The sequence below is a fragment of the Hemibagrus wyckioides genome, linkage group LG01, assembly GCF_019097595.1.
Source record: "Hemibagrus wyckioides isolate EC202008001 linkage group LG01, SWU_Hwy_1.0, whole genome shotgun sequence".
Taxonomy (NCBI): domain Eukaryota; kingdom Metazoa; phylum Chordata; class Actinopteri; order Siluriformes; family Bagridae; genus Hemibagrus; species Hemibagrus wyckioides.
This window is the reverse complement of record NC_080710.1, coordinates 11,026,460-11,085,185: the sequence shown is the minus strand read 5'-3', so window position 1 is coordinate 11,085,185 and position 58,726 is coordinate 11,026,460. Positions and strand designations below refer to the sequence as shown.

Genomic DNA, 58,726 nt, shown 5'->3' with positions numbered 1-58,726 from the left:
ACACCCCTTGTTGTTCTCACTTAATAGCTACATGTTAATTCTGTTTGGCTTGAAAAACAAAAGCTTTTTCAGAGACTAATTCACACTTTTGGGCGTAAACAAGTGCAAGGCAACATAAACAGTGATTAGGCTACTGTAATTCGTGGCGCAAAACAATGTGAAGCCTGTGTGGTGAGTCACTTAGAGCCGGACAGCTGGAATCCAGAGTCAAAGCCCCTCACCCGGGCCTGAGCACAGGATGCGCTACACTGGTTAAAATGACTATGTTGTTTAGTTTTAAATATTTAAAACTATTAATAAACATCAGGAAAAGGTCTGTTCAGTAAATACGGGAAGTGTGAACCTGAAAGAAAGCAGCGTCACCTCAGGACGGTTATCTCAGCAGTCATCAGCTCGCTTTAAACGAGTTCGCCAGGATTGCTGTGAGATCTATTGAAGTGACCAGTCAAGTTTCAGCAGTATCTGAAAAATGTACAATTTCAAGCGTCTCGGTGTTTACCAAAAAACGTCTAATAATTTCACTCACTCTAGCATTTCACCAGTGAAATTCTTTCACAAAACAAGCTTAAGGAAAGGTAGAAAGAGACTGGACAGTGACTAAATGATGGCACATTCTAGAAGCTAGTGTAGAAATTTCCCTAACCTGCCCTTTCCTTACTGTCCTGATAATCTCATTCTCTTTTTTTTCTCATCTTTAGTCTCACACCCTGACCTTTCTCTTATCTTGTTCCTCTCCTCCTGCCACCCCTCCTCTGGACCTAAAGCACAGCCTCCATATAAATACAGGTGACACATCACACACTGCTGCTTATTGTGTATTGTCCCAGGATAGCCAGGACTTGGCTTTTTCAAAGTTGTTCTTCATTTTTAAAGAGGTCACTGGGAGGAATTAAAAAAAAAAACTTTCAAGAGGGTAAGTCTTTAAAGTAACTTTGGGCATGTTGCATGTATTGTTTTAATGATGTTCTTAATAAATAATTAATAATTTGTGGTTTAACATAAACTTAATTTTGTTTCTTTATTCCTGTTACTTCTTTACAGCCTACCTTAAATGTTTAAACAAATTATGTCTGTATCCTAGAAATTTTTCATCATTAAAGAAATTCACAGATATTTTAGAAAGTACTAAAAAAATGAAACCTTGAAAACAGTTTTAAAGTTTTGCTTGCAAATTACTACATGGTATCAGATGTCCAAATCTAAAACATTTGCTGAACTTGTATGAAAAGTTTAAGGTTTAGGATGGAGTTAGTGTTTGTACTTTTTCCCACAACTCTGTTTGTGCAAAATCAAGCACATTCTAAGCATATCGTCTTTGTTTGTTAGAATTTGTACAGTTTTTCGTGCTTAACTGAATTATTAAGGATTAGAATTTGATAGTATTGATATAATTAAAAGTTGTTTTCTATCTGAAACAAGTGGGTCATGTTTAAGTGTCTCTTCTGATTGTCACCCTGACAGGCAGTGAATTTAGACGACCCCCCTCAAGGACATGGCTCCACCTCTTTCGCGGTCTGCCCCGGGGAATATACTCCACTGGTGGAATCACCTTAAATTCCGACTCCAAAACAGGAAGGGCTGGGATGAAATGTTGGATGAGACCTTTGTTTGTCAGTCTAAAAGGTTGTTTTTTCACAAATACACAGACACATGCCATTGTAATCATATACTCGAACATTATTATATTTATGGTTGTGTAATAACAAGAAAATTATATGGTGCAACGTCAAGTGTTGTTATGAATGCATTTGCACAAAAATGATTATTAAAACTGTTGCAACTATAGCAGCAATAGAGATGATTATTAGAACTATATGTTTCCTTATCCTGATAAAAAAACTAAGCAAATATTTATTTATTTGTTTATATATTTGTTAGTTTACTCAGTTAAATATAATAAACCTGGCATCTATAAGGAACATATCAAATCTCCTATTCTTTGTTCATCAGAGTAAATGAAATCCCCCTGTTTTATGCAACAAAGACGAACAGTGAGGGCTGCATTAAAAAACTTCTGGATTGTTCCACAACAAATATCTTTGAAAGAGGTGAGTTGCTGTCATATGTGAAGTCTTTTTGGTAATATACCTGTAAGTTAAAAGCCTGTAAGTGTTTTGTGTGTATGGTTGTGTCAGGTGCACTAGGTGAGACTGCTTTGCACGTAGCTGTGATGAATGATAACTTAGAGGCAGCTGTGGCACTAATGGAAGGAGCACCAGAACTCATCAATGAGCCTATGACAAGTGAACTCTATCAAGGTAAACACACTTTCTTACACTTAAACAACCAGAAGTAAGCATAAGGAGTCTATAAAATAATGTTAATTGTTTGAATTCAGTTCTTCATGTCAATAAAGTCCTGCATGGTTCTTACAGGTTTAACAGCCCTTCATATTGCTGTCATCAACCAGAATGTGAATATGGTCCAGGAATTAATCCACAGAGGAGCTGATGTAACCACACCCAGAGCCACAGGCATCTACTTCAACAAAAGAAAAGGAGGACTTCTTTATTATGGTAATGAAAAAGTAAATGGAAATAATCAGTCATAAAGGTTATTTAGCTTCCTATGCACTTTAATGATCCCAAGAAGCAGGGAAAAAAACTTTAATAGCAACATTTAAGTTCAAGTGGTTTTTGATGTTCTGTGTTTTTAGGTGAGCACATCCTGGCCTTCGCTAGCTGTATTGGTAATGAAGAAATCTTCTCGATGTTGATAAAGGCTGGTGCTAACATTCGGGCTCAGGACTCCCTCGGTAAGTGCAAAATATGCCTATGGGTAACATCTCCCTTTTTATGCAGATTGCAGCACAATCTACAGAGGTGGTAAAAGTACTGAAATTATTAATTCAATGGAAAGTGCAGTTTCACTTAATATATACACAGTCCTCAGTGAAGTTATAAAAGAAAAGTTGAAATTGGCTTGTTTGTATGAAAGTAAAAATATAAGTAGTGCTGAGTGATTTTCACGATTAACTCAGTTGAATTAATGTTTTATGTTTTGAATGTAATGATTTTTGCTAATCAGTGCGCTTATCAAGATACATGTTTATATACACAATTCATATCATTAGAATCACTGACATTGATTATCTCATTAAAGTGGCACCTGTTAAGGGGTGGGATAAATATTAGGCAGCAAGTGAACAGAGTCAGTTCTTGAAGTTAATACATTAAACTTGGCAAGTATAAGGATATGTGTGACTTTGTCAAGGGCCAAACTGTGACAACTGGATCAGAGCATCTCCAAAACAGCAGGTGTTTTGAGGCGTTCTTGGTATGCAGTGGTGAGTACCTACCAAATGTGGTCTAAGGAAAGACAACTGATGATCTAGCAACAGAAAGGTGTCAGACCACAGTGCATCACACCTTCTTATGAGCCTGCATAACCACAGACCTTTCAGAGTGCCTATGCTGACTCCTCTATACCACCGAAAGCACCTACAGTGGGCTCCAAGGGCTGGACTGATGAATCATGTTTTCTTTTCCATCATGAAGATGGCTGGGTGCTTGTATGGTGCTTACTTGGGAAGAGAGGACACCAGGATGCACCATGGGAGGAAAGCTAGCTGGTAGAGGCAGTGTGATGCTCTGGACAATATTCTGCTTGGAAACCGTGGGTCCTGGCTTTCATGTGGATGTTACTTTGACAGTGCTTCATATCATTGGTACAGAGGCCTCTTTCAGCAGGGTAATATGTCCTGCCACACTGCAAAAAGATTGTTCAGGAATGATTTTGAGGAACACAACAAAGATCTCAATCTTAACAAGCATTTGTGGGATGTGCAAGCCTGATCCATGGAGCCCCCTTAAAGTATCTGCTGTAAACATGGTGCCAGATACCACAGCACACCTTCAGAGGTCTCGGACAGTTTATAGATGGTGCTATTTTGGTATTTTTCAAGTCTGAAAAATGTAGATTTTTTTCTATCACCCATCCTAAAGTAAAAGATGCATTCTATTTACTAAAAATTTTGATTGTACTGATCAGCTACTGATCATATATTAATGCCTCTTTTACCATGGAACCAATGGAGATGGGAAAAAGTTTATGTGGCAGCAGATAGATTACAGTAATGTCTTACTCTTGTTGTAAAATCTGTTAATGTTTAGATTTGTTAGGAATTTTGCCACCCTATGAAATTAGTGATTAGTAAAAAGAGAGGAGATTCATCTTTTGAAATATAAAAAGTAAAAACAGATAAAAACAGACTTATGTACAATAACATGGTAATTTTCCCACCTCTGACAATCTACTAAATGTGTGCCATACATGTAAAGTAATCTATTTTTATTCAACTCTCCTAGCTTCACCTGTCTCACTCCATTACTTGCTCCCAAACAGGGAACACTATTCTGCACCTTTTGGTTCTGCAGCCTAACAAAATTATCTCGTGTCAAGTTATGGACATGGTGCTAAACCTGGATGCTGAGCTGGACACCACAATGCCACTGGACTTAGTGCCAAATTACAAAGGTCTCACTCCTTTCAAGCTTGCTGCAAAAAAGGGCAATGTTGTGGTGAGAGACTTTATGCATTCACCATGTATCACCCACAGACTGCTTATATACTTTAGTATCCAATTTATTATGAACACCTGTATATTTGCACATTCATGCAATTATCTAAGCAGCCATGTGGCAGCAGCACAGTGCATAAAATCATGTTAACATCAAAAAGCAGACTGGGGAAAAAGTTGATCCATGTGACTGTGACTGTGGCATGATTGTTAGTGCCAGATAAGCTGCTTTGAGTATTTCAAATAATGCCGATATTTTCACAACAGTCTCTAGAATCTGATGTGTGGAGGCTAAAACTCCTTGATGATGCAAGAGACTGACCAGACTAACTACCAGAGTCACGAGAATGACCAGAAGGGTTTGAGCTGACAGGAAATCTATAGTAATTTATAGTAAGCACTCTGTACAACTGTAATGAGCGGAAACCTCAGAACACACAAAAAATCAAACCTGAAGGTGGATGAGCTACAACAACAGCAGAAGACCACATCAGGTTCTACTCATGTCAGCTTAAATCTGATGCTAGAAAAAGACCAGGTGACTGTCCAGTTTAGTTAAGCCTGTGCCAACTGTAGCCTCAGATTCATGTTCTTGGAACCCAATGTGTTCTATCCCTATAGCTTATCCACTTAAAGGTTTAATCTTTTGTGCATACTGAGATACTTTTCTGCTCACCACACTTATAAACAGTGCTTATATGGGTTATTCTATCCTTGCAGGCAGCTAGAACCAATTTGTTAATTTAGCTATGACCTCTCATATCAACAAAGGTGTTTCCACCCACAGAACTGTCACTCACTCAGTGTTTTTTTGTTTTCGCTCTGTAATTTACAGCTTGCTGTGTACAAAATTCCCAATAGATCAGCAGTTTCTATAATACTGAAATCAGCCACTAGTGTCAACAACCAAGCCATGATAATAAGATCGCACTTTTATATTTTATTTTGATGTTTGATCACCCTGATTGTGTATAAATAAAATATTTTATTATTATTAGTAGTAGTAGTAGTAGTAGTAGTAGTAGTAGTCCTTATAGTAAAGATGTTTGAACACAAACTACTTGTGATGATTTACACTTTTTACTAAAACATAGTAGCAGTTTGCGCATACATCACCTTCTAATTTAGATATCATATTTACATTACAGAGGTTATAGTCATTTTGATCTGAGATAAAAAATCTAAAAAATAGCCCAAAAATTAACGTAATTGTTACAGTCATGGGAGAACCGTCAAACATGGCAACTGATTTTGGGTGTCTCTTTACAAAAATATTAGTATATAGTATTGACTGAGGTGATTTTCTTTTTCCATCACCAGGCTTTTCAACACATGGTGAACCGCAGACGAATTGTCCAGTGGAGCCTGGGGCCTTTGAGCTCCTACCTCTATGACCTTACAGAAATAGATTCCCGCACAGACGATGTCTCAGTGCTTGAACTAATTGTCTCCAGTCAAAAAAGGAATGTAAGTGTTAAGTTATAAACTGAACTCAAAAGAGAAGTGTATATATTTCCTATTGTATTCACTTTTGAATTGGCTTACTCCTAGCACTTCTACCAAGTTAATTCCTATAGGTTTTAATTTCTTTTCACAGGCTAGAAAAATCCTAGAGTTGACTCCCGTCCAGCAGCTCATCAATCTTAAGTGGAATCTTTATGGGAAATTCTATTTCAGGTAATAAAAATACGCATTATAAAGGAGGGCTATAATAACTCACCTTACACTACAAGTACTGTTGAATTCTCAAATATGATTTATCAGAAGGTTTTGATTTATTTTCTTTAGCAGAAGAAGTGTGAGCAGGATGTTCCGAAACATATAAACAGATATAATGTATATGTTGTTCATTAATCAATTAAAAAGTGCCTTTGTTGGCTAATTGCTGCGGTATAAGGGAAATAAAACACAATGTGCGATTGCAGGAAAATAATAAACCTCTGAATGGTAACAGTCCAATTATTTTCCTGTAATAGCATGCACTATGTTTTATTTCTCATTAAATACACCCTGTGTACATGTAAAGTGTATTTTTTCCCACTGTACAAACAGTATAGTCCCTCAGTCTAGTTTCTCTAGAGGCTCAACAGCACTGCATTATATCAGATTTTCAGTGTCACTGGAAAATTTATTTTATGGAACATCAGCATATCTTATCACACTGATATACGAGATATTTAATGTTTTGTAAACACGCTGCCCACACTGAGAGACAGCGTGCTGATCTGGTATCATGTTTGCTTTATATCATGGGAAATGCTGTCATACAGGTTGTTGCTGCTGGTGTACCTGCTGTACATCGGGACATTCACTTTGTGTTGTATGCACCGCCCTCTAAAGCAAATACCAGAGAACTACACAAAAACACCTGAAGACCAAACCATCATGATACAGAAAACTCTCAAGGTACGCATTTTCATTGCTACCTTTAATTTAATGACTGCTTGATTGACTCCTCCCATAGATAGATAGATAGATAGATAGATAGATAGATAGATAGATAGATAGATAGATAGATAGATAGATCTTTCAAGGCACACAATAAGTGTCTGTGTATGTGTGTGTACAGGAGAGTTATGTGTCTTATGCAGATCACCTGCGGCTGGGTGGAGAGATCATCAGTGTTATAGGAGCCATCATCATCCTGCTACTGGAGGTAAGTATGCACATATAAAGAAACACTTTCACAATAAGTTCCTAAGATGTTACACATTTATTGCAGGAAGTCCAAATAATCTGTTAACAAATTTCTGTTTTACCCAGCTGAATTACAAGACAAACATTTAGTATATAGTATATGATTTTAATAAGAGTCATAACACTTGAACTTATAACTCATGCATGTGATTTATGCTCAGATACCAGATATCCTAAGAGTTGGAGCAAAGAGATATTTTGGTCAGACTGCGCTTGGAGGCCCTTTCCATGTCACTCTGTAGGTCTAATTTACTTCATATTGTCCATGATCCTGTCACACTGACTCATAACACCAACAGCATTGTGGGTCACACATTGGGTTTTATGAATAACTATTATTCAACTATTATCTCCTGTTCATTTCTCTTCTGTCCATTTTGGTGTGTAGGGTCACCTATGCATTGCTGGCAGTGTTACTGTGTGTACTGAGACTCACTGAGATGCCAGGCGAGACTGGACTGATGGCTGCGTGTCTGGTCTTAGGCTGGTGCAATGTCTTGTACTTTGCTCGAGGTTTTGAAATGCTTGGGCCTTATGTCATCGTGATCCAGAAGGTGATCACATCAGACCTTCTCCTCTCAAACTCTCCCTTCCTCTAACATTTCCATTTGTAAACCAAGCAAAGATATATGAACCACTCTAAAAGTTAATAAATATGTAATGTTTGGTGAAAAAACACTTTTATAACATTTTACCCTAGGTTAAAAAAAGTTAAAGAGAATCTTTTGTGGTATAGCACTTGCTACTTGCTAAATGCAACCAACTATAGGTTCTGTTAGAATCTTGACACCAATTTTTTTTTTTTAATTTTGTAGATTATATTTGGAGACCTAACCAAGTTCATGTGGTTGAGTGTCATTGCCCTTTTAGGATTCTCCACAGGTAAATTAAACTCTAGAATACACAGTTAGATGTAGCATAAATGAATCTACAATTTTAAAAACATATACTTAACCTGCAGTTTCCTCATCTGCACTCTAGCTCTGTGGACTGTCTACATGACTCAGGAGCATCTGTCCATACCAGCGATGCGCTCATACCCCATCACACTCTTCACTATGTTTGAGCTGACTGTGGGTCTGATTGATTTGCCTGTGGACCACACCATCCACACTCACCCCATTGTGCATGTGGTCTTCTGCTGCTTCAGTGTGGTATCCCATCTCCTCCTACTCAGCCTCCTCACAGCCATGATGAGTGACACACAGTGGAGGGTTGCGCAGGAGCGAGATGAACTCTGGAGAACCCAGGTGGGTATTGGAAAAAACCTACAAATTGCAGACACCTTTGAGAAATTGAATGAATCACTGTACCATGTTGGAGGACTGATTACTTTGGGATATGCGTAGGTGGTAGCCACCACTCTGATGCTGGAACATCGGCTGCCACGGTGTTTGTGGCCAAGGCTGGGCATATGTGGTCTGAACTATGGCCTGGAAGACCGCTGGTACCTCCGGTAAGGAATACAAACATGATGGCCAATTATACTGCGATGATGACCATTTTAAACATTTCATGATATGATAATTAATCAAAAAGAGAATACTGTTTTCTTTGCGTCTGCATGGTTTTCCTCTGAGTTTTACTGTAGCAGTTGCATGTAGGTGGATTACTCTTGTATGTAAATGAGTGTGTGAATGTATGTGTGCAGGGTGCCCCAGTCAGTCTGTACTTCAGGCACCCTATTCAAAGAAATAATATGAACACTTATTTCATTTAACACTGCATTTATTTCAGAGTGGAGGACCGCAATGACCAGTTTATGCAGAAGATCAGACGCTACGTTAATTTGTTATCAAAAAATGATGAATCGGACAAGAAACAGGGAGGTGAGAGAAATGACATGGCCCATGAACCTGCGGACATGAAAAGCATGCAGAACGACAGCTCAGATGGCAACAGGAAATCCGTGCTTTGCTGGCAAATTATACGCCAAAGTCTTCTCGGTTTAGAGCTAGAGAATGAAGATCATTTGGATGCTCAAGAGATGAGACCTGTTTAATAGATGAAATGTATTGAAAGTATACTGATTCTGTACATTTCATTGTTTTATTGAGTGAATACTACTTTGAGGTGAAAAATCACATAGAATGGGTGCATTAAGAACTGAATATTAAATTGAGGACAATGACTTCCACTAATTATTAAGGACAATGACTTCTGACTACTTATTCTGAAGGCAGCTACATAGGTATATTTTTAATTTTATAATACATTCTGCAAAGTTTTTAGTGCAAATAAGGTTTTTATAGAAATTAGTGCAAAATTATTTTGTATCAGTGCAATTAATAGCGTTACAATTTTCAAGTAATATAAGCACAGAGTCACTTTCAATGAATACACTTAGCATGTCTCATTTTCTCAATCATGTAAAATACTTAGCATGTCTACTTGATTGTGCATCACAGAACAGGATTGTTGCATGTACTGATTCTGTATTTGTTATTATTTATGAACTGCATTTGTAAAAGGTAAGTATAACAGTAAAGTGATGATATTAAAGGCAAATGAAGCAGATATATGTGATGGTTATGGTTGCCGTTCTCCTCTTTTAACGTTTCTGACAAATGAAATTTGAATACACCTCACAGGAGTTTGAAAGCCAGTTGTTCAGTTTTGACCCTCCATTTAGCAGTGCACAGAAGCCTTGAGAGTCTGGATTTGGCTGGCCATAGGACCAGTATCTGCAAAACATATATAAACATACAAACAATAAGAATCGGAGGCTACAGTGAGCACAGGTTCACATAAAATGGGCAGATTAACAGTGGAAAAGCACATGATTGGCTGATATAATTGGCTAGTGTAATTTCTTAAATTTGCAGATGTAAATTTCACAGGTGTTCCCATTAAAGTGGCCAATGAGAATATACATATTTCATCAGTCTGTCTCAGATAGATTACAGACATTACAAAATTGTAGTGTGCAGAACTACTTCAGGATACAGATTGCAAAAATCTGCCCTTTACAGAGTTATCTGTCTATAATGTGTCAAAAACTGTTAAAGTGTGTATATTCAGATAAACAGGAGAAGAAGAAGAAGAAGAAGAAGAAGAAGAAAAAGAGGAAGAATATATGATGGTTTTTATGTCCATGTGTTATGTGCCTTGAAAAAAATCAAAATGTATAATAGGACAAAATATATATTGTACATCATGTACTGTATTTGTGTATTTATTTATTTATTTATTTATTTTCAGTTTTTTATGTATTGGGTTATTAGAGAACTCAAAATATCATATGGTGCAACCATCCAATCATTTGTGCTATACTGAACACAGGTTTGAAATTGTTCTAAAGTCTTTTATATTTTTATTTTGGCATTGTTTTGGCGTTACTATCCAAAACCGCAAAGCACTTGTGTTTATTGCTGTCATACTAAGGTTGGTCGCTGAAAATTTATTTTAAAAAATATCTGGTGCAACCACCAAGAAAGGTCTATTCTGGGATTCTGAACACTTATCATGTGACCAATAACAAATAATTACAATAACTATTATAATTCAGAAAAAGTTCTGTGGCCATAAATAATGCCTCACTGAAACATTTTATCATTTTATCACTTTTCTGGGTAATATAATACAGTAAAGTAATAATAGTGCAGTTACACTAAATAAATATACTGTAGTTATAGTGTCATTTTCACAATGTAGATTTCCACAAATAATTCCAGTCCATGAGAAGCTGTATAGCACAAAGTTGATCGGCCAAATTAGTTCAAGTTAAGGGATATTTAACACATTCCTTCTGCATTATACAACACTGATTCTTTCAGCATTAAAAGTACTCATGTCAATACTTTATTTCTTTTATTTTTTTTTGCAAAAATGATTCTTTCATTTTTTTTTGTTGGAGGAGTTGAGTTATTGAGTTGTTGCATTTAGTCTGGAAGCCCAGTAATCATTGAGATAGAAGTAGTTGAGTGAACAAACTAGTGGATGTTACATTGGCAAGCAGCTTTTTTGGTTAAAAAAATAAACACTCCACCACACCAAAGCTATCCAACAAACAACAGAACCACGGTGAGAAACGAAGCACGGATGACTCACTTCATGGTTGGTGCAGTGCTGTTAATCCAATTCCATTGCTGTTCTTTTTTGAGCCCAATCCAGTACAGCATGTTTCCATTCTCAGTTAGAAACCTCTACAGTAATAAAGACAGAATTCAGACCAGTAAGATATACACCTTTAATCTCTCTTTAATGGTAATGTTTGTTTCAGTTTGCTTAACCTGCATGTGTTCATTGTCGATGACAACCAAGTCTCCGCCCTGTTTCTGACACACCTCCCTGCTCTCCTGCCATTTTAGACGCTCCTTAGAAAAGAAGTAGCAGGAGTTCGCAAACTTCTCCCAGTCCTCCCCACACTCAGAGCACTGACACCCTTCTGAGAAACAGCAGTTTTTAATACACAGGTCATAAATATACATAATGAATTCAGACAAACAATATAACATATTAATTGAGCATTATTATATAAAGAAATGACTAAAAGTAAGGAACATCTTTGGTGATTGTGAATGTTAGGATATGTTAGAATTTTACCTTGTTTTGGGGAGTAATTGTGTATTTTGTTCACTTCAGTAATGAGATCTGGACACTTCTCGCTGGACTGAACTTCAGACACTGAGGTTTAAGCAACAAGAACAATTGCACAACAAAATATTAATTTTCTATTTTGGGCAGAAAAGCTTCTGCCCACATGATACCAAAATGATTAATATTACAGAAAATCTGAATAAATGTTATGTTAATCAAGATATTTGGCCAATATAGAAGCCAGACCACAGTTTATCAATCCATGGAGAAGTTAACAGACAATATGCAAAATGCAAGCCTGATACATTCACAGAGAAAATTGAGAATCATCAGCACCAATTATCCAAAGCTGTCTTATTTTGAAGTGAGTTTATTATTAGGATCAGAAGACATTATTTCATCATATTCAGTGTAGCACAATGGTGTCTCATTTGTACATTATCTAGTAGCATGACCAGAAATGAACCAAACACTGCACCAATGAGGTGGAAAAGCTGAAAAAGGGGCCAATAAATGCTTGTTGTTTAGACAGTGTTACGCTATAATGAACACAGCTGCAACATTTGTTGAAAATTTGTTGTGTAATTCTGTGTGGGGTTTTTTTTTTGTTGTTGTTTTTTTTAATGAATTTATGTACAAAACTTATGTACTTATATCTAATTTATACATTAGATATCCATCTCCATTCCACCCTCCACAGTGCAAATAAAGTGAATACAGAAAGCTAGCATATATTTTCTTTATTTGGGACGAGGCTGGAGATACAAGTGTTGTTGTTGTTGATTATACTCTTTTTGTTGCACCAATTTGGTATGAATGAGTCAGTAACTTGCAAATGCTTTACTTACACTTCATAGCCAGAGCAAGAACCACAGCCAGCAAGAGCAAAGAGAGAAAGATGAAAATAGTGGAAATCCTCTTGTACAGACGAACTTTTCTGTAAACATCTAAACATAAAAGAAATAAACATCAAGGTTAGATCAACCTATGGTGTGTAGAAACATCTGGAGTTAGAAATGTGTCTTTATGCACTTTTCATTTTAACACTTCCCCTGTGGCCGGTTTCTCCTTCAATACTCCAGACACTTTCACATCCTCATAGGGAACTCAGCAGGGTTTAATGTGCACAAGTCACTGCTCATTATCTCTTTAACATAAACATCCTTGCAAAACTATAAACCCACTTCATCAGATTCTTGATCTGGATTACAAATGATATTTATGCAGATCCTGCCAGCATTTTTGCTGCAAACTACGTACATTTTAAAAAACAAAATTCTATTTCTAGAATAGTTTTTAAAAACTATTTCTCAGCAGATCTGCTTGAATAAATATCCAATACCTTTTGACTAGTACTTGGTAGAAACCAGTGCTGCAATAACAGCTTTAGTATGTAGGGACAAATTTCTCCTGGCTTTGTAAACTATTTGAGAGGAATTTTTTGTCTATTCTTCTCAGCAGATTTTGTTTAGGTTGTTGAGGTTGCATGGATGATGCTTGTGAGTGACTACAATTTTCAACAGTGTCAGGGATAGTGTTCTACTTGTGGGTCCTCACATCCTTTTCGGTTGTAACACATCTGAACAAAAACTCTTATCCCACTTTTTAGCTAGGTTGTTTTCTGGCACAAAAAAAATAATAATTAAGGAGTTTTATTCCGAAAGGTTGAACCTTTTAATATGCTGTCATGAAGTCCTCACCCCTTGTTGGCATTATCAAGACCCTTGCTGGCAGCAAATATCAGGCTGTTCTCGAGCTGAATGTGAAGCAATGCAACACTTCACAACATTCTTCCAAATAGACAGAAGATCAACTGATACATCAGATCATGGTCCATGAGAAACCACATCGGCTGCAGCTGCAGGCTGCTCAATGATGTAGAAGGTTTTTTTCCATGCAGTTGTAGTGTGGCTAACCAGAGACCTGTGGCAAACCGTCTGGAGTACCCAGACCTAAACAAAGCCATCTTGTAATTGGCTGGCCACATGCCCAAACAACATCATCAAGGTCACACTCACTGACTCAGAGATGCTCAGTGAGTTGACCACCTGTTTGTTTTTCCCAGCAGTTCTGAGACACCAATCAAAGGTGGTTGCTGGCACAGTAGAGCAGTGTGTCATCAGACTGCGTGCAGGGATGGCAGAATAGGTCCAGTGCCACTGGCCATCATTGCTGGAGAAGGTGCACCCCCTGGGTGAGGACAACTCGGGAGTGTATCCAGAGACAAGCAACCACCTCTTCTCTCTCTCTCTCTCTCTCTCTCTCTCTCTCTCTCTCTGTCTCTCTCTTTGCTTTCCCTCCTCTTTCATTGTAGAAGATAAGAGTGAAGGTCTGGCAGATTTTTTCAGTCTACCAATCAAAAAAGCTGGCGAAGTCATTAGTAGTCAGGGACGATAATGAAAGCATATCTGTAGGATTAAAGTGTGAATATGTGGAGCTTGCAAGGATCTTGCAAGGATCTTGCAAGTGTAAAAGCTGGTGCAAATGCTACCAGCTTTTACATTGCAGAGGTTACAGCAAATAAGATCTTGGACAGGAAATAGACAAGATTTGTGAAGACAAGAAGTTGTCATTTTCTCCCTGCTGCTCTTAATTCTCTCTGGTTGCTGTGAAATAGACCCATCAGCCAATGAAAGCAGGGTAAGAAAGCTTCCTGGGTCTAGAAGACAGAGGGCAGAGGATGTCCATGGGTGCAGAAAGTGAAGATGTGGTTAACACCAGCCGTAAAGAGGACAAGCAGTTTGACTTCAGGAAGGTGTGATACGATACAGTATGCTATGGAGGAAGAGGAATGGTGTTTTTGGTGAGTGTAACTGTAACTCTATCGAATTTGATGTTGATATGAGACAGGGAAAGAGGTGTGCAGCACCATCCCTGAGACAAAAGCAAGCCTGTACCTCTACCCCTCTTGGTTTTACATAGATTGTGAGTTCTGTGGAGTGATCCAGATCTCAGTTAGTGCCAGAAAGTGAAGGGACCCATTCAGAGACATCCAAAGGGTATATTAATGCACAACAAAAAACACAGGACATCAACAAAAGAACAGAAGTATGTTGATGGCAGTATCTTGCCTTTTCTTCATCTGAAACTGGGTTGTAATTGAGATGGAGGGAGTCATGAAAAGTTCCAAATACTAGTAGATTTTTGCAACAAAAAAAAAAAACCTTTAGGTGTCTGCTAGAAAGTTGGAGATTACCCTTTTGAAAGTTAATCTTTTAGCACAACAACAACTCAAAGCATATATTCTTATCACAAAAACGATTGTCACAGTTTGTTACACACGCATACAACTCATCTTGTTTTCAGTGGAAATTTAACATGGATTTAAATTGAAAACTTGATAGAGTTGCCATTCATTTGCTTGTTTTTACTGTATACAACATTAAGCTAATGGCTTAATGTTAATGACTTCTTCTTCTTCTTTTGGCTTTTCCCTTCAGCCGTCGCCTCAGCGAATCATCTCTCTCCACCTATCCCTATCTTCTGTATCCTCAACACTAGCACCCACTAACTTCATGTCCAACATTCTCCATGTCTAACATTCTCCTACCAATATACTCACTCTCCCTCCTCTGAACATGTCCATACCATCTTATTCTGGCCTCCAGTCTCTTCCTCAGTGACACTGTCTCTAAACCATACAGCATGGCTGGTCTCACCACTATCTTGTACACCTTCCCCTTGATTCTCGCTGATATTTTTCTGTCACACAGAACTCCTGACACCTTTTCCCACCCATTCCAACCTGCCTGCACTCGCTTCTTTACCTCTTTCCCACACTTTCCATTAAACTGGACTGTTGACCCAAGTACTTAAACTCCTGTACCTTCTTCACCTCTTCACCTTGTAATCTTACTGTTCCACTTCCCTCCCTGTCATTCACACACACGTACTCAATCTTACTACGACTGACTTTCATTCCTCTTCTCTCCAGCGAAAACCTCCACCTCTCCAGATTTTCCTCCACCTGCTTCCTGCTCTCACTACAGATCACAATGTCATCTGCAAATATCATTGTCCAAGGAGACTCCTGCCTGACCTCCTCTGACAACTGGTCCATCACCATAGCAAACAGGAAGGGGTTCAGAGCCAAACCCTGATGCAGTCCCACCTCCACTTTGAACTCCTCTGTCTGCCCTACAGCACACCTCACCACTGTCCTGCTCCTCTCATACATGTCCTGCACCACTCTGACATACTTCTCTGCTACTCCTGACTTCCTCATACAGTACCACAGCTCTTCTCTTGGCACCCCGTCATACGCTTTCTCCAAGTCTACAAACACACAATGCAACTCTCTCTGACCATCCCTATACTTCTCCATCAACATTCTCAGAGCAAAAATTGCGTCTATTGTGCTCTTTCTGGGCATGAAGCCATACTGCTGCTCACAAATTTCCACTGCCTTCCTTAACCTAGCTTCCACTACTCTTTCCCATAGCTTCATTGTATGGCTCATTAACTTTATCCCCCTATAGATGCTGCAACTCTGTACGTCACCCTTATTCTTAAAGATCTCCTTAATGTTAATGGCTAATGGCTAATTTAGCCTCAGTTTGTGTTTTGTATCACTCTTATTGCAGTTGTAAAGATTTCAATTGAATGTTCTAATTTAATTTCTGGGAAACAGACAAAATGGATTAGGAGTTTCACTCACTGCTTTGAGTAAGAGCTTTACTCTGGGCAGGGTCTCAGTACTGCCCAGTCATAGGTCAGTATAATAGACACTAGAGTCTGACTCAAAACAAGTGAATAAAATGACCGCACTTTCAAACCGGAAATCTGTCTTCGAAACTAACACACTTGTTTTAACAGACTTAAGGTTTGCCATGTCATCAAGTTTAGTCTAAATATAAAATAGACACGTTTAAGTGTTGCTGTTGTTTCATGAGGTCTCACTTACATAGTTCTTATTATCTTTAATACTTCTGTTTTACTTTTTAACAGCATCAGACCACATCACACAACTGTAATGTGTTTTGTCTAAATAAACGCATGTGTAATTGATTAATATTACCTTCATTTTGTTTTGCAGTGGAACTGGTCACTGACATATAAACATTTTCTGATGGATTGTCCAGTCTGGTGTAAACGTTAGTTTGTTCGGCTTCTGCTTCTTCTTTTTCTGCTCTTTCTTTTTCTTCCACTTTTTCAGCTTTTGTAGAAAGAAGAAATATGACCAAAATGACCAAGATGTTTGAATCAGCCAAAATAAAATATATTTTTGGACAAGAAAATAATTTTTAAATAGGCTCCAATAAATTCATAAACGTTTAAAAAAGTGAAATGTGAAATGTTTTGTGTACATTTAACACATTTTAGACACATACACATGGAACTGATGTAATTATGCTATATTTTAGTGATTGTTTATGTTCATTATAACAGGTTGAAATACATATATATATATCGAAAACAGCTGGGTGTTTGCAAGGATCTTCAGGGGTTTTTTTTTTATTCAATCTACATATAATCTCCTGCATACATAAGTTAGACTTTATCACGCATCTTAAATTTTATTACAAAACTTTAACAATGCCAAATTTTGCACTTCTTTCAAGTTTTTTTAATTATTACCTTCTTTGTGCTCTGGAGAAGAAGTAGGCATTGCAAGACTGTAAATATTTTCTTGTGGATTCTTCAGTTTGCAGTACACATTGGCCTCTCCTTTTTTTGTTTCTGCTTCTGTATAAAGAAGTGGTTCAAATATGGGAAGATTGGGCAAAAAATTAGGCACCAAAAAACACAATCAGGAATTTTAGAAAAACATCAGAACTGGGAGCTATTTAGAAATACAATTCTGTAGCTTTTTATTTACCAAATGATACACAGAATGCAGTAAATGCAAACTAGCTTCTTTAGGATATCCTCTTCATTATTTCCTACCTTTTGTTTCATCCATTTTGCCTTTTTCGTCATCCTTATTGTCTTGCTCTTCTCCTGGAGTAAGCTCTTTCATCTCCACCTCAATCTTGTCCTCCATGGTTTCTCACTTTGTGTGTTTGCTCAGACTAAATCTATGTACGGTTAACAACGTTAAGCAATAGGAATCATAAGGAAGGATGTTTACTGTAGTCGAGACTGGAGAATCACCCTTCAGTGGAATTTCTGAACTCTCTATGTCCTGGATCATACTCTTGATTGCTTCATACTTAATCTTACATTCATGATGAGAAACCATTTACGCAACGCAGCTACTTCTCTCTTTCTTACACTGCTGCATTTATGGGAAAAATAAACTATTGTCACTCCTGTTTCTAACAACTCAAGTTTCAGGTGTGGCTTTAATTTTTTTTTCTAAATGTGTTTTGCATTTGTTGTAAATCATCTGCATTTGCAGATGTATTTTTAAGAGCTGTATTTCATAGCCAGTGAATGCAATTTTTTTTTTCTTTAATTTGTTGTTCATCACCTACACTCGATTAATCAGTTCAAAATAATATACATTAAATGAAACATGGTTCCATTTCATGTGGAAGCCCTCAATACAATTAATTGCAGTGGCAAGTTCCTGTAAAACCACGGTCAACAAACCAAACCTAACAGATGAGTCATTATTGTTTCACTTGTTTTAAGTGAAATGAGTAAGCACTTCATCCTGTTCAGGGTTTCAGTATTTATTTAAGGTCAGTACTAGGCACATGAGCCTAAATTAAAACTAGTCAATTAAATGACTGCACTTCAAACCCCAAATCTTTCCCTGAAACATGACAAAAAAAAAGAGAAATAAGATTAGCCATGTCATCAGATTTAGTCTAAATAAAGACTAGGACTAATTTCAGTTTTTGACTCATAAGGTCTTTCTCACGCAGTTCTTGTTTTTTTCTGTATTTTTGCCAAGTTGAAAAGTGATATGCAGGATATCTAGATGTCTGAAAGGAACTTTTTTTTACGTCTCCCATTCTGCCTAAACATATAACAACCTTCTTACATGCATTAGACCTTATTACCCAACTCTAATGCATAGTTGTGCCACATTCTTAGTTTATTTTGCTTAAATAACTACATTTAATTTCGACCTATATTAACTTGATTGTGTTTGGCTGTGGAACTGGCCATTGAAGCCATACAAACATTTTCTGATGGATTATTTAGTTAGCAGTACACATTAGTTTCTTCGGCTACTTTGTCATCTTCTTCCCTTTCTTTTGCTTCCTCTTTCGCTTTTTTTTTTTTTTTTTTTTTAGATAAAAGAGAAGAGAAGAATAAGAAGAATGGAGAAGAAATAATAACCAAGTGAGAAAATAATTCAAAATAACTCAATATTCAAAATGAATGATTTTTGTATGTTTTTTTATTAAGAAATGTACCCTTACTGTAAATAAGAGACTTTAACGGATTAATGTTTATATAAAATTGAATCTCATCACGTCTCGTTTGTTTTACATTTCTTCACCACACATTAACACAATCTAGCTAAATCTCACTTTTTTCACTGCTGCATTCACTTAATAAAAAACTATTGTTACTTCTTGATCTAAGACAGGGGTGTCAAATCTTATCCACAAAGGGCCAGTATGGGTGCAGGTTTTTATTCCACCTGACAACAAACTTGCCCTTTAGGGATTAATGAGCAGTCTATGTATAAGCATTTGTGTTTATGCTAGATGCTTAGTGAACACTGAACATGTCCACTCTGATCATTTCTTGTGGTCTTCCTCCAGACCAAAAACACACACATGCTCTTGCACACACACACACCACAGAGTAGTAAGGAAATAGGAGCAGCATCATTATTGTTTCATATACTAGATATGTATTATCAAATGTATATACATCTATACTTCTGGGATGTTTTCATAAAAAGTTTTCATCTGTTTATCGAAGCCTCTTTTCAGATGGTCTGAATTTAGAACCGCTGCAAGGCAAGACTATTTCAATTTCATATCAATATTAATATCTATTTTATTCATTTATTTGCTTGTTTGCTTGTTTGTTTTTGCATCTCACTTGATTGACTAACTGTAAAAAAATATATATATAAATAAATAAATAAACAAATAAATAAATAAATAGACTTGTTTTAGGACTTTATTGACTGTTAAATGGTTTTTTTAAAGGATCATTTAATGGACAGTTAAGTTGCTTTTGTTGTATAGGAGCATATGTTCATATGGTTAAATGTGACTGCCTCCTTAGACCCAAAAATTTTACACACAAAGAAATAAATTGTAATAAACAGAAGCACTGTAAATTAATCTAGCAATTGGGCATCCATGACATTTTTGAAAAAAATTATGACTCAACACCAACACCGTCAACCTGGGATTGCTTTACCACCAACATCTATGTCGCACTTAATAATAATATACATGCTTCAAATACATAAAATAAAATTCAGACGGGATATTTAAAAAAAAATGTTGCAGATATTTGACCCTATCCACTACCTGGTGGCAAAGGCATAGCAAAAATTGCAGACAGATTGTATGGCAGCCTTTAGGATAGAGTACAATGAGCATTTGGATGCTCAAGAGAAGAAACCTGTTTGAGAAATGAAAGTATAGTGATTCTGTACAACTTCATAATTTCATTATTTTTCTGAGTGAATATTACTTTATGGTGAAAAAAACATTTTATTTATATTAATTCGCTGTAAAGACACCTCAGAACTTGTTTTAAAGGCAGCTACATAGGTATATATATATAATTTTATATTACATTCTGCAAACTCAATAAAATGTTTTTTAGAAATCAGTGCAAAATGATTTTGTATCAGTGCAATTAATAGCATTACAATTTACAAGTAATATAAACACAGAGTTACATTCAATGAACACACTTAGCATTTTCTCTCATAATAAGAAATACATAGCATGTCTACTTGACTGTGCATCACAGAACAGGATTATTGCATGTACTGATTTGTTATTATTTATGAACTGCATTTGTAAAGGGTAAGTATAACAGTAAAGTGATGATATCAAAGGCAAATGTAGCAGATATATGTGATGGTTATGGTTTACATTCTCCATTTTTAACATCTCTGGCAGATGTACTGTGAATACACAGTACATTTGTCTGAACTCCAGTTGTTCAGGTCTGATCCCCCTCCATTTAGCAGTGCACAGGAGCTTTGAGAGCCTGGATTTGGTGGGCCATGGGACCAGTAGCTGATAACAAAAAAAAAACAATGTTTAGTTACACAAACACATGCACTGACTGGCCACTTTAATAGGAATATCTGTACTCTTGCATCATCATGCAATTATCTAATTATCCAGTCATGTAGCAGCAGTGCAATGCATACAAACAGATGTATATCAACAGCTGCTGTTAAATGTAATTCAAATATCACAATGGAGGAAAAACTGTGATCTCTGAAACTTTAACCATGGCATGGTTGCTGGTGCCAGATGGGCTGTGTTGATTAAGTCAGAAACTGCGGATCTTCTGGGATTTTTACACACAACTGTCACAAGGGTTTACACAAAATCCAGTGAGCAGCAGAAACGACATAACCAACTTGCTGATGAGAAATGTCAGGATACTTTTCTTACCCTTTCTGTGCTATTATACTTTGTATACTTAAATACTCATTGGTATGCATATAGCACTTTATTACAGTCTTTTTTAAAACTATGTATTTGTTTTATAAACTGTTAAAACTACACTAACTGTGCACTTTTGGGGAACACATGTACACGTATTCATTTGTGCACTTATCTAATCAGCAGCACAATGCACAAAATCATGCAGATACAACAGCGTTAGATAATGTTCACATCAACCATCACAACTGGGAACAAATGTGATCCCAAAGATTTTTACCGTGACATGAATGTTGGGGCCAGAAGGGCTGGTTTCCTGTAACTTGTAATTATCTGGGATTTTCCCAAACACATTGTTGATTAGAGAGGTCAATGGAGACTGGACAGACTGGCTCAAACTGACAGAAAGGCTACAGTAGCTCAGAGCAGGACTATGTCAGAACTCTTGTTGCTGGCTATGTGCATAACCTTCATGGCTAATTTAGTCACTTTCAGCATTATAATGCACTATGTCACAATGTGACATTGAGTTCAGTGTTCTTCAGTGGCCTTCTATTCAAATCTGAATCCGATAGAACACCCCATCCCCTGGGACAATTGTGGGCCAGTGATAAAGTCCAGGGAGAGGTGTGATCATAGACAAGATGTTATGGGTAGGAGGTGAAGTAGACCTTGTAGACAGGTTCACGGCTCCTTGTTTAGGGTCAAGTCGGGCAGGCCAGGATGTAGATCCATATGTCTTTATCTATTGTGGGCCATAAAGTGTGGCCAAAGAGGGGAACCTGTGGTCGGATATACAGCCTGCCTGGTGAGCCACCACCTGGATTTGGCTCCTGCCGAAGCACCATGCAAACCCCTCAAACCGCTGTTTGTCAGTGAGATTCTAGAGGTGTTTTATTCTTTTAACTATCATTTTTTGTATTTAAAAAAAGATGCATTAAATCTTGAAGTTCAGTATTCAGAGTGATATAAGTAGTTGAGTGAAAAGGACAAATACAGTAATACTCACTGCTGCATATCCGTTGCTATGTACATTTTATGAAACCCCCATTACTCCCTACATCAGTGGAATGGGGCCACTATAGGACCACCAATGACCAGGTGTAAATCATTCTCAGTACAGCAGCTACACTGATTGTAGTGGATGTTGCACTGGCAAATAGCCTTGCTGGGGTTCTTATTAAACAGAACCATGGTAATAAACAAAGCACTGATAACTCACCTCTGGGTTGATGCAGTATTGTTAATCCACATCCATCGCTGCTCTTCTGAATAATGTAACCCAATCCAGTACCTCACGTTCCCATACTCATTTAGAAACTCCTACAGTAATAAAGACAGAATTCACACCAGTAAGATGAACACCTTTAACCTGCCTTTAATATTGATGTCAGTCTTAGTTTGAGTGTCTGAGCGATTGACTGCTTAACCTGCACTTCGTTATTGTTAATAACAACCAGGTCTCCGCCCTGTTTCTGACACTCCTCCCTGCTCTCCTGCCAGTTTAGACGTGTCTCAGAAAAGAAGTAGCAGGAGTTCTCAAACTTCTCCCAATCTTCCTCACACTCACAGCACTGACACCCTGCTGAGAAACAGCAGGTTTTAATACACAGCTCACAAATGACAAAAATAAACATGGATTCACACAAAGGGTAAAACAGGACAATAGAGCATTATAAATAAATCACTATATGTGAAGAGCATTTAGAATTCTAAATCAGTGTTTTTTAGCAGATTTGATGTTATAGGGTTTTACCTGGGATGATCTTTGGTGGGGGGCACTTGGTCTGACATTGTTCACAGATAAACCTTGATTCAGCGCTCTCTGGACTCTTCACATTTACTGACGTTTTGGCATCAAGGGAACATAGAAACAATGAATGAATGTTGTATGTTAGACAAACAAAAATATATATATATACCGACATAGGCAGCTTCAGCCTATGTGTGCACAAAACAAGTACTATTGCAGATAAGACTAACATATAACTAATTATAGTTAGTAATGATAAAGATATTTGATATCAATATAAAAGAGTATATATGGATAGTCTTTGCCACAACACATATCATAAATCACTGGAGAGGTCAACAGCCAATATGCAAAATGCATTCCTGATATTTTCAGAGTGAAATTATTTTATATTTGACAGGCCAGTTAAAATCAGCTCTTGGACAGCAAATTTACAAAAAATAAAAAATAAACTCATCCTCTTCATGTTCTTTATTTTAGCTTAAATTTGGAGTAACCCTAAAGCAAAAAGCTTTTGGCTTTCTGCTTAAGCATCAGAAGATACTGATATTTTTCCTGCTTCCTTAAGCATCAGAAGATACTGGTATTTTTCCTGCTTCCTTAAGCATCAGAAGATACTGATATTTTTCCTGCTTCTAACACATCAACTTTGAGGACAAAATGTTCACTTGCTGCCTAATATATCCCACCCACTAACAGGTGCCATGATGCGGAGATAATCAGCGTTATTCACTTCATTTGTCAGTGCTCATAATGTTATGGCTGATCGGTGTATTTTCTCTATCATATTCAATGCTGTGTTGCATTTACACACCATCTAGTGGCAAGAACTCAAAAGAAAGCACTAAAAATAGCACTGCAGAAAATGGAAACGCCAAACAAAAAAGGCAATGCTTACTTTACACAATACTATTTTCTAATAATATACCTAGCTGTGTATTTGTTAAATTTTCTTAATTTTACATAATTATTCATAATTCCACTACATTTACTACTATGTGTATGGTTGTTATGTCACAAGTAAAACCTAAATTTAAAATCTTTGCAAATTTTGTGCATATTTTCCTTTATCCTTTTATGAGATGGCATGTTGCTGTGCGGTTTTGTTGCTTTTTTTGTTTGTTTCTTTGTTTTGCATTATCCCAATTGGTGGTCATAAGCTTCCATAAATCAAGAGATATACTGGCCTCATAGTTGTGGTGTAAAAAAAGAAATATTTATACACCAAAATGTCGATGAAGACAGACATCGACCTTCCATTGTGAATAAAGAAAGCTAACACCCATTATATGAGTGAAGGCTGGAGCTAGATGTGGTGTTGATGTTCACAGCAGCACCAGTCTGGTGTGAATGAGTCAGTAACATACTAACCATTAATGCTTTACTTACACTTCATAGCCAGAGCAAGAACCACAGCCAGCAAGAGCAAAGAGAGAACGATGAAAACAGCGGAAATCATCTTGTACAGACGAACACTCCTGTAAATTTCTAAACATAAGACAAAACAAATAGTTATCTCAACCCATGACATGTAGAAACATGTGAGAAGCATTTTCACACTCACTCTGAACTTCACACATTTTTTTATGCTGTCAAAAACAACGAGTGCTGCAATATTTAAGCATACTCTGCAGTATGACAGTGCACAATTTTGGACTGAGCTCCAGGCTTAACATTCTTGTCAAAGTGCTTTTTCTTTTTTGTTTAGAGGAACATTTTACACTTAGAAGCAGGGTTAACACAGCTGTGGCTTAGAATATTGCCTCTAGATGCTTACCAACAGATACTCAGGATCAGGAAACGAACAGTGCTTTCCTCAAATCATGTGAAAACGGATGTAGCAACACTTACTAAACATCATGGTAAAACCATTCAGCAAAACAGTGAACATCACAGAAGTATGCAAGGGGGAAATACATGACAGAAAATTTTTTGCAGAAGTTGTATTTTAACAAATGCCTACGAGACAAACTTAAAAAAGCCAAAAATTGTGCTGCTCAGGCACAGAATGGCAGACCAGTCCTTTATTTTTTCTCACTGATGCAAATGTGCAAGACAAGCAACAGCTAAGACGAGCCAGATAGATGTTGCACTACAACTGCTTGATAACAATAACATGGCTTAATATATGGCATCATATAAGGGGCTGTGCATTAAATAGAAAATAAAAGATGACATAAAACTAACTCTTAGCTATTATTTTAAAATGACCCCATTTTATGGAAGTAAAGTAGACACCTTAATTCTCTTTAGCCCATGTTTCTGTAGACTTTCGGCCTGAACTCTACAACAATCAATGTCTGTGCATACTCTTACCTCTACTACTTTAGTATGCAGAGATATTTACTTGGTGCACTGTGATCATATCATTTTAAACGCTGACGCTGATGATTTTTTTTATTCTGTGTTATGCTGCTACTTCAAGAAATAACATTTAAATTTAGTGATATTTTACTGTGATGTTTACCTAATCTGTTCAGACAGCATTTTATAAAACACTGGTTATTAATTTGTTAAATATTGGAAATGTTCCAAACCCTGTTATTGTTATTGCTGTAGGAAGATAATTATAGAAATGTTACTCAGGCCAAGACCTTAATATGTTGTAATTTTTATTTAGACTAATGAGGTCATACAATTTTAGAATTTGACTTTAGAAAAAAAAATTTATTTAGTGTGATTGTGATGCTATTAAATATGTAACTGTGGCTTCCTGTGAAGTAAACAAAAATTAGTAAATTACATGCCACAGTAATTAGTCAGGTTATTATTTTAGGCTGCTCATATCATTTAGAGAACTGGACTGGACTGTTAGAACATGTGCACATTGAAAAGTATTTTCTCTATAGTATATTGAAACCAGAGCACACTATTATTCTACTGTTATGGAACGAATGTATCTGGTTTAAAGTTTCATTCAAGCTTTATATATACAGCAACCTCTTAGAGTTACCTAGTTCACTTGGTTTACTCAATTATTTAATGTTCCATTTGATTTTAAACAAAGAAAAACTCTTTCTAAAATGAATGTGGAAGCCCTCAATACATTTACTTGCCGGGGAAAGTTCCTGCGACACCTCAGTCAACAAACCAAACCAAACAGATGAGTCATTTCACGCACACATTTTGAGTGAAATGAGTAAGTACTTTTATCTGGGTTAGGGTTTCAGTATTAATTATAGGTCAGTATAGTAGGCACGAGAGTCCGAGTTAAAACATTTGAATACAATGGCCGTACTTTACACCTCAAATCCTTCCCTGAAACATGGCACACAAAGAGAAAATTCGAATTAGCTGTGCATATTTGCTTTTGACTCATGAGGTTTCTTGCCAAACAGTTCTGTTATCTTTTTTATTTCTGTATTATTATATATTGTATTGTATAATTTTTTTCATTGTACATATAACCACCTTCTTTACATTAGACCTAATTAAATACATACACTTGTATTTGACCTATATTACCTTTATTGTGTTTTGCAGTGGAACTGGACATTGCAGTCATATAAACATTTTCTGATGGATCATTCAGCTTGCTGTACACATCTTCTACGTCTTCATTTTCTTCTTCTTTTCCCACTTTACCAGCTTTCATGGAAAGAAAAATGATCAAGTTGATAAGGAGAAAATCTGAGTGTATACAATATGAGATGATCAACTGCTTCCGTATCAACTTTTTGACCAAAAAATGGACAAAATTAAACCAAGGTCCTAAAAATACTCTTGAATGATATACACAGATCAGGTATAACATTATGAGCAGTGCCAGGTGAAGACTGATGATATCCTCATCATGGCACCTGTTAGTGGGTGGGATATATTAGGCAGCAAGTGAACATTTTGTCCTCAAAGTTGATGTTAGAAGCAGGAAAAATGGGCAAGTGTAAGAATTTGAGAGAGATTGACAAGGGCCAAATTGTGATGGTTAGGTGACTGGATCAGAGCATCTCCAAAACTGCAGCTCTTGTGGGGTGTTCCCGGTCTGCAGTGGTCAGTATCTATCAAAAGTGGCCCAAGGAAGGAACAGTGGTGAACCAGCAACAGGGTCATGGGTGGCCAAGGCTCAATGATGCACATGAGGAGCGAAGGCTGGCCCGTGTGATCTGATCCAACAGACGAGCTACTGTTGCTGGTTATGATAGAAAGGTGTCCGAATACTCAGTGCAAGATGGGTCAGGGCTGTTTTTGCAGCCAAAGGGGGACCAACACAGTCTTAGGCAGGGGGTCATAATGGTATGCCTGATCAGTGTATCTTACAACACTCTTTTAATTTAACCCATGATGTGTGTGCTATTATAGCTTATACCCTCGGTTAGTAAAAAAAATAAATAAATAAAAAATACAAGATATTGTTGAATTGAGACAGTATTACTTTTCTAACATCCATAGATTAGACTATAGAGTACATAGTAGATAATGAAAGTGCATAGTGTGTTGTACGTCATATGAGACACACTTAGGAAATACACTTAAGGTAAATATAAGGCAATTACAGTATGAAAGCAAACCAAAAGTGCAAGAGGAGAGATCGTTCCTGTTCTGTGTGTATGCTATGAGCACACACAATGCTATGAGTGTGTGTGTGTGTGTGTGAGAGAGAGAGAGAGAGAGAGAGAGAGAGAGAGAAAGAGAGAGAGAGAGGGTGAGGCTGTTGCTTATGGTGATAACCACCATATGGTGGTAAGGAACATTATCGCTATGTAAATTGACGCCGGTTACAAAATGTTATTTTTGACCATAAAATGTCTGACTGATCCAAGGCTATTACTCTGACTTGAAGTCAGTTTGAGAACTGTTCATCCTAGAAGTAGAGTGTAGTTTAATATACATTAGATGTAGTATCAACTCAAGGTGAGACAGACATGATGGTTTCACTTTAGTGGAACACCTTGCAGCTATTTGAAAAAGTTCCTCTGCTTAAATGAAGTGTGTTGTACGTCATATGAGACACACTTAGGAAATACACTTAAGGTAAATTACAGTATGAAAGCAAACCAAAAGTGCAAGAGGAGAGATCGTTCCTGTTCTGTGTGTATGCTATGAGCACATATCCACGGTTCATCTTCTTGTTTGTATGTATTATAATTTATTTATTTATAAGGTGTAAAGTGAATTTAGTATTTTAATATCACCCTGTGTAAAACCTTTTCATCTCAAAATAGGTCATCCGTGTGAATTGTGTAGATCTGCTTAAAAAAAGTGTGGGGCGGGGCTGAGTCTCATCCACTGCGAGTATGTGACACATCACCTGTAACGGTGTTTTTCCTGGACTGGCGAATTGGCCCACCCTACTCGACCTCTGATTGGCTTAGCTTCATGTTCTTTTCCTCGTCCAAGCAATCGCACTACTGATACCTGATTTTGAGACCCTTCAGTCTCCATTCACATTCAGAGACTATGCCGTAACGGTAAACTCAAGTGGTTAGGTTAGCCTGTCAATTTAAGTTGTTTTTGTAGCTAATTAACTTTGCTGTAGAGCCGGACCGTGTGTGTGTGTGTGTGTGTGTGTGTGAGAGAGAGAGAGAGAGAGAGAGAGAGAGAGAGGGTGAGGCTCTTGCTTATGCTTGTAATCACCATATGGTGGTATGGTGACATGATAAGAACATTATCGCTTGCAGCTATTTGAAAAAGTTCCTCTGCTTAAATGAAGATCTACAGTGGTGTGTTTTTTACCTACAAAGTGCGTGAAACATTTTAAGAACAATCCGTGATGTAGACAGTAGCCTAGTTGTCCTCGGACATTTTTGCGTCAGCTTCAGCTCTCTTGGTCAGATTTTTTGAGAGAAGTGAAATTCCCTGTAGTGGAAACCCCAATTCCCTGTAAATGTAACACCAATCTAAACAATCACCTGTCTTTAAATGTTTTAATACCTTCATAATATGGGTTTTATCCGACATTGTGAGTGAAATGTTCTGTATGTGATATTAGGATTTGACCAGTCCTGGTAGAACAACTTTACCACTCGGCCACTCCCATCTGTTTTCAGAATGAGAAAATGAGAGAACTAAGTGACTAAAGGACAAAGCTCTGAGGTAACATGGACTTCAGAGAAAAATGTCAATAACCACTGCTGAGCAGGACAGGAAGGTAACAATAGAGGAAGACTGGCAATACAGTGCATTAAAATTACTGGTGCAGGCCAAGAAAGCCAAAAGATTTGAGGATTTTGAGATGTTTGCAGGGTGGGTTGTCACCTTTTTGTTTGCACCCTTGATCACTGTCAGGTTAAGCGTCTTCTTTTTACAACTTCAAAATATTGTCTTTCCACTTTGATTACTGTGCTGTTGTTTTAGCGGAAGAGAAATGTGTGAGGAAACAGTTTTTTTCCTGGTTGTTGTCTGAGTACATTTGGCCTCATTTAATCATGACCTCATGTAATCCCCTTTCATTTTTCTTAAATTCAGACTATATATAGCCAGCTTCTTGCGTTCAATAGACATTATCACACAACTTAAATGCGAAACACAAATTTAAAATTTAGTTAATTTAAGCCTTATGCATAAATAAGTAAAGGTATTACCTCGATCGCGTTTGGAAGATGAAGAAGGCTTTGAAAGATTATAGATATCTTCTGATGGACTCTTCAGTTTGCAGTACACATTACCTTCTTCTTTTTTTTCTCCTTCTTTTTCTGCCTTTTTCTTAGCTTCTAAAGGGAGAAATATTGATTGATCAAGTCGTTTAAATATAAGAAAAGCCTAACAAAATTTATTTCTTGTGCTTCTATTGTTGTTGACCTATATTCATACATTGATAATAAATATAGGTGACATAATAATAATAATAATAATAATAATAATAATAATAATAATAATAATAAACTTGAAAATTGAAACATTGTTCCATTTAATTTTTTTCTAGACTTATGCTAACAAGGTCTTTATTTTGCTATACAAATTACAACTTCATCACAAAAATGACGCAAAAATTGTTAAATGTGATCTAATAAGCATTAATCACAAATGTTGTCTATATTGTTTGGGATTAAGATTCAGACAATATGTGTTTCATATATACACACACACACACACAAAAGGTCCAGAAAATAAACATAACACAAGGGGTAAATAAGTAAAGGTATTACCTTCATTGCTTTTAGAAGATGATTGCACTGTAATATTATAAACATCTTCCGATGGATTCTTCAGTTTGCAGTATAGATCTTCTTTTACTTCATTTTCCTTTTTTTCTCCGTCTTCATCTGCCTTTTTCTCAGCTTCTAAAGGGAGAAATATTGAATGACTTGGTATAAGAAAAGCCTAAAAAAAAAACAGGCATAGGAAAGGCACATGCAGTTGTGCACTTTACTATATGAACCCATTTTAATATATTAAAAACATGTCATATATATTCTTTATATCTATATTTGTAGGTGTTATTAGTGTCAAAGTGTCTGTTCTCTTTAATGACATTTGTCATTTTTCCCTTGGCTTAACCCTTGTGTGATATTCAGGTCAAATTGACCCTTTTATATTTTTACTGTCTTCTGCATTTGTTGTAAATCATCCGCATTTACATAAGAAATGCATTTTTGCATTAAAATAAAAAATTGCATTCAAAAATGCATTTTTAAAAGCTGCATTTCATAGCCAGTGACTGCAATAATCTTTTATTTCTTGTGCTTGTTACACAAATAAAAAATTTAAAAAATGACACTTTTATTGTTAAATGTAAGCTAGTACACATTAAGCACAAATGTTTTATGTATAATATAAAGTCCCTAGTGAGATTGACCCAAACATTATCAAAGGGTCCAAATAGTGAACATAACACAAGGGGTAAATAAGTAAAGGTATTACCTTCATTGCTTTTAGAAGATGATTGCACTGTAATATTATAAACATCTTCCGATGGATTCTTCAGTTTGCAGTATAGATCTTTTACTTCATTTTCCTTTTTTTCTCCGTCTTCATCTGCCTTTTTCTCAGCTTCTAAAGGGAGAAATATTGAATGACTTGGTATAAGAAAAGCCTAAAAAAAAAAAACAGGCATAGGAAAGGCACATGCAGTTGTGCACTTTACTATATGAACCCATTTTAATATATTAAAAACATGTCATATATATTCTTTATATCTATATTTGTAGGTGTTATTAGTGTCAAAGTGTCTGTTCTCTTTAATGACATTTGTCATTTTTCCCTTGGCTTAACCCTTGTGTGATATTCAGGTCAAATTGACCCTTTTATATTTTTACTGTCTTCTGCATTTGTTGTAAATCATCCGCATTTACATAAGAAATGCATTTTTTGCATTAAAATAAAAAATTGCATTCAAAATGCATTTTTAAAAGCTGCATTTCATAGCCAGTGACTGCAATAATCTTTTATTTCTTGTGCTTGTTACACAAATAAAACATCACAAAAATGACACTTTTATTGTTAAATGTAAGCTAGTACACATTAAGCACATATGTTTTATGTATAATATAAAGTCCCTAGTCAGATTGACCCAAACATTATCAAAGGGTCCAAATAGTGAACATAACACAAGGGGTAAATAAGTAAAGGTATTACCTTCATTGCTTTTAGAAGATGAAGGCACTGAAATATTTTCAGATGAACTCTTCGGTTTGCACACAGTGGATTCTTTTTTTTCTTCTTCTTTGTTTTCTGCTCCTTTCTCAGCTTCTAGAGAACAAACAAGGGCATGGCCAAGTGGTTTAAATACGGGTTAATTGGACAAACAATATCAAGCATGGGAAAGGTTTTTTTTTTTTTTTACCTTTTGTTTCTTCCACTTTCCCTTTCTCTACATCCTTATCATCTTGAACTTCTGGAGTGAGCTCTTTCATCTCCACCTCAGTCACTTTTTCAGCGTCCATGGCTTCTCACGTTCTGTGCTGATCTTGTTTCACTTTCTTGACCAAATACCTAAGGCAGAAAAAAGCAACTTAGACAAAAGAGAATTATGTAACTTCATGTCCTCACATGTTCAAACAAATCCATGTCCATGTAGTTAACAAAAGCAATAATAAAAATAGTTCTGTTTACTTTAGTCAAACAGAAGAATCACTCACTGTCCAGTGAAATTCAGAGGTCCTTCAGCCCCAGTCCACACTCATTCCTTCTTGTTTGATACTTCCTCATTACACTTTTATAGTACACCATTAACACAGCCCAGCCACTTCTTTCTCTTTTTTTTCATTGCTGCATTCAATTAAAAAAAAAACTACTCCTTTTTCTAAGAAGCCAAGTATCAGAATTGTACTGGAAGTTGATTTTTGGAAGTGGTATATCAAGAATTAAACACAAACTCTATAACAAGAAGCTTTCTAAGCTTAATGAAGCAGTAATATGCCCAGTGTTTGTAGACTTTGTCCCAACCCTATCTTTTAAACTGCCACATTCTCTCTCGAACTACCAACACACCTCCATCTGTCTCCTCCCTCAAACCTATACCCCCTACACGTGCATGCACCTCAGTGGTTTAATCAGCAGTCTATGTATAAGCATCTATGCTTACGCTAACCTCTGCGTAGACTGCGTAGACTTACAGAACACTCACAACTGAACATATCCAGTCAGACCATTTCTTGGAGCGTTCTTCAAGACCAAAGCACATATGTTCACGTTCACCAGCGCCACGGTGTAGCAAGACAATGACAGTAGTAGCACTCTCAATTCATGTTCCATGCTTGCATTATCAAATGTTTAATTTCTGCATGCCAATATTAAAATCGGTGTCTCTTCTAGCTGACATCAGAACAAAACAGGGAGTGGTTGAACTAGTAAGTGCAGTTTAAAAGTGCATACTGTAAGCTCAGAGTAGTCATTACTGAAGTATCAGTGGTAAAACGAGCAAATTCCCCCATATTGACTGGAATAGATGTTTCATTTTCCAAAAAAACCCACAAATGAAACAAGTTCCCACAGGTTCGCTTTAAGAATGTGATGTAGAATGAATGTGAAAATACCCATCAATCAGCGTTATTTTTCCACAAAGTATAGATCTTTGTGATGCAGTATTGCTAATCCACATTTAATAATCCACTGCTGTATATGCAGACCAGTCAATAAAGCATGTGCTTATTCTCAACTAAACATGTCCATAGTAATAAAGGAAGCTAAATTTATACCACCGTTCATCTATCACAGATTTTCTTTAAAGAAATTTGATGAAGCGTTACAGTAATTATGAAACTAACCATTAATCAGAATGATGGGTACACTAAATTTCAATTAGAATTATGTTGTAGATCTTTGTGATGCAGTATAGCCACAGTATTGTGCAATGAAATGAAGGATTGCCACATCTCCTGCTGTGTTCTCAGACCAATCCTGCACGTCAGGCTCTCTTAGAATGTTACTGTAGACATTATACTGCTACCTTCACGAGTTACATCATCAAGGAAGATTCTTTCCTGGAAGAAGCCATGCAAACCCAAGCCATGACACTACTGCCACGATAAGTTTGTATGTTTTGAATCACAAGCAGATCCTGTGCTTCGGAAGAGTTTAATCTTGGTTCTAAACCGCTTGTGGCTCTTCTCTGTATTTCTGTGTGATTTCCAGTGTATTCACAAAGAAATACAGAGAAGAGCCACAAACATTGGATAGTGACACCTGTTGCTATGTCACAGACTGTTGTTTTGGGGTTTTGTAAATAATTTACAGTAATTGCATTACTTCTAAATTGAAGAATCGGAATCGAATACAGAACCCTTCAGCAAAAACTCAATGCAATTAATGTTAATAAGCCTTTCATTAATGATACTCAAATCTTTTTTTATATATAGATTGATCAAGTTTTAGCACCAAATTATTAGCAGCAATATTGTGGGGGACCAACACAATATTAGGTAGGTGGTCATAATCTTATGACTGGTCAGTGTATATCCACTTTTATTTTCTGATGACAGACTCAATCCACCTCGACGTGGAGGATACCAGTGTTGCACAGGGTTCTAAGTGTTATTTTTAAAAACAAGTCATACTACTTCCTAATTTCAACCTACTTCCATGCTCCATGGACTGCATACATGACTCAGTTCAATCTCTCTGTTCCAGTTATGTCTCGTACCCCACCCAGACTCTTCACAATGTTTGAGCTGACTCTGGGTCTGATGTGCATGTGGTCTTCTGCTGCTTAAGTGCGGTGTCCCAGCTCCTCTTCCTCAGCTACCACATGACCATGATGCATGGCATGCAATGAAGGGTTGCACAGGAGTGAGAGGAACTTTGGAGGTCTCTGGTGGGTATTAAAAACCCTAGAAATGGCAACCCTAAACCAAATGCCTGCTTAGACAACTTTATGACACTGAATCTAGTTCAAAATATCATGCTGGATGAACACAAGCATGATTGACAATGAAATTATTATCATGATCATATTAAGCACATATTAGAATATTTAACATAATTTTGGTAATAACACTTGGCCTGATTATGACCAGCTTATGCAGAAGATCAGATATTATGTTAATGTGTTCTCAAAATATAATGACTTGAAAGAAAGAGAGAAGTGAAAGAAACCACCAAAGGCGTTTCTTTCAAAGCATGCAAAGCCTGCAGGATGCACAAGTGATTTACTGGCAAATTATAAACCCCAGCCTTCTATTTAGAGATGAAAAACAAAGAGAAGTTGGATGTTCATGAGACGAAACCTGTTTGGGAATTAAACTGTCGTGGAAGTATACTGACTCTGAACAATGTAATCATTTGATTATTTTATTGATGTCAAATATCACATGACTGAAACTGTGTGGGTTGCATATGAAAGGGTGCATTAGTAAGGACAGAATGCAGTAGGATTTTGAATTGAACCACTGTAAAGACATCTCTACTTATTCACTGCATATGCTCAATGGCATCTCACAACACATTTTAAAAGCTGCTACTTATAGTTATACATTAAGTTTTATAATACGTTCTGCAAGTTTTAGTAAGAATAATGTCTTTGAAATTAGTGCAAAAGGCATTTGTCAAAGTGCAATTAAAATGACTAAGATTTACAGTTAAAATCAGCAAAGTCAGCTTCAACACGTACACTTAGCATGTCTCATTTTATCAATCATGGAAAATACATAGTATCTACGTCAAAGTATCTACTTGATTGTGCATCACAGAACAGGATTGTTTCATGTACTAATTCTGTATTTGTTGCTGTATACTTTACAAGACACACAAAAGAGGAAATTTCTGACATTAAAGGCAGATGTTGCAGATGTATGTGATGGTTATGGTCGACATTCGCCACTTTTAACCCTGTTGGCAGATGAAATGCGAATACACCTCACAGGGGTTTGAATGCCAGTTGTTCATATATGACATCCCTCCATTTAGCAGTGCACAGAAGCCATGAGAGTCTGGATTTGGCTGGCCATAGGACCAGTAGCTGCCAAAAAAACAAACCGATTATGTTGATTGATTATACACATGCATGTGTTTCCCAGTTCAATCTGATGTAGCTGGCTGTGTACTCTACAACTTTATAAGCTGTATTACTCTTTAGTTTCCAACAAATGCAATAATACTGCTTTACATATTGATGTTAATTCCTTCGTTTCGCAGGAGTTGAGCTGTTGATTTGAACCACAGACTGCCTGTATGCTCAGTAATCACTGTGATATAAATAGTTGTAAATACAATAACACTGATTCACGTCTGTTGCTAAAACATAAAGTAGTAAGAAACGAAGCACTGATAACTCACGTCTGGGTTGGTGCAGTATTGTTAATCCACATCCATTGCTTCTGTTCGTTTGAATTTTTGAGCCCAATCCAGTACAGCATTCTCCAGTTCTCAGTGAGAAACTTCTACAGTAATAAAACCAGAATTCATACCAGTAAGATATACACCTTTAACATGTAATGACAGCAAACTGCTTTAATAGTGATGTCTTTTTCAGTTTGAGTGTCTGAGTGATTGACTGCTTAACCTGCACACGTTCATTGTTGATGACAACCAGGTCTCCACCCTGTTTCTGACAAACTTCCCTGCTCTCCTGCCATCTTAGACGCTCCCTAGAAATGAAGTAGCAGGAGTTCTCGAACTTCACCCAGCCCTTCCTGCACTCAGAGCACTGACACCTTGCTAAGAGACAGCAGGTTTTAATACACAGATAATTAATTAAAAAAATTAAAAATAATGACTTCACCGAAATGATAAAACAGGACAGTTGAGCATTATTGTGCATATAGAAATGACTAAAAGTAAGGACATCCTTTATGATTGTGAATGTTAGGATATGGTAGAATTTTACCTGGGTCTGGGGAGTAATTTTGCTTTTTCTTCAATTCAGCAACAAGATCTGGACACTTCTCGCTGGACTGAACTTCAGTTACTGAGGCTTAGGAAACAAGACAATTGCACAACAAAATATGATTTTTTTTTAATTATTTTATTTTAGACACAAAACTTATATATACCTATATATCTAAGACAGCTATTATATTATATTATATTATATTATATTATATTATATTATATTATATTATATTATATTATATTATATTATATTATATTATATTATATTATTATTACATAGCTCACAGGTACATTTCAATTCAGCACTCTCTGGACACTTCACATACTGAGGTTTGGGCATCAAAGGAACATAAAAACAGTACGAATGTTTATTTTTGACAGAAAACTTGTTATAGGGTTTTACCCTGGTTTTGTTCAGTCTGTATTGGGGGGTACAAGGTCTGGCATAGTTGGTGGCTACAGTTCAATTCTTCAGCATCATCGATCTCTGGACAATTCTGGATGGACTGAACTCCATATACTGAGATTTGGGCATTAAGAGAACATAGAAACAATATTAATGTTGTATTTTATACAGAAAATGAATTAGTTATAACTACAGATCTCCCCATATGCACCGTAAACCAGTAATACTGCAAAAACAATAATAACAAATGACTAATTATGGTACGATTAGCAAGATATTTGATGTCGATATAAAAGAGTATATATGGCTAGTTTTTGCCACACCACAGTTCATAAATCATTGAAGAGGTCAACAGACAATATGCAAAATACATTCCTCATACATTCACTGTGAAGCTATTTTGCATTTGACAGGCCAGTGAAAATCAGCTCTTGGACGGCAAATTACCAAAAAAATAAATAAATAGACTATATATAAATAAATAAAGAGCTCATCCTCTTCATGTTCTTTATTTTGGATTAAATTTGGTATAACCCTAAAGTAAAAAAGCATTCATTAGAATTCATTATCCAGTACAATTTTAGTATCAGAAGAATGTTTGTCTATCATATTCAATGCTTTGTTGCATTTGTGCGCCGTCTAGTGGCAAGAACTCAAAAATAAACACCAAAAATAGCACTGCAGGAAATGGAGAATAACAAAAGTAAATACATAAATAGTGGATTGGAAGTCCACTCTTTTTCCTTTTTCTTTCTTTGTTAAATTGCAAAAATCATTCTACTGCATGTACTGTGTGTATGGTTGTGTATATGGTTGTGGCAAATTAAATCTGACTGAAATGTTTTGCATATTTTGCATTTCCTTGAATGAAATGGCGTGATACAGTGTTGCTGCTTTTTGTTTCATTGTTTTGCATCATCCTAATTGGTGGTCATCAGCTTCCATAACTCAAGAGATATACTGACCTCATACTTGTCGTGCATTTAAAAAATATATATTTATGCACCAAAATGTCCTGATGTCCTTTAAGGCAGACATCGACCTCTATTCCACTTTCCATTGTGAATAAAGTGACTACAGAAAGCTAACACCTATTATATAAGTGAAGGCTGGAGCTAGATGTGGTGTTGATGTTCACAGCAGCACCAGCTTGATGTGAATGAGCCTGTAACATACTAACCATTAATGCTTTACTTACACTTCATAGCCAGAGCAAGAACCACAGCCAGCAAGAGCAAAGAGAGAATGATGAAAACAGCGGAAATCCTCTTGTACAGACGAACTCTCCTGTAAACATCTAAACAAAGGAGAAACAATCATGTAGCTCAACCCATGACATGTAGAAACTCCTCGAGCCAGTATGTGTTTAGTTTTCGTCCATCACCTGTGGTCACTTCCTCCTTCGATTCCGCGAACACTTTCGCATCCGCATAAGGCCCGAAATTGCAAAATTTAATGTACATGGTGAGGATTTGATGTAGATCAGTCGGGTTTAACCTAGAACCTTCGCACAATGTTTGCTGGAGTTTTGCTGCATCTATAGTGAGGCTTGATGTTCCCTACCTCTTTATTATGTTATGCACGCGCAGCCCGTGAATGCCCCAATGGCAGGCTCTGTGATTGTCTCCATGGTAACCTCATGGCCTATGTTGGGCACTCTTCTTGGATAGTCCACAAATAACAAGATCGAGTTACACTTTTTTTCTTTAGTATGGCGCACTTTACAGCATACGCTGTAATACAATAATGCACAGTGTTGGACTGAGCCCGAGTCTTAATATTATCGCCAGAGTGCATTTTCTTTCCGCGGATTTTGCTTAAAGTGATGAAGTGTATCATTTCTACTCCTCTTTTAACCCTGTGCATTACTGCGTGTATTTGTGCCAGGGAGTTGGCTCACTCACTGTGTTTTCAATTACCCTCTAACAATTATTGGCACAGAGAACATTGTTTGAACATTTGTTTTTGGTTCCCTAAATGTTTTGAGGGCATATCTTTTTCAGTTCCTTTTTGTGGCTTCCAGGACAGCTTTCTTTACAAAAATATACACTCAAAACCTTGTTCATGAAAGAGCCCAAAGGTGAATGTCTAGACTATGGTAATGCAAATAACCATGCTTTACCACAGTGGTGATGGTGAAGGTGAAAGTTGGAAAAACACCAGGTGACATTTTTACAGTCTTTAGCTGTGAGTCGGTGGCCACCGTAGCCTCAGGTTTCTGTGACCTTCTGCTGTTGTACCCCTTAAGCCTCAAGGTTCATCATGTTGTGTATTCTGAGATGGTTTTTTTTCTGCTCACCATAGTTATAAAGACTAGTCTAAACATTCTCCTTTGACTTATCTCATCAACAAGGTGGTGGTTGTTGTTGTTGTTGTTTTGCATTATTCTGTAAAAATCCTGTTTTGCATGGAAATCCTAGTAGAAATACTCAAACCAGCCCATGAGGCACCAACAATCATGCCAGAGTTAGTCACTGTGTTTACATTTTTTTATTATGAATATTGCAGACCTGGTATCTTTGATTATATAGCCCTTTCAGACACTATCAGTAGCCTAAACATCCACAGCTACTGAAAGACAGGGCTGGCCTTCTGGTTTAATGATAGTGATATAACAACCAGGCCATTTTCTAAACTCTAAAATGTTTATATCACAGTACTGTAAAATTCTCAGGTTTGATTGTTCATAATTATGTGTAATGTTGTAATTATGGTATATTATTGACATTATGGACGTTGTCTTAAAGCAGTTGTACAGAAATATAGAAACATAGAATAAAAATTATAAAGTTTAAAATTAAGTTAAAATTTATTCTTAACATTTATCCCTAATGAGCAAGCCTGAGGCAAGGAAAAACTCCCTGAGATGATATGAGGAAGACACCTTGACAGAAACAAGACTCAAAAGGGAACCCATCTTCATTTGTGTGACACTGGACAGTAAATGTAAATAATGTCTTTTCTCTTTTGAGCAATCAAGAGCTCCTGAACAATTAATCAGTCACTATAAATTCTGAGTTCATTATAGACTTAACACTAATTCCTTCCTGCCAAAGACTTAAAATGTTCAATGCTGAAGACCCGAGCACAAAGTTGACCGCTGAACAGAGAGAGAGGAGGAGAGAGAGAATGAGTAAGAAAAAGAGAGAGGGAAAATATTAGGTATGCATGTAATCATCTGATTACAGTGTACATTATGTATAAAGTGCAGGAGGCACTCTGGCAAGACTAGCTATGACAACATAACTAAAAGTGAGAGCTAAATGGTGACGCAGACATAAGGGTTTCCTGGGACATAAAGCATCCAACTACTCTACAGACAGCAAACCTGAGCGACATGTGAGAGTGGTAAGGTGACAGCATACAAATATCCCAGTTCACCAAACACCAGTTCAATGCCCATGAACATTCCAGATCTGCTCCTTTACCTAACAGGAACTATGCATAGAAAGCCTCACTAAACAAATGTTTTTTCAGCCTGGACTTGAACAGTGAGACTGTCTCTGAGTCCCGAACAGAATAGAAAGGCTTGGGGAAACTATGGGGCTTTGTAAGAAAAAGCTCTACCCTCTGCTGTAGCCTTTATTACTTGAGGTACTGCCAAAAAGCCTGCACTTTTTGATCAAAGTAGGCATGGTGGATCATAAAAATACAAAAGATCGCTCAGGTATTGTGGCATGAGACCATTCAGTGCTTTATATGTCAGTAATACTGTTTTATAATCAATGTGAAATTTGACTGGGAGCCAATGCAGTGTGGACAAGATAGGAGTGATGTGTTTTTTATCTTCTGGTTCTAATTATTTCTCTAGCTGCTGCATTATTTATGCTCATACTGGAATTTAAACTGTAAAGCATTACAATAATCCAACCTAGAGGTAACAAAAGCATGAACTAGTTTTCTGCATCATGTAGTGACATCATATTTCTTATCTTAGCAAGAAGGCTACCCTAGTGATATTATCTACATGAGCTTCAAATGACAGACTGGAGTCAGTAGGCACACCAAGGTCTTTTTTACTTCTGCACATGATAAAACAGGGAGGCCATCCAGATTTACTCTGTAATCAGAAAGCTTACTTCTGGCTGCATGTGGTCCTAATACAAGCACTTTTGTTTGTTAGAGATAAGCAGGAGGAAGTTAGTAAGCATCCACTGTCTAATGTCCTTTACACATTCTTTAATCTTAATAAGTTGGTGTCTCTCATCTGACTTAGCTCTGTGTAGTGCTGATGGCATAACAGTGGAAGCTAATACCATGTTCACAATTAATTGCTCCAAGAGGTAGCATATATAAGGAGAAAAGCAGTGCTAAGGTTATGCTAAGCATAACCTTAGCATGCTTAGAGAAGTCACCATTTAGATCTACAAACTGATAATGATCAGTCAAATAAGACCCGAGCCAGGAGAGTCCTGTCACCCTAACATCAACAACATTTTCTTGCCTAGCAAGTAGAATATCAAAAGCTGCATTAAGGTCAAGCAAAACCAGTGCTGTCTCTGTGCTATAATGAGGGCTAAATACATTTCCTGAATGTTATTCCTATGTAAGAATAAGTATAACTGCTGTGCTATAACCTTTTAAAGAGAGGCCCATAGCCAATGCTAAGGGAAGGATTTTTTTCTTTTTAAAAGGGGATCGGTGGCTACTGGTATTATCTGTTTAAAGAAACATGTAAGTAATGGATCTAATATTTTAAATAAGTTTCTCAAAGGGGAGTAAAATATTCTAAGTGCTGATCAGAAAAAGTAATATTATTATCTACAAGATTATCTATCAATTTGTTTGTTTTTAAATTAAGAGTCTGAATATTCAGCATGAAGCATATTGATGGTGTTCATTTTTCTACAATGGTTTTACTCCTAGTTAATTTTACTACAGTATTTAATAAAAATGTAGGATTATTTTTGTTATCTTAATTTAGGGTGGAGAGATACACTGATCAGCAGCCCTAAGAGATTTTTTGAAGCTCAGAAGCCTTTCTTCCCACACTAATTATAATAATGATAATTTAGTTTGATGCTCTTTACATTCTAATTTTCATTGTGGTCATTGTTCCAGGGTGCTAGTTTTTTATTTTTATTTTATTTTTATTATTATTATTTTCCTTTTAAGTGGAGCTACAATATCTAGGATGTAGAAAAAACACTGACTCTAAGTCATTAGTTGCCCGATCAGTTCTGTGGGGTCAGATGGCAATCTAATCATGGATGATAATATATATTAATATACAGGGGTTGGACAATGAAACTGAAACACTGGCCAATTTAGTGTTGGAGGTTTCATGGCTAAATTTGACCAGCCAGGTGGCCAATCTTCATTGATTGCACATTCCAACAGTAAGAGCAGAGTGTGAAGGTTTAATTAGCAGAGTAATAGCACAGTTTTGCTTAAAATATTGCAATGCACACATTATGGGTGACATATCAGAGTTCAAAAGAGGACAAATTGTTGGTGCACGTCTCGCTGGCGCATCTGTGACTAAGACAGCAAGTCTTTGTGATGTATCAAGAGCCACGATATCCAGGGTAATGTCAGCATACCACCAAGAAGGACGAACCACATCCAACAGGAGTAACTGTGGACGCAAGAGGAAGCTGTCTGAAAGGGATGTCCGGGTGCTAACCCGGATTGTATCCAAAAAACATAAAACCACAGCTGCCCAACTCACTGCAGAATTAAATGTGCACCTCAACTCTCCTGTTTCCACCAAAACTGTCCGTCGGGAGCTCCACAGGGTCAATGTACATGGCCGGGCTGCTATAGCCAAACCTTTGGTCACTCGTGCCAATGCCAAACGTCGGTTTCAATGGTGCCAGCAGTGAAAATCTTGGGCTGTGGACAATGTGAAACATGTATTGTTCTCTGATGAGTACACCTTCGCTGTCTTTCCCACATCCGGGAGAGTTACAGTGTGGAGAAGCCCCAAAGAAGCGTACCACCCAGACTGTTGCATGCCCAGAGTGAAGCATGGGGATGGTTCAGTGATGGTTTGGGCTGCAATATCATGGCATTCCCTAGGCCCAATACTTGTGCTAGATGGGCGTGTCACTGCCAAGGACTACCGAACCATTCCAGAGGACCATGTGCACCCAATGGTTTAAACATTGTATCCTGAAGGTGGTGCCTTGTATCAGGATGATAATGCACTAATACACACAGCAAGACTGGTGACAGAGTGGTTTGATGAACATGAAAGTGAAGTTGAACATCTCCCATGGCCTGCACAGTCACCAGATCTAAATATTATTGAGCCACTTTGGGGTGTTTTGGAGGAGCGAGTCAGGAAACATTTTCCTCCACCAGCATCACGTAGTGACCTGGCCACTATTCTGCAAGAAGAATGGCTCAAAATCCCTCTGGCCACTGTGCAGGACTTGTATCTGTCATTCCCAAGACGAATTGATGCTGTATTGGCCGCAAAAGGAGGCCCTACACCATACTAATGAATTATTGGTCTAAAACATTTCAGTTTCATTGTCCAACCCCTATATATATATATATATATATATATATATATATATATATATATATATATATATTACTGGTCTGTGTTACACTGGCCTGCTACACCTTAACACCTGGGCTTCAAGGTACCACTACCCATGGCACTATCATACTTACCATAGAGATCGGCAGAGATGAGGGAGAGGAGGTTCCACAAGGGCCCCACTAATCATTGGCTGTCCGTTGCCCAGATTCAGACCACTGTGAGGGGAGGGGGCACCAGGACATCCACCCCACTGGGGGACCCATACACAATGAGCCCATGCCAACTTACCTTGACCCCCCACCCCTCCCAGAGCAAACAAGTACCTAAGGACATCTGTCTACCACCTGCAGACCGACAGCTCCGGTGGGTGGTGGATGAGGAATGGGAGGAACTGGGACTTCCTCCTGCCTTTGTCCACTTCACCATCTCAGAGACTCTTAAGGCATCTGTGGGCTTCACTTCAGGCGGTGATCTCGGGGACCTTTGGATGTAGCCCATGAAGCATGGGAGGAGCAGCCTTCACCCTGTCACTCACTAATTGAGTATCTTCAAAAGATGCAAGACCATATTGACAAAGACACTCCCGTCATCAAAGAACACATGGAAGCTGCAAGGTGAGACTAGCAATAAGTATACAACCATCCTACAGAGCCAAGAGAATTCCAGCCCAGAGACCAAATGCTGCTCCTCATCCTCAAATTCGCATGCAAATTCCTGGCTTGCTGACATGGCCCATACACAGTGCTCAGAACGATGGGTCCACAAGCCCCTGGTCCAACCCCATTGTCATTGAGCCAAAGCCCGACGGCTGCCTGAATCTATGCAATGACTTCTTGAAGCTGGGTTTTCCCTTTTGGTCTGCATGGGGCACCACGACTAATGACCAAAGACTAATGGATATTGTGCTGCACCTTACATGGACAACGTGGTAATGCATTCCTCCACCTGGTCCAACCACCTACACCATCTGGGGGAGGTCCTGGAAGGCTTGGCTGATGGCTGTGTAAAAGAGGTGTCATCTAGGGCTGTCCCAGGCACTGTACCTGGGGTACAATACCGGCCGGGCCCCCCCGGGTCTCACAAAAAAGGTCCAGTCAGGCTAGGTGCAGTGGACCAGTAAGAGAGAGCAGGCATTCAGACAAATGGAAGGCCTTGCCAGCATTATGGACCCCCGACTTCAGCCTCCCCTTCCTGGTCGACACAGATGCTTCAGAGACAGGACATGGGATCGTCCTTTCCCAGAGCTTCTAAGGGGAGGAGCACCCGGTCCTACATAACTTTGAGGGTTCCTTTCACTGCACGAATTCTCATTCCACTTCCAACTCAGAGAAGGGGCCCAACACATGAATAGAAGACATGTGGACATTTGCAACGAGCTATAATTTTTTAAATGTCTCCCATTCACCATACATATAACACCTTCTTACATGCATTAGACCTTATCAAACAACTTTTTTATGTTTGTGCCACATTCATAGATAATTTAAGCCTGTAGTTTAATTAAGTACATGTTTAGTTCAGATCATGCAGTGCTGTCGTGTTGTTTACTTTCAGTGATTTGGGGTGGAAGAAGGCATTGCTTCTGGTGGATTCAGTTTGCAGTACAAAATAGTTCTTTCTTATGCTTTTTTAAAGATAAAATGGAAGACTGGATAAAATATGGAAGAATTGGAACATAAATTCAGACACTGGAAAAGGACAAGCAGGAAAAGTACAAACCAAAAAGACTGACTATGTTATAAATACAGAACCCTTCAGTAGGAACTCAATGCAATAAAAGTCAGTGAAACTTTCATTAATGATATTCAAATCTTTTATTTGTTTCCTATATCCGCCTGTATTTTCTGATGACAGACACAATACACTTCAACATGGAGGATACCAGTGTTGTACAGGGTTTTAAGTGTTATTTTTAAAAACAAGTCATACTACTTTCTATGGACGGCTGAAGAAAGCCAAAAGCATAACAAGAAAATCTGCAATTTCCTCATCTGCAATCTAGCTCTTTGGACTGAATACATGACTCAGTACAAGCTGTCTGTTCCAGTTATGTCTCATACCCCATCACACTCTTCACAATATTTGAGCTGACTCTGGGTCTGATGTGCATGTGGTCTTAAGTGTTGCTTAAGTGCTGCTTAAGTGTGGTGTCCCATATCCTCTTCCTCAACTACCATATGACCATGATGCATGGCTTGCAACGAAGGGTTGCACAGAAGTGAGAGGAACTTTGGAGGGTGGGTACTAAAAAAAACTAGAAATGACTAGCAAACCTAAACCAAATGCCTGCTTAGACACTGAATGTAGTTCACAGTATCATGATGTATGAACACAAGCATGATTGCTAATAAAATTATTATAATGATCATATTAAGCACATCATGACGTTAGGATATTAAACATCATTTTGGTAATAACACTGTACTTATATGAGTAGAATGACCAGATTATGCAGAAGATCAGATATTATGTTGAAGGGTTCTCAAAATATGATGACTCAGGCAAGAAAGAGGAAAGTGAGAGAAATGACCAAGGCCCAAGATCCTGCAGACATGAAAAGCATGCAGGATGCATGGCAGATTATGATAAACTGGCAGATTATATACCACAGTCTCTCAGTTTGGAGATAAAGAGCAAAGAGCAGTTGGATGCTCAAGAGATGAATCCCGTTTGGGGGAAAAAAAAGTATGGTAGAAGTATACTGACTCTGTGCACCATAATTATTTCATTATTTTATTGATGTCCAACATCACATGACTGAAACTGTGTGGGCTGCATATGAAAGGGTGCATTACAAACTATGAAGAGAATGTAGTAGTATTTTGAATTGAACTATTGTAAATGCATCTCTACTTATTCACTACTTAAACTCAATGACATCTCACAATGCATTTTAAAAGTTATAATACATTATACATGTTTTATTGTGATTAATAATTTATGTAAATATTGCAAAGTGCATTTGGAGCAATACAATAAAATGATTAATATTTACAAATAAAATCAGCAGAGTGTCGGTTTCAACAAGTACATTTATCATGTCTCATTTTCTCAATTATGAAAAATATACACCAGTCCAAAAAATTAAAGAAACACTTTTTAATCAGAGTATAGCATCAAGTCAATTAAACTCCTGGGATATTGATCTGGTCACTTAATTAGCAGAGGGGGTTGTTAATCAGTTTTAGCTGCCTTGGTGTTCAAATCAAATTAACAACAGGTGTGTGAACACAGATGGGCAACAATGAGACGACCCCCAAACAGGAATGGCTTTACAGGTGGAGGCTACTGAATTTTTTTCTCTACTGACTGACTGTTTTTCACTAGTTTTGCATTTTGGCACAGACTTCATGAGGGTGGTCCAAGGACCCAATTTCCTATTTTCCTCACTGCCCAGCACCATGGAGCTCGATTGGCATTTGCCATTGAACACCAGAATTGACAGGTCCGCCACGGGCGCCCTGTGCTTTTCACAGATGAGAGCAGGTTCACCCTGAGCACATGTGACAGACAAAAAAGGGTCTGGAAAAGCTGTGGAGAACGTTATGCTGCCTGTAACATTGTTTAGCATGACCAGTTTGGTGGTGGGTCAGGTGGTCTGGGGAGGCATATCCATGGAGGGACGCACAGACCTTTACAGGCTACACAATGGCACCCTGACTGCTATTAGGTATAGGGATGAAAACCTTGGTCCCATTGTCAGACCCTATGCTGGTGCAGTGGGTCCTGGGTTCCTCCTGGCCTCATGTGGCAAGAGTATGCAGGCAGTTCCTGGAGGATGAAGGAACTGATACCATTGAATGGCCTCCACACTCGCCTGACCTAAATCCAACAGAACATGTCTGGGACATTATGTTTCGGTCTATCCGACACTGTCCAAGAGCTCAGTGATGCCCTGGTCCAGATATGGGAGGAAATACCCCATGACAACATCCATCGTTGTCAGGCATTCATTCAAGCATGTGGGGGCCATACAAACTACTAAGTACCATTTTGAGTTGCTGCAATGAAATTTCAGCAAAATGGACTAGGCTGCTGCATCATTTTTTCACTTTGCTTTTCGGGGTGTCTTTGAATTCAGCCCTTTGTAGGTTGATCATTTTTATTTCATCAAGCGATGTGGCATCTATTCGTTCCTAACACATTACCCAGTCCATATCAGTATATATATCCTGCATGATATTTTTTCCCTTTGAGATCTGATGTGTTTTCAAAGTGTTCCTTTATTTTTTGAGCACTGTACATAGCATGTCTACTTGATTGTGCATCACAGAACTGGATTGTTTCATGTACTAATTCTGAAATTCTTGCTATTTATGAACTGCATTTGTAAAAGGTCAATATAACAGTATAACAGTAATGATGTGATGATATAAAAGGCAAATGTAGCAGATATATGTGACGTTATGGTTGGCATTCTCCATTTTTAACATCTCTGGCAGATGTACTGTGAATACACAGTACATTTGTCTGAACTCCAGTTGTTCAGGTCTGATCCCCCTCCATTTAGCAGTGCACAGGAGCTTTGAGAGCCTGGATTTGGCGGGCCATGGGACCAGTAGCTGAGAACAAAAAAAAAACAATGTGAACACATGCACTGACTGGCCACTTTAATAGGAATACCTGTACTCTTGCACCATCATGCAATTATCTAATTACCCAGTGATGTAGCAGAAGTTCAATGCATAAAATCAAATAGATGTACATCAAGAGCTGCATTTAAATTTCATTCAAACATTACAATGGGGGAAAAGTGTGATCTCTGAAACCATGGCATGGTTGCTGTTGTCAGATGGGCTGTGTTGATTAAGTTTGAAACTGCTTGGATTTTTATAACAGTCATAAGTTCTTTACAAAAAATCCAGTGAGCAACAGAGATGGCAAAATCAAGGTGCTGCTGAGAAATGTCAGGAGAATTTTCTTCCCCTGTCTGTACAATTATACTTCATATACCTAATTAATCATTTACATTAAGGTCATTTGGCAGACACACTTACCCAAAGTAACTTACATTTCATTTTTATACAACTGAGCAATTGAGGGTTAAGGACCTTACCCAAGGGCCTAGCAGTGGTAGCTTGGTGAAACTGGGATTCAAATTCACAATCTTTCAGTCATTATTCCGACACCATAACCACTGAGCTACCATTTCCCTTTGTATTTGTATACACACAGATTTGCATACATACAGCTTTGTATTTGTATACATACAGCTCTTTACTACAGCTGTATTTAGAACTATGTATTTGTTTATTGTGAAATATGTATTTGTTGATTATAAACTGTTACTGGGAATCTTTTTGGGAGCACCTGTACACGTACTTATTTGCGAAATTATCTAATCAGATAATTATGAAGCAGCAGCACAATGCATAAAATTGTGCAGATACAGGCCAGCAGCTTTAGATAATGTTCACATCAACCACAAAACTTGTGACTGTCAAAACCTTTGTTGCTGACCATGTTTTATGTGCAGAGTCCTACTTCAAACCCACTGAATACCTTTGGGATGAATTGAGGACTGAAATTTAGGATGAGATATGGACCTAAGTTGTTCCTCACCTTGGCAAACCATATCATGTAGCTCCCTTTATCCACAGGGGTCCAGTGAAGGAACGCTGTATACAAGTACATTCTATGCAATTTTGTGCTTTAAACTTTGTCGCAAGTGTTTAGTTAAAAACCACATGTGGGGTCATGGACAAGTGCCCACAAACTTTTAGTTATAGCAGTATAGCATATATTAATAAGCAATATAGCATATATTATACTAATATAGCATGTTTTATGCATTTAAAATGTATCTAATTTATTTTACAACATTGTATTCTACAGTTTACAATTTATCAATGTAGGAAACAATTCAGAAAGATTATATATGCAATCTTCAAGCGACCTGCCAAAAAGATACCGGAAGAAACAGAGAAAGAAATCAGGGCCGCATCCAGAGCTTAGAGGGATAGATAAAAGAAACTGAGGCAGTGTTACACCTTTATACTATGTTTCACGTAAAGTGAAAATTGTTTGTAACATACACTTTTAGGATAGAGCAAAGGAAAGTTTCGTGTACATTGTTTTATTCTTTTTGCTTTATTTAATTTTTTTAATTAAAAAAAAAGATGTTGCCTATCTGTTGCTATGTGCATTTTGTGAAACCTGCATTTAACCCTACATCAGTGGAATGGGGCCACTATAGGTCCACCAATGAACAGGTGTTATTTTAAATGGTGGATCATTCTCAGTACAGCAGCTACACTGATTGTAGTGGATGTTGCACTGGCAAATAGCCTTGCTGGGGTTCTTATTAAACAGAACCGTGGAGAAACAAAGCACTGATAACTCACCTCTGGGTTGATGCAGTATTGTTAATCCACATCCATCGCTGCTCTTCTGAATAATGTAACCCAATCCAGTACCTCACGTTCCCATACTCATTTAGAAACTCCTACAGTAATAAAGACAGAATTCACACCAGTAAGATGAACACCTTTAACCTGTCTTTAATATTGATGTCAGTCTTAGTTTGAGTGTCTGAGCGATTAACTGCTTAACCTGCACTTCTTTATTGTTAATAACAACCAGGTCTCCGCCCTGTTTCTGACACTCCTCCCTGCTCTCCTGCCAGTTTAGACGTGTCTCAGAAAAGAAGTAGCAGGAGTTCTCAAACTTCTCCCAATCTTCCTCACACTCACAGCACTGACACCCTGCTGAGAAACAGCAGGTTTTAATACACAGCTCACAAATGACAAAAAGAAACATAATGAATTCACACAAAGGCTAAAACAGGACAGTAGAGCATTATAAAGAGATTATAAATAAAGCATTATACATGAAGAACATTTAGAATTCTAAATCAGTGTTTTTTAGCAGATTTGATGTTATAGGGTTTTACCTGGGATGATCTTTGGTGGGGGGCACGTGGTCTGACATTGTTCACAGATAAACTTTGATTCAGCGCTCTCTGGACTCTTCACATTTACTGACGTTTTGGCATCAAGGGAACATAGAAACAATGAATGAATGTTGTATTTTAGACAGAAAAAAATACCTTCATTTTATATATTCAGTCTATGTAAGCAAAAACAAGTAATATTGCATAAAATACTAACACATAACTAACTATCTTATTATAGACATATTTGATGTCAATAAAGAACAACAATTCATATTTTATTTTAGGAGTCAAAACACAAAATGCATTCAAGATACTTTCAGGGTGAAATTATTTTAGATTTAACAGGCCAGTGAAAATAAGCTTTTGGACAGCAAATTACCAAAAAAATAAACAAATAATCTGAACACATCCTCGTCATGTTCTTTATTTTAGCTTACATTTGGAATAACCCTAAAGTAAAAAGCTTTCATTATCCAATACAGTCTTACTTCGCATGGGTTTCAGAAGAAACTGTGCTGCATTTATGCACCATCTAGTGCCAAGAACTCAAAAAGAAACACCAAAAATAGCACTGCAGAAGGTGGAGATAGATAGATAGATAGATAGATAGATAGATAGATAGATAGATAGACAGACAGACAGACAGACAGACAGACAGACAGATAGACAGATAGATAGATAGATAGATAGATAGATAGATAGATAGATAGATAGATAGATAGATAGATAGATAGATAGATAGATAGATAGATAGATAGATAGATATTATCTATCTTTATTATTGTTCATCTTTGTTTATCTGCAAATGTACTGTGTTTATGTACTGTGTGTAGGGTTGTGTATGTGACAAATCTGAATATGAAATCATTGAAGTTTTGCTGCATATTTTTATTTTTTGTTTGTTTGTTTGTTTGTTTTGCATTATCCAAACTGGTCGTCATAAGCTTCTAAAACTGGAGAGATATACTGGGTCATAGTTGTAGTGCAAGATAAAAAATATTTCTACATCAAATTGTCAATGATGTCCTTTAAGATGGGCATTCACCTCCATTCCACCTTCCATTGTGAATAAAGTGACTACAGAAAGCTAACACCTGTTAAATTTTCTTTATATGAGTGAGGGCTGGAGCTAGATGTGGTGTTGATGTTCACAGCAGCACCAGTTTGATGTGAATGAGCCTGTAACATACTAACCATTAATGCTTTACTTACACTTCATAGCCAGAGCAAGAACCACAGCCAGCAAGAGCAAAGAGAGAATGATGAAAACAGCGGAAATCATCTTATACAGACGAACTCTCCTGTAAACATCTAAACAAAGGAGAAACAATCATGTAGCTCAACCCATGACATGTAGAAACTCCTCAAGCTAGTATGTGTTCATGTGTTTAGTTTTCGTCCTTCACCTGTGGTCACTTCCTCCTTCGATTCCGCGCACACTTTCGCATCCGCATAAGGCCCGAAATTGCAAAATTTTATGTACATTTGATGTAGATCAGTCAGGTTTAACCTACAACCTTTACACAATGTTTGGTGGAGTCTTGCTGCATCTATAGTGAGGCTTGATGTTCCCTAACTCTTTATTATGTTATGCACGCGCAGCCCGTGAATGCCCCAATGGAAGGCTCTGTGATTGTCTCCATGGTAACCTCATGGCCTATGTTGGGGACTGTTTCTGGATAGTTCACAAATAACATGATCAAGTAGTTTATTTAGGATGTTGCACTATTACAACATACACTGTAGTACGATAATGCAGAGTTTTGGACTGAGCCCGAGCCAGAGTGCATTTTCTTCCACAGATTTTGCCAGATGAAGTGATGAACTGATGAAGTATATCATTTCAAGTCCTCTTTTAAAATCTTTTAACATCAGTTAACCCTGTGTATTACTGCATGTATTTGTGACAGTGAATTGGTTTACTTGTTTTTTAATTACCTACTAACAATTATTGGCACAGAGAATGTTATTTGAACATTTTGTTTTGTTGTTTTGGATTATTCTGTAAAATCCCTTAAGACAATTTTGAATGGAAATCCTGGGAGATCAGCAATTTCTGAAATACTTAAACCAGCCCATGAGGCACCAACAATCATGCCAGAGATAGAGTCACTGTGTTTACATTTTTTTATTATGAATATTGCAGACCTGGTATCTTTGATTATTTAGCCCTTTCAGACACTATCAGTAGTCTAGCCTAAACATCGACAAAAGACAAAGACAGGGCTGGCCTTGTAGTTTAATGATAGTGATATACCAACCAGCCAATTTATTAAATTCTAAAACATTTATATCGCAGTACTGTTAAATTCTCAGGTCTGATTGTTCAGATGTAGAAAAATGTTCTATAACAGCAGCAGTAGCTCAGTGGTAGCTCCTCAGACAGCTGCTTGAATGGTCATAAGTAAAATTTACAGAGGTGCCATATATATATATACACTATATTGCCAAAAGTATTCGCTCACTGACGAGTCTGGGTTTGGTGGTTGCCAGGAGAACGGTACTTGTCTGACTGCATTGTGCCAAGTGTAAAGTTTGGTGGAGGGGGGATTATGGTGTGGGGTTGTTTTTCAGGAGCTGGGCTTGGCCCCTTAGTTCCAGTGAAAGGAACTCTGAATGCTTCAGCATACCAAGACATTTTGGACAATTCCATGCTCCCAACTTTGTGGGAACAGTTTGGAGCTGGCCCCTTCCTCTTCCAACATGACCGTGCACCAGTGCACAAAGCAAGGTCCATAAAGACATGGATGACAGAGTCTGGTGTGGATGAACTTGACTGGCCTGCACAGAGTCCTGACCTCAACCCGATAGAACACCTTTGGGATGAATTAGAGCGGAGACTGAGAGCCAGGCCTTCTCGTCCAACATCAGTGTGTGACCTCACAAATGCGCTTCTGGAAGAATGGTCAAAAATTCCAATCAGTCCAATTCCGCCTCAGTCCTCTTTAAATTTCATATGAAAACAGCGGCAGACTTCAGCTCCTCCCTGTCCTTCAGCGTGTTCTTCAACCCGCAGACCACAGCGTCGCAGAGCGAGGATCAGAGGACAAGTGTGTGTGTGTGTGTGTGTAATCAGGAAGACTCATATTTGGTTTCTTCAGTACTCAAATGTTATACACATCTATGCAATACAGTGTAATGCTGCAATACGTTTACCATCCTACCCTGTCAGTCAAACCTTTATTTTATTTATTTATTTATTTATTACTATTATACCCTCATTGGGGGCTGAGCCCCCTTTAAATTCTAGAATCGGAAATTGCTAATGTAATTGTATGCCTGCTAGATGGCCCCAGTGACGCCAACTCGAAATCTGATTAGTTAAGGTAAAAATTTCATTGCCACTTATTTTAAGCTATGGGTGCCTGCAGTATTGATTCAGATTTTCACTCTGGCAACACATGATGTCAGCCACTGGCTGAAATGTGATTGGATAAATACTCTTATCATAAATATACACTACTGGAAGCAGCACAACCAAGAGAAAAGCTATGAAATGTAGAGAATAGACTATTGGAAATAACTTAATACACATTCATGGAAAAATATATTACATATATTAAAATGCAAGTCAGTGATTCAGATCAATGTTGTTTAGGCCGGCAGAGAAAGCCTTGCTGGCCCTGATGGCCCACCACTGCCTAAAACATAATATACTTTTAAATACATTAAGAATCATTTCAGCTTTACTTTCACTTTTCCTCTGTGTCTGGTGTCTGTTCCTTTATTTTTTTATTTCAGGAGCTTATTTAGATATCCAGGATAAGTGGGTATTTGAAATGTCCTACAATTTTTTAAATGTCTCCTGTTCACCCTATATACCATCTTTCAACCATCTTTATACATGCATTAGACCTTATCACACAACTTCTCTGTGTTAGTGCCATATTCCTAATTTAAGATAATTTAAGCCTGTAGTTTAATTAAGTAAATATTTATTTCAGATCATGCTGCAGTGTTGTTTACCTTCAGTTTGTTTTGGAGTGGGAGCAGGCAATGAAGCTATAGTACAAATTTCTTCTGGTGGATTCTTCAGTTTGCGGTATAAAATAGTTCCTTCTTTTTCTTCTTCTTCTTCTAGGCAAAGAAAAAGTGGAAAGCTGGTTAGAATATGGAAGAACTGGAAGATAAAATCATGTACTGGAAAAGTACAAACAGGAATAGTGCAAACAGGGCAATTCTTAAATCATTTAATTTAATATGGGAGAAATTCATGCACTGGGAAAGTACACACAGGAAAACATACAAACTGGGAGCTAATTAGATCATAAGAGTTTGAGCCAAGTAGCTTATCAGTTATCAAATAACCATTTGTAGAATAGAGAATGCTATTGATGAGACTTTTTTTGTGTTTGTTTCTTACCTTTTGTTTCTTCCTTTTTGCTTTTTTCAGCATCCTTAACATCTTGCACTTCAACTGGAGCAAACTTTTTCATCTCCATGTCAGTCAGTGTTTATCGGTGTTTGTGGTCTCACTTCGGTTTCGTTTTTCTTAATAAGTACTCAGTGATGTCAGACAGGAAAAAAAAAAAACAAAACAGACAAAGGGACTTATGTAACTGCTGTTTCTCAAAAACAAGTACAAATCCATGTATCTATCAACAAAATAGAAACAGGAGACTCACTGTTTAGAGAAATTCTCAAAGCCCTAATACATACTCATCCCCTATCTTGATTGCTTCACAGTTCCTCATTACACTTTTATTCTAACACACCGTCCAGACACTTCCCTCTTCTTTTCTGCTGAATTTAATTAAAATAAGTTATGGTCGCTATGACAAAAGGAAATTTCTGTTTAGTTGATTCTTTGGACTGTCAGTTTTCCTAAACATCTATTAGAAACAACCTTACCCTTTTCAAAAGCTTCTCATGTTGAACTATGCTAAATGACTTCTGTGAATATATAATTGATGTGTCTTCAAACATTATAGGTATTTGCATAAATAATAAGCCTATAATTTGGGTATTGGTTATACTGTTAGATTATTCTCTTCATAAAAGGTATTTCACCCTCATGGATGGAACTGTTGGGGAAAGAAATGTATATTAATGAAGTGGAAATCTAATCTACATAGCCTCCATGAAGAAGACATTGAATCAACAATATTATTTCATACTGCACTCCTGAGAAAATCCTTTTCAAAACACCAAAGATATTTGAAAGAGTTTGGGAGGTTTTCTGGACTAATTGCCGACCATCACTGTAAAATTCATTTACAGCACTTTGCAGATGCTTTCATCCAGAGCAACTTATAATTATCTTATGTATATACAAAGAAGGGAGGGTTAAGTGAGGGTTAAGCTGATCTGCAGCTGCTTGTGGCCCTGAGATTTGAATGCTCAAACTTCTGATGACTAATCCAATGCCTTAACCATTGAGCTACCAATAAATTAAATGTAATGTCATTTTTATGGTACTACACTAATGTACTAATGATCAGTAAAGTAATTTATAGAAATATACATATAGCCCTGATATGTGTTACATGTTTTTGTTTTTGAGGATACAATCTCGCCGAAATGTACAGGCTCCCATTGTCCAGTGCACAGTGGCGACAAAGGCATCAACAAACCTGTAAAGTGGTAGAAAATTGGATTTTACCACACAGGCTGAGCAGCAAGTTGTTTATCAGTCACAAACAGGAGAACGAGCCAGAGAGGAACACTAGTTTACACATTATCCATGCTATTAATTGGTCACATTCTTACAAACTACCAATCCTTCTTCTCTGTCTGCAGTTTACCATCCCTCTTATCCTTCAACAAACTTCCACACATAAGCATCTGTGTTCATAATGGCTTCTAGTTCTTATACATCTCAGGCAACTAAAGCTACTCCAATCTGGGTTAATTATAGCTGCTTTAATTGATATTAGAACTGCTTGCGGACTTCCTCCAGACCTAAGAAAAGCCCACATAGAGACCAGTAAGCAACAGGGAGATCAGCAGCACTTTTGTTCAGTATTTTGTGTGAGATTTGAATGATTCAAAATAGATGACCTACATTATCAAAGTTTTAACATGACATCTTAGGTCTATTTGGCCGACAAATAAAGAGTTGTAAAAGCTCGTTTTTTGTTCAGTCTTATCAGTATGAATACCAATTCCTGTCTCTTCTAGATAACTTTCCAGTGAACTAAAAAGGCAGCTTAAGAACCAGCAGGTGTATTTTAATAGTGAGATGTCAGTATTTCCAGTCCTTACAGATGTGCAGATGTTTTAAACATGAATTACCTATTTTGCATGACTGGAACAGATATTGTGGTGTTCTTGTTCTTTTGGCTACTCTCAGTTTGGGCTTTCCACAGCAGATCATTTGGTCCACATATTAGACTTGGCACAGGTTTTACACCGGATGACCCTCCCATTTTATCTGGAATTGGGACCAGCACTGAGAGTTAACTCTTTCAGTGTCTGATTTTTATTTAAAATTTTAATTTGCTATAAGGTTCCAGTAGCCCTCGTGTTATGTTGCTGGTAAAATTTACCATTTTAAAGTTAAAATTGAAAAAAAAAAATTAAATCAACATATACAATAATCAACATATGCAATAAAAATGGTTCATTTCACATATTTGCATACAAACGCCCCACCCCCACCCCAATGGCAGTCAAAGTTGTTTCTTTGCAACTGTGAGACATACTTCACCCCAGTCACACACATACAAACTCCCACCCTGTTTATTGGGATTTTGTTTTATTTTTGGTTTCTGACATTCTCTTTAAAATGTTGATGGCATGGGTGATAATAAATATGCAAATATCCATTAACTAACATTATTTATACATTATTATTATAGATTTTGAAGTGTATTGTTTTATATTTTTTGCATTCTAGAGAAATTATAGTGCAATATTACTACTTCACATTTTTTGCAAATTTCTGAAGTACAGACGTCTGTGTTAACTTGTACAGATTAGTCAGAAGCTGTTGCTTCATTTTCTATATCAGCAGCTCTGACAATAAAGCTGACTGTGATGAGGGAGCTCATTTTAGCTAGATTTATGGCGAGTTCACACTGCAGGATTTTCAGAGTGGTCAGATCATGGTTGTGTTCACACTGCACGACTATCTGTGGTAGCATTCAGTCTCTGCTGTGTTCACACTGCACGACTATCTGTGGTAGCATTCAGTCTCTGCTGTGTTCACACTGCACGACTATCTGTGGTAGCATTCAGTCTCTGCTGTGTTCACACTGCACGACTATCTGTGGTAGCATTCAGTCTCTGCTGTGTTCACACTGCACGACTATCTGTGGTAGCATTCAGTCTCTGCTGTGTTCACACTGCACGACTATCTGTGGTAGCATTCAGTCTCTGCTGTGTTCACACTGCACGACTATCTGTGGTAGCATTCAGTCTCTGCTGTGTTCACACTGCACGACTATCTGTGGTAGCATTCAGTCACTGCTGTGTTCACACTGCACGACTATCTGTGGTAGCATTCAGTCTCTGCTGTGTTCACACTGCACGACTATCTGTGGTAGCATTCAGTCTCTGCTGTGTTCACACTGCACGACTATCTGTGGTAGCATTCAGTCACTGCTGTGTTCACACTGCACGACTATCTGTGGTAGCATTCAGTCTCTGCTGTGTTCACACTGCACGACTATCTGTGGTAGCATTCAGTCACTGCTGTGTTCACACTGCACGACTATCTGTGGTAGCATTCAGTCACTGCTGTGTTCACACTGCACGACTATCTGTGGTAGCATTCAGTCACTGCTGTGTTCACACTGCACGACTATCTGTGGTAGCATTCAGTCTCTGCTGTGTTCACACTGCACGACTATCTGTGGTAGCATTCAGTCACTGCTGTGTTCACACTGCACGACTATCTGTGGTAGCATTCAGTCACTGCTGTGTTCACACTGCACGACTATCTGTGGTAGCATTCAGTCTCTGCTGTGTTCACACTGCACGACTATCTGTGGTAGCATTCAGTCACTGCTGTGTTCACACTGCACGACTATCTGTGGTAGCATTCAGTCACTGCTGTGTTCACACTGCACGACTATCTGTGGTAGCATTCAGTCACTGCTGTGTTCACACTGCACGACTATCTGTGGTAGCATTCAGTCACTGCTGTGTTCACACTGCACGACTATCTGTGGTAGCATTCAGTCACTGCTGTGTTCACACTGCACGACTATCTGTGGTAGCATTCAGTCACTGCTGTGTTCACACTGCATGATGGGTCGGTGACACGAGGTTTCACACTGTATGACTTCACAATAAGAAGAATCGCCCACAGCTCTGTCTGGTCCGCAAACTGCATTTCACAACCAAACGTACGCAAGAAATAATAAGAGTTCTTGCGCGAGACTGGAAATGGAACCCCACAAAAAGTTCGCGAGCCAAATGGTCAGTGTGGGGAACAAGGATTGTGCATTCTGCAGAATTGACCAAATGAATAATTTTGCAATGTGCTGCTGCTGCTGATGAGGCTGGTCAAGCAAATGTTTCTGCTTTATTTCTGTTTGATGCTATTGTACAGCTTATTTATTCTGATATAACTATATTTAATACATTTTTGTCTGATAAAAACCTATAAACTCTATTCAACTATAATATTGTGCTCCAACTAAAGCCATGCTTGCTGATATTGTGGTCAAAAACTCCTCCCTGAACTGACCGCTGCCCTGTATCTTACTCTCTCATTGGCTGTAGGTCATCGCCGAGGTATTCAGTCAGAACTCCTTTCACACAGCAGGACTTTGAGTTGCC

General features: G+C 37.6%; 5 protein-coding genes across 16 annotated transcripts; 1 reads left to right on the top strand and 4 right to left on the bottom strand.

Moving 5' to 3' along the window:
- The first annotated feature begins 557 nt into the window (after positions 1-557).
- On the top strand, positions 558-9,218 carry trpv6 (transient receptor potential cation channel, subfamily V, member 6). The gene is made up of 17 exons (XM_058400895.1): positions 558-913; positions 1,462-1,623; positions 1,951-2,048; positions 2,136-2,258; positions 2,376-2,516; positions 2,657-2,755; positions 4,345-4,520; positions 5,840-5,986; positions 6,117-6,196; positions 6,790-6,925; positions 7,089-7,175; positions 7,378-7,454; positions 7,605-7,770; positions 8,032-8,098; positions 8,198-8,466; positions 8,566-8,672; positions 8,954-9,218. Exons 2-17 carry the CDS (start codon positions 1,493-1,495, stop codon positions 9,216-9,218), a joined length of 2,169 nt encoding a protein of 722 aa, XP_058256878.1. The 5' UTR covers positions 558-913; positions 1,462-1,492.
- Positions 8,924-17,906, bottom strand: LOC131360434 (CD209 antigen-like protein E). Of its 2 annotated transcripts, none has more exons than XM_058400917.1 (8): positions 17,642-17,906; positions 17,333-17,440; positions 16,773-16,910; positions 12,604-12,702; positions 11,762-11,842; positions 11,449-11,600; positions 11,267-11,361; positions 8,924-9,900 (listed from the first exon to the last, which is right to left on the bottom strand). In XM_058400917.1, the coding sequence occupies exons 1-8, from the start codon at positions 17,736-17,738 to the stop codon at positions 9,768-9,770; spliced, it is 903 nt and encodes a 300-aa protein (XP_058256900.1). In that variant the 5' UTR covers positions 17,739-17,906; the 3' UTR covers positions 8,924-9,767. The 2 variants fall into 2 exon arrangements, with proteins under 2 accessions (XP_058256900.1, XP_058256891.1); XM_058400908.1 differs by having other exon boundaries at positions 11,449-11,603; positions 17,642-17,904.
- A 1,862-nt stretch (positions 17,907-19,768) lies between these two features.
- LOC131357532 (NKG2-A/NKG2-B type II integral membrane protein-like) lies at positions 19,769-33,603 on the bottom strand. 7 transcript variants are annotated; one of them, XM_058396592.1, is made up of 12 exons: positions 32,017-33,603; positions 31,722-31,870; positions 31,514-31,627; positions 30,800-30,928; positions 30,085-30,219; positions 29,521-29,649; positions 26,465-26,587; positions 24,389-24,487; positions 23,003-23,089; positions 22,677-22,831; positions 22,469-22,569; positions 19,769-20,868 (listed from the first exon to the last, which is right to left on the bottom strand). In XM_058396592.1, the coding sequence occupies exons 2-12, from the start codon at positions 31,819-31,821 to the stop codon at positions 20,733-20,735; spliced, it is 1,308 nt and encodes a 435-aa protein (XP_058252575.1). In that variant the 5' UTR covers positions 31,822-31,870; positions 32,017-33,603; the 3' UTR covers positions 19,769-20,732. The 7 variants fall into 7 exon arrangements, with proteins under 7 accessions (XP_058252575.1, XP_058252566.1, XP_058252557.1 ...); XM_058396583.1 differs by having other exon boundaries at positions 22,677-22,828; positions 30,800-30,931; positions 32,017-33,601; XM_058396574.1 differs by having other exon boundaries at positions 30,800-30,931; positions 31,722-31,889; positions 31,991-33,598.
- A 1,049-nt stretch (positions 33,604-34,652) lies between these two features.
- LOC131357564 (C-type lectin domain family 4 member M-like) lies at positions 34,653-38,196 on the bottom strand. 2 transcript variants are annotated; one of them, XM_058396613.1, is made up of 7 exons: positions 37,996-38,193; positions 37,810-37,908; positions 36,609-36,725; positions 36,201-36,287; positions 35,877-36,031; positions 35,651-35,754; positions 34,653-35,333 (listed from the first exon to the last, which is right to left on the bottom strand). In XM_058396613.1, exons 1-7 carry the CDS (start codon positions 38,072-38,074, stop codon positions 35,198-35,200), a joined length of 777 nt encoding a protein of 258 aa, XP_058252596.1. In that variant the 5' UTR covers positions 38,075-38,193; the 3' UTR covers positions 34,653-35,197. The 2 variants fall into 2 exon arrangements, with proteins under 2 accessions (XP_058252596.1, XP_058252606.1); XM_058396623.1 differs by lacking the exon at positions 36,609-36,725 and having other exon boundaries at positions 37,996-38,196.
- Positions 38,197-44,998: 6,802 nt separating this feature from the next.
- Positions 44,999-57,230, bottom strand: LOC131365504 (C-type lectin domain family 4 member M-like). Of its 4 annotated transcripts, none has more exons than XM_058409214.1 (7): positions 54,363-57,230; positions 53,966-54,076; positions 51,212-51,310; positions 49,997-50,083; positions 49,657-49,808; positions 49,449-49,549; positions 44,999-47,666 (listed from the first exon to the last, which is right to left on the bottom strand). In XM_058409214.1, exons 1-7 carry the CDS (start codon positions 54,439-54,441, stop codon positions 47,531-47,533), a joined length of 765 nt encoding a protein of 254 aa, XP_058265197.1. In that variant the 5' UTR covers positions 54,442-57,230; the 3' UTR covers positions 44,999-47,530. The 4 variants fall into 4 exon arrangements, with proteins under 4 accessions (XP_058265197.1, XP_058265276.1, XP_058265357.1 ...); XM_058409293.1 differs by having other exon boundaries at positions 49,657-49,811; positions 53,966-54,073; XM_058409130.1 differs by having other exon boundaries at positions 45,000-47,666; positions 49,657-49,811; positions 54,363-57,227.
- Between the last annotated feature and the right edge of the window lie 1,496 nt (positions 57,231-58,726).

Bases quoted from the DNA above. Each gene is read 5' to 3' on its own strand.
- trpv6 (XM_058400895.1), top strand. From the start codon at position 1,493: ATGGCTCCACCTCTTTCGCGGTCTGCCCCGGGGAATATACTCCACTGG. The intron at 2,049-2,135 runs GTGAGTTGCTGT...TGGTTGTGTCAG, and splicing joins AACAAATATCTTTGAAAGAG to GTGCACTAGGTGAGACTGCT. The intron at 2,517-2,656 runs GTAATGAAAAAG...CTGTGTTTTTAG, and splicing joins AGGAGGACTTCTTTATTATG to GTGAGCACATCCTGGCCTTC.
- LOC131360434 (XM_058400908.1), bottom strand. From the start codon at position 17,738: ATGGAGGACAAGATTGAGGTGGAGATGAAAGAGCTTACTCCAGGAGAA. The intron at 17,441-17,641 runs GTAGGAAATAAT...TTCTTTATACAG, and splicing joins CAAAATGGATGAAACAAAAG to AAGCAGAAACAAAAAAAGGA. The intron at 11,843-12,603 runs GTAAGTAAAGCA...CTTAAACCTCAG, and splicing joins TCTTGCTCTGGCTATGAAGT to TGTCTGAAGTTCAGTCCAGC.
- LOC131357532 (XM_058396574.1), bottom strand. From the start codon at position 31,821: ATGGACGCTGAAAAAGTGACTGAGGTGGAGATGAAAGAGCTCACTCCA. The intron at 30,220-30,799 runs GTAATACCTTTA...TTCTCCCTTTAG, and splicing joins ATCTTCTAAAAGCAATGAAG to AAGCTGAGAAAAAGGCAGAT. The intron at 24,488-26,464 runs GTAATATAGGTC...TCTTATGTTTAG, and splicing joins CACTGCAAAACACAATAAAG to AAATTTACAGGAGTGTTCGT.
- LOC131357564 (XM_058396613.1), bottom strand. From the start codon at position 38,074: ATGTACATTAAATTTTGCAATTTCGGGCCTTATGCGGATGCGAAAGTG. The intron at 36,726-37,809 runs GTAAGTAAAGCA...CCCAAATCTCAG, and splicing joins TCTTGCTCTGGCTATGAAGT to TATATGGAGTTCAGTCCATC. The intron at 36,288-36,608 runs GTAAAACCCTAT...TTGTTTCCTAAG, and splicing joins ACAGACTGAACAAAACCAGG to CCTCAGTAACTGAAGTTCAG.
- LOC131365504 (XM_058409130.1), bottom strand. From the start codon at position 54,441: ATGGAGATGAAAAAGTTTGCTCCAGTTGAAGTGCAAGATGTTAAGGAT. The intron at 54,077-54,362 runs GTAAGAAACAAA...TTCTTTGCCTAG, and splicing joins CAAAAAGGAAGAAACAAAAG to AAGAAGAAGAAGAAAAAGAA. The intron at 47,667-49,448 runs GTGAGTTATCAG...TTTTGTTCTCAG, and splicing joins AATACTGCATCAACCCAGAG to CTACTGGTCCCATGGCCCGC.